The 72,089-nt window shown below is 39.8% G+C and overlaps 2 protein-coding genes across 2 annotated transcripts; one reads left to right on the forward strand and one right to left on the reverse strand.

Annotated features, from left to right (window-relative positions):
* Positions 1-16,736: 16,736 nt before the first annotated feature.
* Positions 16,737-42,780, reverse strand: CYLD (CYLD lysine 63 deubiquitinase). The gene is made up of 17 exons (XM_085071880.1): positions 42,633-42,780; positions 38,261-38,921; positions 36,751-37,053; positions 35,770-35,875; positions 34,661-34,729; positions 33,936-34,052; positions 32,027-32,403; positions 30,485-30,650; positions 29,509-29,650; positions 28,868-28,990; positions 27,505-27,596; positions 26,414-26,480; positions 24,818-24,950; positions 24,285-24,393; positions 23,207-23,325; positions 22,393-22,609; positions 16,737-20,758 (listed from the first exon to the last, which is right to left on the reverse strand). The coding sequence occupies exons 2-17, from the start codon at positions 38,765-38,767 to the stop codon at positions 20,574-20,576; spliced, it is 2,832 nt and encodes a 943-aa protein (XP_084928006.1). The 5' UTR covers positions 38,768-38,921; positions 42,633-42,780; the 3' UTR covers positions 16,737-20,573.
* A 5,636-nt stretch (positions 42,781-48,416) lies between these two features.
* Positions 48,417-56,180, forward strand: SNX20 (sorting nexin 20). Its single transcript, XM_085071881.1, has 4 exons — positions 48,417-48,651; positions 50,698-50,875; positions 52,516-52,667; positions 55,191-56,180. The coding sequence occupies exons 2-4, from the start codon at positions 50,710-50,712 to the stop codon at positions 55,857-55,859; spliced, it is 987 nt and encodes a 328-aa protein (XP_084928007.1). The 5' UTR covers positions 48,417-48,651; positions 50,698-50,709; the 3' UTR covers positions 55,860-56,180.
* The last annotated feature ends 15,909 nt before the right edge of the window (positions 56,181-72,089 follow it).

Below are 72,089 nucleotides of genomic sequence, written 5' to 3' on the forward strand. Positions count from 1 at the left end.
TGGGGAAAATCACATTTCTAAGTTATATCCTTGAAACACTCAAGTGGTGGCCTAAGAAGCAGTCCATGGATTACTCTTTTGGCTCTTTATTGATCTGAATAAGGGGCTAAAAGGAATTTTCATGGAATAAGAGCTAATGCCCTAAAACTGAAATTGGCTTCCTTCTCCAAGTCTTGCACTTTACATCTTTGAGAAGAAGCACTCCTTCCAGATTGCTTCACCAATGCAGTGGTGAAAGTCTTTTCCAGTTCTATTCACAAGAGTTTTATGTTTGAATTTAAGCTACTACTGTTCTTCGTTTCTTCAGACCCTCATGCTAACAGAAGATGGGAATCAGGGTGGGGGAGAGCAGGAGCTACTTTCCTGCACAGGAGAATCTTGTTTGTCTCCAACCCCTGTGATAATTACACAGCTCTATCCTGCCTTTGACTTGCTCCCCAGCTTGTGCTGGCACTGCTGCTCTTCCAGCTTTCAAACCAAGCCCAGTTAATCAGAACTGACACTCACTTTATGCCATGCAAATGAGCAAATATTTAACTCACAGACTACTATATTAACCAGGACTGTGTTAGTCCATCTTTCTGTGGCTAGTGCAGTTTTTTCCTTTGAAAGCTTTTTGAGGGAAGGGTCATCTTTAGTTCCTCAATTGTACAGCACCAAGTGCAAAACATTCTTACAATCTGAAATTTTTTTTTAAATCATTAATAGAACAAATGACTGTGATGCTTTGCTGGGAACATTCCTGTTTTTCTAGGTTTTTCTTCTTTTTCATGGGGAAAGAAACAAATAAGTGGCTTTATCATCCAGCTATCACCCCCTTGTGACACTGAGATGTCACTCACAGCAAATTATACAGATCTCTCTTACATGAGGAGTTCAATAACTCCTTGTGACATCTAAATTACCATTCCTGGGTGTCTGGGTTAACACCTCACGGGAATGAATAAGGCAATAAGGTAATTGTCCCAGGTGCTCTGCACATCCAAGTAGCTGCTTTGGTCATCCTGGACTCATATTTGCCTGGACATTTGAGAGCCAAATACTTCCTAAATTTGGAAACTGGGCATCTGGGGATGAGCTATCTCACTCACTAAGATGACAACTTCGGATTTTTCTAAATCTGCCTTTGTTAAAAGTTACTGTCACATATGAAGGTATTTCATGCTGGAAAGCACAGTGAACCTGACCCTCACCTGCCTCCCATGAGCAGACATTTCAGAAACTTCACTGACTATTGATTCATTGATTTTGCAGAATAGAAAATACACAGAACTATTCCAGAGATGGTAAAACCAAAAAGGAGAATTACTAAAAAAAAAAAAATAAATTAATATGTATTAGGTGGAAGGGAAGCAGTCAGGGAGAAATGGCATGTGGCTAAATTTTAGCCATGTATTTGGGAGATTTTTGGCATTGTCTTAGGGTCAGCTTAAGGGAAATAGAAGGTACAGAGCTCTGGAAGGAAGGTGCACCCTGTGACAGCAGGCATCAGGCAAAGATCCCCAGAGATGGTTTGGTGGCCACAGAAGTGAGCAGATGGGAAGAAGGGGTGCAAGAGGGACCTGCAAACTCTCCTGCGGGAGCCCAAGCTCTCTGCAGTTCTCCAGGAGCTCTGGTGCTGGAGCTGCTGCAAACAGATTCAGCCTCTTTCTCTTTGTAAAAATTATGCAGAACAGTGTTCTCTTCTGTAAACCATTCATGCTGCCACAGCTGGACAACAAGCAACAGTGAATTCTGGAGATACACAGGGCAATTTCTCTAAACCCACTATTAATATTCTGTAGCTCCACTATTAAATTGTAGCAGACTTCTCCATTAAGGATGAAGAAATATCTTGGTTTAAATTCAATAATCAATGATCAGCTTAGAAGGCTTCAGTTAGCAGATTATGAACTGTTTATCACATCAAATCTATGAGATGTGGGCAGATTTTGCAATTTTTTTTTTTCCCAGAAAAGAAACTGAAATAAATAGCAGCCTATAGTCCTATGACTGAATTGACAGTCAGGGCCTGATCCAATCTTTGCTTACTAGCATTTCTCTGCAATGATAATGCAGAGATATGGTGATATGAATGATGATATAATGACATAAATTTTGGGAAATTTCTTAAGATCTGATAAAGCACAATGTAGTGTCTCCCCTGAAAACACGAGCTCATAATTATATACATTTATACAAACTAAAACTCTGGGTGATGCTGGTGATGTTCCAGCAACAGAGACCCAGGACAGATGTCCCTTGTGCTGTGATTTGTGCAATCACTTGCTCCAGTCAGTGCAGAGAGAAAACAAGAACAGATCAGAGGGGACAGGGCTCTTGGAGTGTGCTTGGCCAGGTCAGAGCAAGAGTAAGCTGTGAGTTGTGTCAGTCAGTGCCACAACTGTGAATGTGCCTTCCCAAGTGCAGCAGAGACATCCTGTTTTGTCACATGAAATGGCAAGGCCACGAGCTCAGCAAGTGTTGGAAATTGCCACTCCTCCAGCACCATTCTAGCACAGGTTCTGACATGACAGGCACAGACATGAAAAGGTGACATCATGGGTTGCTCAGGAATTCACTGACCTTCCAAAGCAGAGAGGAAATGGTTAGAGTTACTGTTGATTAAGTAATTGTTAGCTTTTTTATTATAGACTCAAGTATTCCAAAGCTGATCCAGCAGGTGAAAGTCCAGGCAGGAGCACTCCAAGGTAAATCCCTGTGTGAATACCTGGCACCTTATTTTAGCCAGACACCAACTCTTTTCAAGTAGGGGGGACAAAACATCTTTTTCAGCTGATCCTTCCTTGGTTTAAAAGAATATTTATTCACAATAGTTCTTCCTTTAATTATTTTTTCTTTTAAAAAAGGCAATTTTCTCAGTATGAAGCTTTTCTGTATTCTTTGTCCTTTGAGAGACAAAATAATTGGCAAGACTTGGCAGAATTAATAATATTCTTGAACTTGTAATTGTCTAATGTCTTAGTGCTCTAGATGGAAGATCAATACATTATGATGTCCCCCAAGCCAAATTAATACAATGTTAAATGTGATGGTTTGAGATGCCTGTTTGAAATCCTGTGCAATGTGCATCTAGTGATTCAGAAGCTCGGAGCAGAGGTTAGCTGGGTGCTCTGTCTCCCAGATAAATCTGTCTTTCACTGGCTATTTGCTGTTTTAACTCTGTCAGGCAGGCAAAAACTTCTGCTGTTACTGATTTTCCTTCAGTAGCCCAGAGCTTTTCCAAAAATTGTGAATGAGACAAGAAAGCACCATGCATTGATTAACAGACCACATTTTATATACCTTTAACAATTACATTTAGCAATTTCTTCTGTAATATCAGCTTCTTTCATAAACAGTGCTCAGTACAGAATGGGGCATTGGGCCACACAGTTCAGGCATTATATTATTACCATAACAATTCCCTGCACCTAATGTTCTCTCCATGATAGCATCCATGTTATTCACTGTACAAACATTTTACACAATGGAGTTTACACCCTGGACCAAAACTTTGAATTGGATTGTAATGCATTATAAATAGAACACTGTCACATATTTTTAAAATTTAAAATATGAAGTGCAGCCAAGCAGGGGACTTTTAAATGTAATTAGCACTAATGCAGCTCTCTTTGAAATCATGAAATCTGTTTTCCTATGGCTCTGTGTCATCTCTGGTTTGGAAGAAAAATTCATAGACTTTTATAAAATGCAGCAAATGAAGCCCATGTTGTGCTTTATATCATTTTCCTACTGCCTTCAGGAAGTTCAGTTTTCTTACAGGCTTGTGGACCATCTGTTAGATATGAAATGCACTGAGGGCTAAAAAATCACTGTCTTTTCTTAGCCTCTGTGCTGCTTTCCTCATAGATACTGTTTTGCTTTATGCAATATGCTACAGTATCTTGCAGTGAGCAGAACAATTAATTTCCTCAGAAATCATGGTCACGCACCCAAAACGAAGACTTTTGACATCCCATAATAGGTGTTATGTATAGTGGGTGTCAAGAGTTGCCTAGATATGCTGATAATGAGCCATACTTCTGAGGAGTCATAATCAATCATTCTTCATTTAGAAAGTCAGACCCATCAGCCTGTCATCAAAATGTCATAACCCATTGATCTCACATTGCAATCAAGGAATCTCGACTCTTGCTAATGGCATTCAGTTATGCCAGTAACATCAGCAATCATTATATCATTTATGATAATTTTATCATTTTAGTGGTCTCATTTAAAACGCTGAGGTTAGTGACTAAATTCATTCATCCTTTTCTTAATTCCCATTAATAGTTACCATTAATTCTAACGTAGTTGTTTTAAAACTTCCTACAATTTTAGATCCAATATGATCTGTGTATGGAAATAAATAAAAAAAAACACCTATGAGTCAGAAAGACCTGAGCAGATTGGATTCCCTTCTGGGGGTCATTGTACCTTTGCTCTCATAGTTGGTGATGTCAATGCAATCTTTTAAAGAAGTTACTTCCTGTTATCTCACTGCTGCCCATCTGTTATTCCTGTATCTCCCGATGACATGTCACCAGTGGTAGTGACAATTTCTTATCCACTGCTGTCAGGAAAAGAATAGCTTAGGAGCTTGGAAACAAATTTCAAACTAAAAGTTGCTTTGAAGTTTGATCTGCTATTCAGTGAAGCACAGTGTAGAAGAAATAGTAAACATGTCAAGATAAAGGGAGGAAAAAAGGGAGTGAGAACAGTGGAGCAGGATAGAGATGAGCTGCATTTGCATTCATTTCCAATGTGCCTTTCAGGCACAGAGACTGAAGAGATGCATAGCCCTGTTGCCACGTGGGATTTTAGTCTGTGGTTTAGGAGTAGGGAACATACATTGTGTAGTTGAAGTAAATGTTGAAGACAGAGACTAATCTTTTTATTAGCAGAAAGTTTTCTGTGATACAGGGTTTTACAGCAAAATTCTTCCAATACATGGGAACAGTCAGGACTCCTCTCTCAATGCTAAAAGGATTTGTTCCCATTTTCACTTTAAATTTTACAAATCTAAAATTACAATATAATTCTGAGGGAAAAAATGGTAACAGCAGAACACTATACAGCAACATATGATTATTTTCAAACACATTACTTTTAATAAAATCAAACATCCCCATGGAAAGTTTCATGCTTGATGTTTCCTAGCAGGAAAGTATCCAAATGGAAATTTTTACCTGGTCTAATAATTGCAAAATGACTGGGATGGGGTTTACCAAGTCCTAGGAGCCCACTCTTGGCAGCCAGCTCCTTGCAGGGCTCTCCCTCACAGCAACAAGTTTCTGGAATAAGCCCTTTGTTTGGATCAGTGCTCATCCCTTCAGGCAGAGCTAATTGGCTAATTCAATCACACTGGCTATTTAATTAATAAGGAAGCCCAAAATTCCACATGAGATGAAAGGATGAAGAGCCCAGGAATGACCCTTGATAATAATAAAAGATAATTACAAGCAAGAATTGTATTATTCAGACTTTGTTATTGACATGATAAGCACTGCCATATGCCATGCAAGCTGTGAGCTGCACCCTACTGCTCTGAGGTGTCACTGCTCGCTGGGTTTCAATGCAAATGTGGCTGCAGGTGAAGAACTGGACACTTTGAAACCAGAGAGAAACAAAACTTCCCAGCAGTAATGACGGGAAAGCAGCCTGGCCACTTTGTTACCTGTGTTCAGGTAGAGCAGCACCACCTGTAAGATTCCTTTTTCTGTTTAGAAAGACTAGGGATGTAAAATATCAGATCCACCTTGAGGGCAGCAGGGTGATGCATGGGGAAAAAAACCCCAAACTGCTATATTATGTTTCTTGGGAAAACTAGGTTCCCTAGGAAAAAATGCAGGTGTTTTTGCAGGATCTTCTGGGAAAGGGATGGGAAACTACACTGAAAAGCAGATTCTCAATATATAGAACAGAAGTTTCTGCCAGAATGAAAAATTTCGCAGAACTTTGGTCCTATTTTACTTACACAAAGCAAAGAAGTGTTTGCTGATCCCAGCAAAGTAATATATAGGAGGTGCCAGAAAGACATTGGGCATGAAGAAAAGTAACAAGATTACACCCCCTGCAGCACCTCTTTCCTCCCAAATCTTTAATTTGTGTGCCAGTTCCTACAGACAGCCAAGTTCTTGGGAACTAGAATTAAAAAACTGAGATAAGATATGGGCCTAATTTCTGGCTCCACCTTTCAGTCCCTGTGGACCTGGGGCACACAGAATGTTGCAGTGGGTCCAGTTCTTTCTCCTGTGATTTATCTCTTCAGACTGTGCATTCCTAAGGTAGAAACCATGTCTTCATCTGGCTATAGCATAAAAAGTCCCCAGTCTGATTAGGGTTTCTTAGTCAAAATTAAAAGTTTTATATAATCTTCCCCAATTCCTAAAAGAGGTCCTGAGTTTTATTGCTTATTAAAAGTCTGAATCTGAGAAGTGAGACATATTTGATTTGTAATGAATGTAACCCTTCAGCAAGATCACAGCTGTAGCGTTACAGAATCATTCATGTAAAGAACAGCCACTGGAAGAAAACCTGCCTTCTTTTTTTTTTTTTCTCTTTAACCTCAATAGAGCAGTTCTTTTGTTAATTACAGTTACTGCACACTGTGATATTGAAGTGCTCTGTTCTCAGACATATTCTTATTTATTTTAGTCCTTTTTTTCCCAGGTAATGAAATGTCAGAACCCTACTTTTTCTGGTTTTGTAGTATGTTGATCAAAGTGACCTTTGCTTTGCGGCAGACACAAATCAATATAGCGCTCTGCGGTATTTGACAGATAAAGGTGCAACATATAATAAATGGCAATCACTGACGAGGAGAGCAAGAAAATACCTGCCAACTTCAGTTCATACCAGCAATTTTCAGACAATGCCACATGTTATGTTCAAAGTAAAATTCATTCGTCCATCTAATAACAGAGGTGGGGGATATTAAAGGACTCAGTTTTGTTAAAGAAATGTTTCAGCTCACAGTAATAATTCAGAGTCCAGTCCAGATCTACCGTGGTTGGTTGCAAGTAAAGTTATTACATTTTGAAGACAGGCTAGAAGAGCAATTTTCCTTGCCATAAAGGAAAGGGATCACACACACACACACACACACACACACACACACACACAGGGCTTTTACCCAAGAAATGAAATAGTAATTATATACACCCATACAAACACAGTCTCTTATTGTTTCTCACACACACAGACACACGGATTGTCTTAATATCCTAAAGCTGCTCTCCAGCGCAGTGTTTCACAGCTGTTTGATTTTCTTGTATTCTGCCTAACCTGCTGATAATTTATATACAAATGGAAACAATTTCTATTTAAATGCTTAATTGCAAGTACTGTCAGCAAATTTGAAGTCAAATGGCAGCTTCAGCCCACTATAAATGAACTTCGGGTGTGTTAGGGTAAATTTCTCTTTCACTATGGCTTGTCTTACTTTCAGTAACACAAATAGCTTAATGTAAGGGTCTATCTCAAATGGAAAGCAAAGCTGGATTTTACTCTCTGTGAGTTGTAAATGATGAGTTGTGCTCCAGCACAGAGCAGTGGTGGCTGAGCAGCTGCTCTGCACAGCAGGCACCCAGGCAGGGCAGCCCCCAAAGCAATTCCCACCAAGGGAGAGCAGATTTGGGGCTGAGGTTTATGGCCTGTAGCCTCTGTGAGAAGAGCAGAGACCAAGGCACCCTCTCCACAGGCTGGAATTCTGGGTGTTTCAAATCAAGGGTCTCATTCTAGCAGACAACCTCTGGTTATATTTCTTCTGTGATGGAAGTGTCTGTCCATGGAACTGCTGGTAGGACCTTTAAGTGAGGATGCTGTGCTTTGTTTGGACACCTAGAAAGCATCTTTATTTTCTTCTCCTCACAGGAAACTAATTTTGTATTGTGACTGAAAGGCCATTTTATTTGTCTGTTGTTCATAATATATGTAATTTTACAACTGTCCTTTAATGTTTATTTTCACAAGTGTTTTGCATGAACCTGTTGATACACTTAAAGGAAAAAAAAAAAAAGCCAATTCAGAACACACTTGTGGCTGTTCAGAGTCACTTGATGTGGTTCAGTGCAGACACACCTAATTTATGAAGCCAAAATATCAATCATGTCCATGCAGTGTGTGTCTGCTAGTGCCTCACACCTTATACATGCAAAACTGGAGACTGAGACTCTGTGTTAAATTTAGACTAATATTGTCAGGGTGGGACCATTTATTGGCACAGTTCAGGGCTAATGGCCAAATTCGGTGTTGAAGCCTGGAATGCACAGCCAGCTGATGTTCCAGAGCAGAGCAGCCTGCAGGAAGGGGATTGCAAACACAGGGGCAGCTCAGTGCCCAGCAGCTTGGACCAGCATGCAGCAGGGAAAGGCCAGTTCTAGGGAACAAGTAGAGCAGCCCAGGGAATTGTAGGAATCTTTTGATCCACTCCAGATTCTTTCTCATTTAGTGAAGTTTTCATCACTTATCCTGGCCTTTTCCAGGGGAAATATTATATTTCATTACTTATATTCTTCTGTGATAATACTATAACAATGAGAATTTATTTCCCTCTGGTTACTACTGTGCCATTATTTACTATTTTCTCACCTTCTCTTTATGAAAATTGAGTTGTTCCTTTTTTTTTTTCAAAATACTGAACAGGGAGCAGATGTTTTTTGTCGTCTGTCTGCAATAATGCCAGACTTTTCCTAAGCTGCTGAATGCATGATTAACTTTAAACTGATCCTGCTTCTGTGTATCATTTTTCCTGTATCCTGTTGTGTTAAACTGCACCCATCATTACCTGAGATGCATCATGTAGCCTAGTTCATGTTAACCCATTCTGAATTTCTCACACTCTCACACTTGTGCAAAGCAGTTTTTACTGTTATCATTATACATTTTGCCACACAATATATTTAGTGAAATTAGTCACTTATTTAGGACCTATTAATAGCTGACCTCTCCAGCCTGGGAAATGTAGTCATATAGTGCAGGAAAACTTTTCCTTGTAGAATATCCTTGTTATTTCAAATGATGGTTTCATACTAAGTTATCACAGTCTGGCATGTTGTCAGGTAATTGACAGCTATGAAAAGACCACATTCATTCCCCCCAAAGTTGCATGCAGTTGTTCTGCTGCTGTGAAGTGTGGGTTTAGCAAGGAGAGAGTCTCTAAACATCATAACCTTGCAAAGGGGGTTGTTACCCCAACTGGCAAATGCTCAACTGTGAGCAACAGATTTATTACCTGACATAATTAATGGCCTAGATAGTGACATTTCCCATATTATAGACAATCATGAATTATGAGCCCAGCTGCTAGCCTTCTCATTCACTGAAATCGGTTGATAAATATGTTTATTCGAGGTCAGCTTGGCCTCATCCATTAGAAATATTGTTTTTCTAAACATTACATTGATTTAATTTAACTCTAATCAATTTAAAATGGTTCTGACAATTAACAAAAGCTTCAAATATGACCTTAAAGTAATAGGATTCATTAGCTATGTTTAGGATTAAACTTATCCTAATAGGGCTATTTTTCTTCTGAGGGCATGTAGTAGGCCGACTGGTGGTCAGTCAAAATGAAATCAATTATTATAAATTATACAGTTTGGGTTGATTATGTCGTGCTTGCTAATTTGTATAAATAAGGACCTCAAACAATGGAAGCCATTTATTAATAACTATCTGTGTCCCAACCTGTATCCCACTTTATGCTACAGCTGCAGGATCATCTGTTACCCATGAAGTATTATATTCTCTACTGCTAGGCATATATGCTAATTAAACCCATAATTAATTGTAACAGTTATAGTTAAAGTCAAAATGCTGACAGCCTTTTTGGCCTATTATTCATGGTAATCAACTGATTCAAAAGGCACCATAATCAAGGATTCCTGCGCCAGCCAGGGGATCAGAACACAATGGCAGCACCAGTGACAGCTGGCACCCACAGGTCTCCGGGTACAATAGGAAATGTAAACCTCTAGGGCTGAAATGCCTCCATGTGAACAGTGCCCATTGTTCTTCCGAGGGAAAACAGGAGCCTAAGTTGTATTTAAGGGCTGGCTCTGCAGTGCAGTGGTGAGCAGAAGGGCACAGGAGCCCCACAGAGCCCACCTGGCCTTCCTGGGGCACTGGCAGCACTCAGGGCTTAGCACTGTCCGTGCCTCAGTGTCCTCTGCCTCTAACCCTCACCAAACCCTTCACCTGCTGCAGGGGCTTAGATTAGGGATGGCAATTCTGGAGAGTGTTTTGGAATGCTGAGAAGAGACTTTATTGGCTCTGCTCTCATTAAGCTTGTGTCTGCTGGGCAGTGGGCAGTGCCCAAGGGTGTGTGCTGCCCTGGGGGTGTTACCTGCAGAAAGAGAGGATCAGCCTGGGCAGGGAACATCTCCTTTCCCATGTACATCTGTCTGTGTATCAGCCTTTGAACTTGTAGGAAATGCCTTTTATTTTGTTCCCAGGCACAGAGGTGGATCACAGCAGCCCTGAGAGGACAGGGTGGAGGGAGGAAGGAGAAGGGGACAATCTGACTATTGGCAGCAGAGACCCACAAACACTCTTCTGACACTTGCTCTATGTGGGCACAAACCAGGGTGCCTCCAGAGTGACCTGAGCTCTTCAGGAGGCCACCAGGAGTGGACAAGGGAGTGAAGGCCAAATGAGAGGCCACTTTGAGCAATGACCCTTTGCAGCCCAGAGGAGGTGCAGTGCCAGAGGGGGCATCTGAACCTGTTGCACCCACAAGGTTCCTGTCTCTAGGGAGCTTGCCTCTCTTTCCTCCTCAGTGGAAAGCCAATCTAGTTATCCATCCCTGCATGGGGCCTCAGATCACAATCTGAGTCATTGCTTCCATGGTCAGGCTTGTTCATGGCACTGCTAGGCCAGCAAGTTTATACATACACATCTTGAGATGTGCTGCTGCTGAAACAAGGTTAGCCAGAGTCTCATTACTAAGATTTACACTGTCAGTTACAGAGATGCCCATCCAGTCCTATAACACATGAATTTATGGGCATCACAGAGAATTTTTTATTGTTAGAGCTCATATACAATGTGTGCCCTTAGTGACACATTTTTAAATAAAATATATTGTACTAGTGATTTCTAATGCTTAAAATAAAATAAAATAATAATCAACTTTTAGCTACAGTTTCCCCCTGGTTATTGAGCTGAACTTAATGACTGGCTGAAAAGTATTTGTCAACACAACAGCTGGAGAGCAACACTTTCTTGTGGCTTTATGTCACAGCATATGCCAGCCACTCAGAACATGTGATAATTCAACTGGAGCTGGTACTACAATAGCAGATGGGTTAAAGCATTGTTATTCTCACTCTAGCTCCCAGCCCTTGAGGGATCACTAAATAAAATCAAAGCAGATGGACCATTACAAGCTCATTTGTGTTCACTACAAGCACCTCAACCTCCAGTTGTGATATACTGCACCTTTGTATAAAATGACATGTATGGTAACATGGCCTAATGAAAATAGCATCAGACTTGGCAAGTGAGGAATGAGACTGGGAAATATGCACAGATCTATTTATCACTGAGTTCTTACCTTGCAGAAAGGGTTCATTCCCATCCCTCCCCCCCCCCCCCAATGTTTATCATAGTATTTTTCTCCATGTTTATAGTTTAATCTCCTCACACTTGTCACAAGAGCTAAGCAGAGGCTGTTGGTTGTGGCTGTAGGAGCCAAGCAGGGCTCCCAGCCTGTGCAAATCAGGAGGAGTGCTACTGACCAGGAGTGCAAAAGTCATTCCTTGAAGTCGCCCTTGAATATGCTGATCCAGGTGGCCCACAGGGGCCAAGGCTTTGAGCAGCTGCTGGCCTCAAACCTGCAGGGACCAGGGCACTGTGCACATTTCTCAGCCTGCCCTTGAACGAGGTGTTCCACGCCTCTACACTTCTGAGCTTACAGGGGACTTGGTGCATGGAATCAACTGCTCCACTAAATTCCAACATTTGTGTCTGTGAGGTCCCAGTCAGCATCTCTGAGCAAACTCCCCGAGCATGGGAGGCACTTGCTTCCTAAGGATGAAAGATATTAAAACTCTCAGTTTCTGGAGGAGCATCCTTTGGGCTCTGCTGACAAAGTCAGAGTTTCAACTGAAAAATTCTTCTTGCCATGCTCAGCAGCCCAACATAAAATTAAAGGCACATCCAGTGCCTGCTTAAAAAAATATCTTCTGAGCACCTTGTTCAGCAATGCACCAACAAAGTCACCTGAAGGCTTTGTCCTAAAGTTCCCACCCTGACCATTCTGCTTCAGGGAGCTCCAGCAAGATGAAATATGGCAGGAAAGCTCTTGCTTCCCTTTATGACAACTGTGCCTTCTCCTCAACCACACAGACACAAACACACAAACACACTTGTGTGCGCAGTTAATGACAATTCCCAAAGTAAACTCCTCTCAAATGTGAGCTTTTTATATCTGCATGTATTTTTTTTCCTGCCCAGCTTGAAACAGCTTCTGTGCCCCACTGCAGGAACAGCTGCATTCTGTGCTAAATTGCATATACTGTGAACTTATTCAAGGCTTTGAGAGTTCTGTTTTTTCCTGTATAAACAGGAAAAGGGGGAGTAGACAGTGTAAGACTGTCACACAAGACTATGAACCTTTGGCAGAAGCTCCATAGGTGACCTGACCACCATAGGTCCCTTTACACAGCTGCTGCTGGACTTTAAAGAGCCAGAGAGGTACAGCAGTGGAAAGCCAAAGAAATCACTTTGTTGGGGTTGATAAATACAGTTGAACATCAGTGACTGCACTGTGCAAGTTGAAAAACCTGTCCAGCTTTTTTGGTGAAACAGCCTCTTCCTGACTGTCTGAATCATATAAAATGATGAATGGATCAGATAATATTTCTCACCTTAGCCAGAAACTGCAGGGCAGCTGGACAGTGTCAAGGACTGTGCTCCCAGGGAGTACACTGCCTGCAGCTCATGACCGCATCCTGGTTGGTTTGTTCTCCCTGAGCACTTTCTGTTCAGTGCAGGACTCATCCTCAACTGTGAATTGGCAAAACTCTGTCAGAGGCATGTGCAGGTCAGGTCAGGCATCAGCACTGCCTCTTATCTGCTGGCCAGCTTTCCTATCAGCCAAACTAATTTGCTAAGATAATTCTGTTTCCTGCCATCTATTACAATAAATCAACCACTGTAGCTTCATTGAATTCTCTGCCAACTGCTGCCCTTGAAATTCTCAGACTGAAGGGGGGGCTGGGAGGGAAACCTGTACTCTTCTAAATATAAGAAAGTTTTAGACAAAAAACTTGATATTCTGGGCAATGCTGTATCTCCTCAGCCCCACACTAATGGTGTGCCAGAGTCAGCTCAGACTGAAGCAAACCCCAATGCATCAATCATTCCTTTGAAAACAATTTTTTTGAATAATGTAATCTCAGGTGGGTACACCTGTGGGTAAACACAAACACAGCAAGTGACACAGAGAGATAGAGAACAAGAGAACACGAGCACACATTCAGGAAAGAGCAAGAGTGAAATGACAAGGGATTGTGTGAAGGGATTGTTGAAGAAAGAAATAAACGTGTTCCAATGAAATGGTGACTCTCTGACAGTTAATTTTGAAGAGGAAAAAGATATTGAGGATAGGTGGGAATTGAAGAAACATGAAGCATTTCAAAGCATGCCTATTACAGGAGCAAGAATTCAGGGGCAAGAATTCAAGAAACTGTATTCTACTTTTCCTTATAGCAATATCAAATACTGAGAGTAGCAGTGATACTACAGTTCACAGTCATATTTAAAATTAGAAGATGCACTACTTTATACCCTACTTGTATAGCTTTGTTTAGATTACATATTTAATAATGCTAATATGCTGGGTTTGGTTTTTTTTAAAGGGTCCTCTATTCCTCATGCAATTTCAGCATTTTCTTTTGAATTATCCACAAGATCAACACTGGTTTTGTAATAACTCTGCTGGGATAAAACTCAGCCTGTACCATTTAGGTCACTGAAGGAAGCCAACTCCACAGCAGCGTGTCTGGGTTCATTCAGTCAGTCATTTGGCAGAAGGATGTGTAAACATAGTTGCATAGCCCCTCCCTGTCTTTAAATATTCAGAGGAAAAGTCACAGAAGAACTGATAATGTAACAATAATAATGGGGCTGAAGAACAGTATTATAGTGTGAACTCATGTATCCCTTGGTTTCATTAACATGTTTAACAGCTGCTTGTTTCTCGGTTATAGAAAGATCATTACCTGACTTGTAAGAAGAGAGGGGGAGTCTGTTCACCTTTGGGCAACTAGCTCTGCATTTATTAATAGTTGTTGCCCATCTAGTTATACATTTAATTGCTGCATTATAATTTATTTATTCACTGATTTATTGTAATAGATGAGTAGAAACAAAATTACCTTTGCAAATTACTTGGATAGGTGGGAAGTTTGCATGGTTAAAAATACCCCAACATGCAGTGTGGAATGTGAGATGTTACCCAGTGAATAACATCTTCACACATCAGCACTAGCAGAGTCAAACTGGTCTCATTGTAAAGCAAAGGTAAATCCAGCCAATTTATATACTGCTTAAAAAAAATTACTGTGTAACTTCTATACAAGTATCCTTACAATCCCTGATGTCTCTTTGCTGCATGGAACAGGGAATCAGCTGAAAAATGAACAACAAAGAGGATGGAAAGCAAAGACCTGTAAAAAATGATAAAGGTAGGAAGTTTGCAGAGCAGGTAGTGAAGCCAGGGCTGTCTGTGTCAGTGTGGTTGGGCAGCTCAGCCCCACAGCCCAGCCAGGCTGCAGCTCATGCCTTGCTGTAGCACCAAACGGGACAGGGGAACCTCTCACACAGCACCAGCAGCCAAATGGGGCCACAGAGAGTCAGGCAGAGCCAGAGATAGAAAATACACACATGGAATTATTTCCTCTTTCAGTTATTAATACATATAGGGAATAGTTAGACCCAGAAAAACTCCATTTTTTTTCTTCAACTAATTAAAACTAATGATTTGACAAAAATGATTAATGAATAACAACATCCACTGTCAAATTTCTGTGTACACAGATTGAACAGCTGCAAAACTTATCCGTTTGGGCCACAAAATGCAGGTTGGTTTTTGGTGGTTTTATTTTTGTCCTTAAAACCTGGAGGCTGCAGCAGCCCCCGGGGGCAGTGGGACTCCTGCAGGGCTTGATTCCCGAGCTGGCAGGAGCAGATTGCTGCTGGAGAGCCTGGAGGGGAGCCAGGGGCTGCGGGAGGCGGAGGTGCAGCCACACCGCCGGGCTGGACCTCTTCTCGTTCAGCTCCCGGGCTCTCTCCTGTGATACTTCGTTTTGCATGAAAGTTTTAGGGGTGAAAAATTATTACTCCCTCCATTCGCGTTGTTTATATAGTTTTCATCACCTTCCACTAAGTGCTGCCCTAAGATTGCCTTCGGATGTTGCATCTCCCAGCAGTATCTGCGTTAGTCACTCAGACGCAGGTAGGGTTTGGGTGCAGTTTGCTGGGCCCAGAGGTGGAGCAGTGAGCCCTGGCCAGTGTGCCTGTGCTGCCAGCCCAGCCCGCGGGCAGCTCCGGCCAGGGACTGCCATGGCTCCAGCGGGGGCGAGGGACAGCCCTGCCCTGCTCGGGGGGCGCTGGGCATGGATAGAGCTGCGGCAGCTGCAGATGCACCTCGAGAGGGGAGCCAACGGGTAGGGGTAGGAGCAGCAGGAGCAGCAGGACACAGCCGGGCTGACACAGGGGGGACACAGCGGGGACACAGGCAGGCTGACACCCGCGGGGACACAGCCGGGCTGACACAGGGGGGACACAGCGGGGACACAGGCAGGCTGACACCCGCGGGGACACAGCCGGGCTGACACAGGGGGGACACAGCGGGGACACAGTGGGGACACAGGCAGGCTGACACCCGCGGGGACACAGCCGGGCTGACACAGGGGGGACACAGCGGGGACACAGTGGGGACACAGCCGGGCTGACACCCGCCGGGACACAGTGGGGACACGGGAGCGACACTGCCATCCCCGCACTGCCCCCGTGCGGCCGCAGCCGGGAAGCGCAGCCACACGGCCCTGCCAGGCACGGCTTTGACAAAGTATCATCTGACTGCAAAGGAAAAACTTGGCTTAAAAACCAAACCCACCCTCTACAGGAGCTATTTCCTAAAAATAGCTTTTGCATCTATTTTTACAAGTGTTTTAAGTAATTTTAAAATCTTTATCTTACTGAAAATTCTTAATCGACAGCATTCCTTTTACATGCCCAGGCACGACTTCAGTCACTATTCTTACAACTATCTATATTTATTTATTATTACTAAAATACTCCGGAAAATAATTGAAAAAAAAGAAGGTAAACCTAGAAATACAGGATAGGAGTTAGGTGCATTTTTCTAGGCAGAAAACGCATATAAAGTGGGAGCTATGGCTTCAACAGTGAAGCTACAGCTGCTCACTAGGGTTAGTAACGTGGCACACTAGGCATTTAAAATCATTTTTCCCCCCCAGGCAAACTCGAGGTAGCTATAGCTCCTTTTCAGTGATTTTTCCCTTACAGCACAGGTGCTAATTGGTAAGACACAAGAAATATTCTTTGACTTGATTTTATACAGTACAATTCCTAAGTTTCCTAGAAATGTTGCAGGCAGGACTAAAAGAAATATATAAACATAAATCCTCCTCTAAGTACACAAAACAAGCTAGTTCACCCTGTATTCATGCTTTTTTGTGAAACTCCCAAATCTCCCAGCCCCAAAGAAATGAATAGAGCCATAAGAATAATATTTTTAATTAATATTAATACAGAAAGAGCACATGGTACATTCCTTTCCAGCAGCAGCTCATTCAGCTCTACCATTGGAAAAAACAACAAAAAAAAAAAAATTAAGGCTAGTTGAGGGCAACCTGATCCAATGGTTTGTTTCCCTAATGCCTTCTTGGAGACAGCCTTGTAAGTTTAAGAGACTATTTGTGCACAAAACATGGGATGTTTATTTAGCAAAACATCAAGAACAGATAAAAACATGCTTTGTTACAGTGGTAAAAATACACAGAGCTTTCAAGCTGCTTTTTACACCAGCTGTTTGGAAACCACAGCACTCTGGTGTGCAGCACGGTGGTGCCTTGGTATTGTATGGAACAGGCAATTGTTAGGGATCATGGTGACCACGCTCAGCTACTCAGTGGAGTATAAAGTGCACGAGAAAAATAAGTGCATTGAAATGAACCATTTATGATCAAGAGCAATTCTTGTTAGAGAGTACTTGCTTAGAATAGGAATCTCACAGGCTGTTCAGTACAACACAGTAGTACAATTTTCAAGAGCACAGAATTAGTACCACAGATACTAGAAAGACCTTTACTGGACATAGATATTTTGTATTTTTTCCTCCAATTATCTCCCCCGCCTGAAGAAAAACCTTCAATGTAACTTATGGTGGGTTTGGTTGGGGCTTTTTTGAAGGATTTTGTTTGTTTGAGTAATGTGTAAGGCATCACCTTTAACTAACACCTTTTCTCTTTACCCTCTATGTTTAAAATAAGCAAGGATTTAGTGGCACAGTGATTTGTTCCATTTTGAACCCCTAGCTCTAAAAATGTTTAGCAGACCAGGCAAACTGTATGGGGTGAAGGTTTTGTCCCCAGTTACAAAAGTTCATGTCCTATGAAACTTTACATTTTTACAGGTTGTCAGGAACCATCTTGTCTATATATTTTCCTACTCACAAGTTAAGGCCATTGTTAGCAGTACTTAGGAGCCAAACCACAAAACAATAATCTAAGTGCTATTAATCTGGGGGGACATTAGCCATATAAAAAAAGAGAAAGAAAAGAAGTGATTGGGATGATTCCAAATGCATCAAATGACATAAATGTTGGGTGCTTAGTCACTGGAATCTTTGGGCATTACAGTTAACAGCAGTAGATGCTTAAAATGCAGGCTTCAAAATAGCTTATTCAAATTCCCTACAAATACACACTGAAGGCTAAAAAAAAACTAAAAACCCCACCTTTCTTACCCTTGCATATAAGTTATTTTACAAGCTTCCTTTCACAGTGAAATCACTTTTCTGTTTGTATACTAGTTGCTGAGAAAGGAAATAAAATTGATGTTAGTTTCTATAACATTTCATTTACATTGCCAGGTCACCTCCAATGCAGCGAAGTACAGCACACAGCAATACATTTTAGATTAAGAGAAGACTCCTTGATTGCCAAAACTAATTTTTTTTGCATGCTATAGAAGACATGTCTGTCCTCTTAACTGGTAAACAACAAACTAACCATGTAATCATACACTGCTTGCAAAACTATTTACCATTTTGCAATAATTTATAGTACAAAATGCAGGCTGTAAAGCACTGCCTGCCTTTCCAAACACAGTATTTGTCACTAAGAAGTGTGCACAGTAAAGAATATTCCCTACATGTCCCACAGGAAGAGTTCACACTTCTTTTCCCTTCCCATTGAAAGGCAAGAAGATTGGGAGGGAAGAAGCCAAGCAGTTTATTTACACCCATCCATACTGATTCACTTCTGCTAATGGAGTATGTATCCTGCAAAACGGGATACTTTGCAGCTGTAAAAAAGAGTGGATACTTTGCTACAAGATTATTCACCTAGGAAACTTTAACACGGCTGCCAATTCCAATTCTCTCCTCTGGCCACAGCAAGTCCAAGGCTGCTCTCCAAGTTCGGGCAGGAAGAGGTAACTGTATGTAATGGGGCTGGGGGTGTGGGAAAGATGACAGCAGGGGAAGACATATGAAATTAATGCATTGGGAAAAGTCAAAAATAAATCTAGGGCTAGGGAAGAGAAAGAATCCAGACATTCAGACTGGTCTCATCGGTACAGGTTTGTGCTTGGGCCTTTGTTTGCTCCTTGTACAAGGGGACACTGCTGGCACCTCCTTCATGGTAGGTGCTCTTGGTGGAACTGAAACAAGGGAGTCTGTGCCAAGGAGCATAAACTAGATAAATAAGGCAAGGGAACATGAAAGCCAGGAGACTTTTTGAGGCAAAATAACACTTCTAATAACCTTGTTGCTCTTGAGTGAAAGATTAGAGTACACTTCATGCAAAGGCTAATGGAACAGATCAACCCTCTCAGCACCCCCTGCTCTACACAGATTAGTCCTTCAAGCAGTTTTCAAACCTCTCTCTACTACAGTTCCATGGCAGAGTGTGTCCCAAAGAAAGGTTCTAGGTTTTCCAAGAAAAACAAAATAACCACATTTTCTACAATAAGGGATCAGTCTCCACTGCCTTTCAAATAGTGGCTTTTTCAAAGTGGATTTTCCTGTTGTATTTTGTTATCTCTTCCCTTCTATAGACTTGATCCCAAAAAGGAAGTTTCCCTATAAAACATCTTAAGAGTTGAAAATGTACAGTTCATATATATGCAATTTGTACAACCAGATGTTACTGTATATATATATAGTTGCATGTTCGCTAGTCAATGTAGACAGAAGTAGCTAAAAGGCAACTAAAACAACAGTATTTCATTGCAAACAGGAATCAACAGACTTCATAGTATTTTACATTAACACAGGTTTTGCAGCTTTTCAAGTTAGTTTTCATCAGGTACTTGGTACACAGTAAAACTCTGATCTACCTTTATTTATAGTTTCATCTTTCCAGGCAGATATTTTTAATATTCTCTTTTTAATATTACTAATCCTGAAATGAAGAGACAGATGTATAACATATTCCCAGGCAGTAGCTAATTGTACTGTAGCAAAGTCAGTTCTGTTTACCAAGGACTAGAATTCACTTCAGTAACATTCCCTGAGGCAATCCATTATTTTATTGTTTTGTCCTGGAATCATTTGTGTACAGTTGCTGTTCTGTTTGACTGCTTTGTTTCTTTAAAAATAGACACTTAGAAAAAGACATCTGTTAACTTTCATTGCTAATTTTGTATTTTAGCAATCATGCATCCCCTTAATACCCTCTTCTTTTTGTCTCTTTCCCCTCCAAAAATTGCAAGTTAACAACACAGCAAGTCTGTGTGCTTGATTTTCACAAGACAGGGAGTCAGATTTTAAATGAATGTCAATTTTTGGAACTAAAAAGAATGTAGTAGATAACAGACCATAATATGCAATGAGCAGTCTAAAAGTTACCTTACTAAAGCTGGTTATTCTCTCTTTGAGAGAGAATCTATGGTGCTAAAATGATCAAGGGTGAGGAGACAGTGTAGGTATAGAGAAACGCATGAGAATCATCATCTCTGTCCACAGAAATGCACTGAGCTAGAACACTGTATCTTTACATTCTCAATGGACTAAGGAGATTTCTCCTGATATAATTTCACCTTTAATATTTCAAACAAGCCTGTGTATCACCAATGCACTTAAAGCTTTTAAGTTTCAGTAACTTAACTTTGTTTATAAAACAAACACACACAAGCACACTTCCTAGAGTGCAAAATGCTTAAATACTTCAGTTACAGAACTCCATATGTAGTTTTTGGAACAGTAAATCCTCTTGATGTCACAGTCAACTTCTTCCATTGCCAGCAACGGTTGCATTGAACCACCCAAAACTGCAGCAAAGCAAAGAGTGGGTAACTCTGTACTGTCTCTTCAGTCCTGCAGAGATCCTGGTTCATTTATATAAACTCATCGTTGGACTTTGATACATGCACATGTAAGCATCACAAAGCAGTCTTCGTGCACAACCTTGGATTTTTCTGGAATCCAGTGAGTGCAATTCTTCTAGAGACATCTTCAGATATTCAGCAACTTCTGGACATGGGGTAACTTGTGGAATGTTAAAGCCATTCTGACCTCCTTTTAAACCATAAGGAAAGAAAGAGAAACAGATTAGAAGAGCATATCCATATATTTGCTCTTTATAATGTACTTTTATTATGACAGCATCACTAGTTCTTGGTAAGGCCTTCTAAAAACACCTAAATATGCCACACTGGACTGCTGCAGGCTAAACATCTATGAAAAGTGTATTGTTCAAGAAATACAGTTAGTGATAGAATATCTTGCCATGTTTACCAACAAACCACACCCACACAAACATCACACAAAACCAAGGAGAACTTTGGGTTTTCATTAACACTAAAAATTCTGTATGAGTTTAGGAGAGTGACCTGAATAGATAAACCACCTCAGATGCTACTTTATTTGCTAATAACACAACTGGTAACAGTGGATGAATTTACAAACCCTGTCTGTACCCCATTTGCAAGATTAAGGCAGGCTTTGCTCCTGGCCATTTTCTACATAAAAATGAGCAAATTCAAACTACACAAGTATGGACATCCATGGCACTGTTCCCAGCAGACATTTTTGCTTATGAAGAAAAGCTGAAGAAAAATATTTGCAATACAAAAAACCACCCTAAGATCAGCAGGAGATATTTCCAGCATCTCATGTGATCTAAATTCCTGGAATAAAGTGGTTCTTTACAAACTTCAGTCATACATATTTCAAGCACTCTGAAACAAAGCTTGATTGTCTTCTGGTTGTTGTAAGAAAGTGACTGTAATTCTGTAGCAGTTTCATTTCCAACAGGAGGCAAAATTCTTCTCTGCCTGCCAAATCCCACTGTAACAGAGGGGTTCAAGAACACTTCATACAAAAATTGTTACTATGAGTCTGACACTTCATCTATTACTGTTTTTTTGAGCCACCAAAATTGAGTCCATATTTAAACAGGATCTGTTTAAATAGCAAGATCTAAGAAAAAACTTTTTTTATTGATGTTTGCATTATTACAGGGTAACAATTTTCCACTGATAACTTTGAAGGGATTCAAAGGAATGGCACAGATGTTACAATTTGTGACTATTTTCTTAATTCTAAAGATATCTATCGTAAGTCATTTAAGAAAAAGCATTAAAAATATTTGCATGCTAACTGATAATCATCTACATGCTGGTAAATACAAACTGAAAGTACACTCCTGCAGTTGATTATTTAAAATTAATTCTCTCTGCCAAATTTGCAAGGCATACATAGAAAAATGTATATGGAGTCCTGCTAGAAAACTTCTGCAGTTACTTTGGTACCATCTACTTACTAAGGTATCTAATTTAGGTGAAATTCAGATTATGCAAATCATGTGCCATGAAATCAATGCGCTGAGATAAGGCTGAGTCAACATTAGTATCCCAGCCTTGAGTACCTCAAGTTAAACAACATTAATATCCCCAAAACTTTAAGAAATAGTCACTGAAATCTAAAACACACATAAAAAATTTAAGGGAAAATGAGCAAACTAAATGGACGGTTACCATCCCGATCTGCCATGAATAGTCACTGAAATCCAAAATACACGTGAAAAACATAAGAGAAACTGAGCAGACTAAAGGGAAGGTTACCATCCCGATCTGCCATGAATAGTCACTGGAATCTAAAATACACATTAAAAATGTAAGGGAATATGAGCAGACTAAAGGGAAGGTTACCATCCCGATCTGCCATGCTGTCGAAGAAGAGCCAGGCGGAGTCGTCCCTGCCGTACTTGACAAAAGCCACATAGTGACTCGTTTCGATGCACAGCACTGCAAACAGCTCCATCTTCTGCGAGGGGATGCAGCCGTGCCGCCAGTCCCAGTCTGGCAGATCCTTAGGAAGTGACAATGGGTTGAATTTATGACTCTGTCTCTTGGGATGAAGATGAACCTGCAATTGAAGTGATATTTTGGAAAAGAAAAAACACCCTGTAAGATTATTTGTTTCAGTGGCAGACAAAGCTAAAAAAAACATTGCTGCTAAACAGAAGATTAATGGCATTAGAGAAAGAACTGCAATAACAGTAGCTGACTAAACATTTCTTCTATTTTTCCCCACCAGTGTAGTTCAATATTGCCCAGAGAATTCAAATCTAAGGTTAGAATGGAGGTCAGGTTTAATGCAACTATTTTCTATTATGCTCAGATTTGAAAACAAGCCATGACTGACATGTTCATGCAATTACCAAACAGCAAAATTGAGCCTTTGTGTCATGAGTTTATCAACTCTAACAAGGTAGCATGTATATAAAATTAGGATTTAAAGCACACAATTACTACTTCTCCACTGTGTCCAGTCCCAGATTTGGCAGTTGCCATGTTGATAAACACATTGCAGGAGTTCCTGATCTGTCACCAAAGGAGACACTTTACTTGGTGGGTGACAGCTACACTGGTGCTGGTGCTATGCTCTTCTGCCTTTCTTTCAATTATTACAGCATAAAGCACTTCGGTTAAACCCATGAGAATAACAAAAACAAGCACTTACTTGTGTATTGCACGTTTTGCAGAACTGCTTGATTTTGCCAGCAGAAATTTCAGTGTCTTCATAGCATTCCCTGCACTCATACATAGCGAGCCCTCCACAAATACGGCACTGCCTGGGAGCTGCATTTTCAAGAAAGGTATTAGTCTCCAGTCTGGGGAGGGTTTTTATTTTTTTTTTTTAAGACAAGGAATATGAAAATGAAGGAGAACTATTACTTTAAATGGAGAAAGACTCTACATAAAAAAATGTTAATATGAGATTGCCAATCAGAGCAGAAATGAACCACTATTTAACTTCTTCCCTTTGATGCAATGTGGATTAAGAGAAAAACATTTACACTGGTAAGTTGCAAAACAAGATTATAAAAATCAAGTGCATGAACAATAAAAAACAGGCTTTTAAATCAAGTTAGCTTTCTTTCATCATATTAGTACAGCTAGCTTAGCCCCTATGGCTGTCAACACCAAAAAAAAAGAAAAAAGAAAAAAGCATAAGCTGATGGCCAAGAACGCAAAAGAAAAGGCCATGAAAAATTAGAAGATTATTATTCTAACGAATTTTAGTAGTTTTATTAATTCTTATCTCAAATTTAAAACCAGGTGTCCTTCCTTAGGTAACGCAATGAAAAATTCAGTGGATGACCAGTGTCAGAAATTTAGGTCAAAAAAGTGATTTAATTATGGCTGAAAAATGCACAGTCACAACACACCACAGGTGCTTGTCCTAATCTCAGGCTCTTTTCCAGTTTGATGACCTAATGAAAGGCCATATTAATGAACTGCTTTGCTGCTAGTAACTTGATTTTAAAAACTCTGTCCTGAGTTATGTTTAGTTGTACATGTACTCAAGACTTAAACATAATCAAGGATGTTGTATTCTATACATTCTTCTTAATTAAAGCTTTTTAATTGGCATGAGGGAAAAAAGCCTTCTAGACACTAAACTTTCATTTCTCCTCAGCCTGAGCATCTCACACTACCTTGGAAAATATCTAATAGGAAAAAAAACAACAAACCCACCAGAAGTACCATTAAATATATGAAATACATATATATAAAATGCAATGTTATATACTTACTGTCTTCAAGTAAGTCTGTTATATTTAATTCCAAGGATGGAAAAATTTTATTGAACATTTTGAAGTCTTTTCCAAACCGAGGCATCTGGATAATCAGGCAAGAGGGTGCCTAGGTAAAACATCAGAATATAACGTAATGAACTTGAGATAACTAATTATCTAACTTTACAGACATTCTTCTAATGCTACAAGTATATTCATGTTATTTAAATTCACAGTCCATTGACAGAGGTCTCTCAAAGTGTTAATCCTTAAAACAACTTACTGGCAATAGCTAAGAAGTTTTCTTTTAATAATTCTTTACCTAAATCACTATGATCTGTTCAATTCAACTGGCATTGAACACGTCATTAAGTGAACCCTAAAATGGTTTTGCTATGTTTTTGTATCCAGGGCATCCTGGATCGCTGACATAATATTCTCATTTCCAACATGTCTGCATGTTTTAACACCAAATCCTACTTCTGTCCCATTGCTCAGTGGACAGATATTTAGGTATCATCACTTCTAACAAGGCAACAGCTGTCACCAACCTCTGCAAACTTCAAGTTGCTGTTGATGAATGACCACTCTAGTAACTGCTGAATTGTTGGGACTCCAACTTTCTCATTTTTGTCCATAAAAATTTGATAGAAGTAACAGTCTTGTACTTTCTGACCTGCTGATCTAAAAACAGATTAAAAAAAAAAAAACACCAACAGATTCTGAAGCTCTACTGTAACAATGACTGTATCTTACTAGGAAAATAACATCTACATGAAAATAGTCTACAAAGCATCCTCTCTGCATTGAAATATATTGTGCTTTAAAAAAAAAAAAAACAAACAAACAACAATACAATACACAGCCCCCTTCCCCCAACAACGAAGGGACAGTCAGTCAAGTGTGGACTGATTCTGGAAAAAATTAAAGAAACAAAATTTAAAGACAAAAAAATCAGTCTGAGTTTCAGAGTATGTTTTAAAAACATATGCCTATGCATGACTGAATTACCAACTAAGAAATACTTCCTAAGCATCTGCATCAAAAACTCCAAGACAATAAAGCAGCTTTCATTGGAGAGACAATTAGGAGTTTCAGTAATAAAATATCAAATGAAACAACAATAATTATCGTCAGTACGATGGGTTTAATGAAAGATTTCCTCTAAATCAGGGAGATATTTACACTGCTTCCTGCAGTGGAAGTCTCACACAGGTGGCTAATGTTGCTAGACTTGTTCTGTAGTTAGCAAAGAACTCTCCAAAAGGCTAACCCAGATTTAAAGCTGTCCAGCTCTAATTGTTAGGCTCATTCCATGCCTAGGCAAACTCTGAGGCAGGTTACCACATCAACTGCCATTGCAAGCCATAGGAAGCAGTCTGGAGAAACTTCATCCTCACCAGGAGAAAAAAAAAAAGGGAAAAATACCCTTTCCACTAAACACATACATCCCTACCACAAACCAATTATCCCCTTCAAAAAACAAGAACCACAAAACCACAACATCATTTTGTATGGATAGGGAGAGGGACACAGGATTAAGCTACCAATTTAAGTAAGCTTTGAGGTCAGATGTTCAAAACATAGTCAAGTATCAAGTACCACTGTTTTCAGATAATAATTCTGTTAAATAAACATGAATCTGGTATATTTGGGAGATCTTCAGATGAGCAATTCAGCCTCCTCTGGAATACGAAAGAAAGGATACAGAAGACTGGTCAGGTTGAAGAAATGGATTTTGATACTATGGAGAAAAAGCATATAGGTACTAACTGGCCTCTAAAAGCAAAAGAAAATGGTCAGGTAATAGCTGTTTCATCTCAGCATCAAAAATTCCTGGGATGAAATTCCCAGGAACCAAATTCCTAGGAACCAAATTTGCTACATAAACTGTAAGATATTCCCATCCCAGCTAGCATTTAAGTTAATGTTGCTTTTTCGAGTGTTGAGGGCACTCTAAGAGCATGCTGCTCAGTGCTATCACTACTAAGAAGAAAGCAGACTTCGGAATTTCCCTAGAGGAGTTCAGCTCTGCACACAATACACACAAACTCTGCTGCTAAAAGCTGAATGGTGGAACATAAGTTTTGTTCTCTGTATGGCAGAGGCATGACAAAACCTTTGAAGGCCAAAGAAAAATGATTCACCTTATTTTCAACAGTGGTTCAACTCTTAGAATATGGTGAAATAAAATATTCAAAAATTCTTCTGGATCTGGAGGGAGGAAGAGAAGAAAGGTTTTGTTAGCATGCAAAACCAGATACATTATTCAAGACTCATTTAAAGTGAAAGTTTTCAAAATTTTCATTAAAAAAAGCTCATTTTTACAGCTTTATTAACACAGTAAGATTATGACAAACTGTGGACATTTTCATGAAAAACCTCTATTCATTCTTTTAGTGTTAAATGGCCCTAATAAAAGATAGAGGCTCAAAAAAGCTTTCCAGTAAAGGTCAAAAGGTTGCTCTGTATTTCAGAGGAATCATTTGGCACCACACAACTTTTCCAGGAAAAATAAAAGCTTTCAAAAGGAAGCAGTGAATCTGCAGAAAGCCAGTGAGGAACAGTGACAGTTACACATAAAAACTACACAATAGTCCAGAATTCACTTAAACTAGAGACCGAGTCCTCTAACCAAGAATGCAGCCAACAGCAGCTTCCCAGAGGGCTGTTCTCCCCCACCACAGTTTGCTGGTGCATTTCTCTTCCTGCCACTAACTGCAGTAAATACTGCTTCCAGCATTCAGTATTTATGGAGAAGGTAATATTCTCCTGAATAAAAGCAAAACAGCTACATAATACAATTCTAATTAATCATTGCATGCAGCAGAAGATCAAAAAGTTGGGAACTGATTTTTATAACACAAATTTAACATTTTATTTCTTAAAATACTACATAACCATTGTAACAATGAAATGTTGTAGTGCAAAAGTTTATTCCTCAGGAATTTTAAAACAAGACAAAGACCCCAGCCTTATCACAGCCTTCTCCACTTAATGCAAGAAAAGAATTACAGGGACAGAGGAAGGCAATTGTTCAGCTAGGGCTCCTCACATACCCGAGGAAGCAGAAGAGACTTTTTAGCAGCCAATGGTCACTCAGATCTCTGGTAGAGACATTACTGCTACAGAAAAATATTTGGGTATTTTGTTCTGGTATAGTTATATAGCAAGGTTCCTCAGTTCCTTCACGTCAGATTCTTTTAAGTCTCAAAGAAAGGCAAACCTCTCCCATTACCTTTTTCCTCTGAAGTGAATCCTGATGCAGCCTCAACTTTTTCAAGTATTTTCCTCAGTTTCATTATTTTTGTAGCACATACATATCCATATCTAAGATAAATGGGTTTAATAAGCTATTAGCTAGTTTCTGATCAAGTCAGGGAAGTACAAAAAACACCAAAACCAACCAACCAATGAACCAACCACTTAAAATACGGGAATACAAGTTCTCAAATCCTTCTTTAACTGCATACAATATTTCTTCAAAGCTACGTACTGATTTCTCATATTTAATCTCACTCCCAGTTTTCTTAATTAGTATCAATTTAATGCAGTGCTCAATGTTCTTTTATAACCTTTAAGAGCATTTTTAATCATCAACTTACCAGGATACCTGTTTTTGGATTTGTCAGACAATTACTTTTATTTGTTTTCACTCTAATTTGCACCACGTAATACATCATTTCAGAATGTCATACAATAGCAGCATTGTGGGAGTTGTTAACAAAAAATAAAAAAAAACTCATTTTAGAAAAAGACGCAGAGCTGTACCTAAGAAGGGGAGGCTTTGAGCATTCAGTCTTTTCCTCCAAAGTTTTAAGCATGGTAAAAGGGAATAGAGATTTCTGCTACTCAGTGTGTATCCTGCTATCCTAGCTATACCACAGACTCTGGAACACACCAGGCAAAGTACACGCTTCCTGACAAGAGCAAGGCTTCAGGGGCCAACATTTTATTCCAGCAATCAAAATAAAAACTGTCATAAATTGTTCAGTGATGTCCGCAGAATTTTGGAACTGCAACTGTTTCATGTTTGAAAAAAATTAAGCTTAAGAACAGTAACTTTTCATGCAGATTTTTGTTGCATCTCCTTTGCTCATTGTGCCTAAGAAATTACAAAGGTCACTTTAAGTTCTTTTGATAAAAGCATTTTGGCCATGTGCAGACCATACATAAAAAGTAATGAAACTCTGAAAGCCCTGCTAGCTCTATCAAATTGTGAAACTCCATGTAAAATAACCTAAGTAATTTTCTTGTAAAGTACAACAGCATTAAAAACATGTGAATATGAATGCTGTAAAAAAGCATAACTTTTATTTATCAATACTTTTGTATTCATACTTGTACAAATTTTACAATAGCTTTGTGCTGATCCATTTGCAAGTAAGAAACTAGTGAAAATATTTTATCACCAAATAATTAATAACTATTTCCAGTTATCACTGATTAAATTTGCCATGAAGAAAAAGAAAAAATACTAAAAAAAATACACTGAGTAGCAGCAGATAGCCAAACTTCTCAGATTTCCAGTAGGAAATGCAAACACAGCAGGCTCTCTCTAATTCATATTAGACTAGGGACTAGTTCTTGTCTTTACTTACATTCTCAGAGGATTCACAATCTCTGTCCTCAGCAGCTCCTGAGTCTCACTATAATATTCTACATCATTCATTTCTTTAGGTCTGAGTAGCACAGTGTCCAAAACAGAGCTAAAAGAAAACAGGCTACAAAGAAAAAAAGGGAAAGGAAGGTTGTTTTGACCATTCAGATGCCTGAGTAACATAAGACAAACCAAGCAAAGCCACAGAAGAATTAAAGAACTAAACAAACTCAAAAGGAGGCAGTTATGGACAGGGGACACAGCTGCACTAAATAGCAAAGTCCACTCCAACCCAGCATCCTTTCTGCAGCAAACTACAGAACCAGTTGCCCAGGCAGGATTCTGCAAAGGAGCTGTAAGAGGCAATTCCCTCCCTCCACCCCCTGGCCTGTGTTCTCTCCATCCTTCAACCATTTCCAGGCCAGGGACTCCCTCAGTCTAAACAAGCAGATAGAGAAGGGCCAATACACTTTGGACATGATTAGCACTCCATTGTTGGCACTGGGAGAGCACAGGGACGTGTCAGACTGCAGCACATGACACTGGGAGCTGCACAGGAATACACAGGGACAATCATTCAAGCAAAGATCACATGTTCTGCATTTCTAGCATGGGATGCCACTGTACAAATTATGAACTTACCAGAATAAGGTGGAGTCTAAGTAACAGGAGTTGTAATGACCCTGGATACCTTTCTTCTTTCCAATCATTGTCTCTAAACCTTCTTTTTCCATTTTTGGAGGAGTGTTTTCTTCTACCACTTCACTTAAGTAACCTCCAAAGGCTGAAATTTTTTTTTTCAAAAGACACTTTAAAGCCTCAAATTTTATCCCCCCTGAGATTTTCCTATTAATGTTTTATAGCTAAGCTGCTGCCTTAGTGTAAGCATTCCTTCCCTGAACTAGAATAGCATATTATTATAGCTGAGACTCACTGCCTTCCAGAGAGTGAACAAGGCCTTATATTTCCACACTAGAGTGCTTCAGAAAGCCCGCAGCACTGAATTAATTTTATCCAGTAGGAATGAAGTTCTTTTTTCATTACAAATGCCCTGTTCACACTATCTTTCTTAACCTATCATACAAGTATCAGACACGTTTCTTTGCAGTTGTCCGAGGCAATACAACATGACTCAAGAAATCTAAAATACTTGAAGTTAGGGGAAAGAAAAAGTTTTTCACCACTAACTTCCATCATAAAAATACATACTTTGCTTTGTTAATATTTAGAGAATAAAATAATTTCATGTCACAGATGACAAAAGAGTAACTGCCTTTATTTCTGATAATGCAATCATATATTGCTGGAGTTGCAAACACCGTTTTCAGCAAGATTGTTTTACAACTTCTAAAGTAAAAAGTGTACAGCATAAAAAAATCCCTTAGTTTCATGTCATTTCTTTAAATATATGAACATTTTCTCATTTTAAAGCATAAAAGAGTAATTCAAGAATCACTGTATTCTGTACAGGCTGATCTTCTCTTCATTAATCTCAATTAAATAATACCTGTACAGATCTTCAAGTGTTCAATACAAAGAGCTTATTGCAGGAATGAATGAAACCAAAGCCCTGGCCAGTTCCCAGTTGATAAACAAGAGAAAAGCAGAAGGTCAGTACCTAGAGAGTTGCAGCGTTCAATCTGGTTGGAAACGGGCTGTAGTGAGGCAAACCTGGAATCTGGCCTGCAGCTTTTGAGTTTAACAAAAAGAGCTTTCTTTGGAGCACAAGTGAAGTATCGAGTTCCTTTAAATGTTCCGTCCGTACAGCCTGCACATTCATCTTCCTGAAAATTCAAGTGAGAACTCACTGTTTTTCTTATTTCTACAATTCGGCAGTAAGACATTTGATGAAGTATCTACCCACAAGTCACCCTTCTGGTACTCTGACACACACTGTTTCTGCAATTTAGTACACAAAGCCTCGACTGAGGTGTTGTTTAACTGGATTTAGTGGGAAAATTAGGAGTTGCAGGTTTCTTTCTTTATGCTTAAACCTTCATTTCATACAAAATAAAACAAAAACTCCATCAGAACTAGCGTGGGGGACATGGGAGGAGAGACTGTGACTTAACCTAGTCCAGATTCTTTCTGTAGTTAGAGCACTTTTCACAACTTAATTAAAAGCACTAAGCATGGGGTAGTGTGAACACTTCCAGTGTGACTTGGCTGCACAAGAAAAATGCCTGCTTCAAAACACACAAAATGTACATCAAAGATAACACGAACTAGGAGTGAACAACAACAAGCTGTTATCATTGAGAACAGGATTTAAGGTATATTTCCTGCTTCCTAACAACTGCTAGGCTTTAAGGTACAAATACATGAGTGGTACCCCGGTTAACAGGACACCCTAAGGAGCAGTTTCAGAATGCCTGTGGTGAACGATGGTTTCAACTTCACCCAAAACACCCACAAGGATCAGGATTCTTTTGTAACAACTGGAATTCCACTCACATTCTCACATACTTTGCTTGTGTTTTACATATTTTCACACTCTTACGTAAAATTTTTTTGAACATTATCCCAAAATAAAAAACCCCATGTCCCTAATTGTGTACCCATTAATTTAACCAATACTCCATCACAACCTTTGCAGTAGCTGCCACAGAGGAAATGTCAGCACACAACAGCAATTCATGTTTGAGGCAACTGTGATTTTTTTCACAAAGGGCCCACAGAAACACATAAAGCACATGGCTGTCAAATCAACAATGCCACTACTGTCAATTATCAAAACCAGTGTTATGGCTCTGACAGTCATCACTCTGACTGCTGGTTTGCAGATATGCAAAAAAACAAACAAAAAATTATATTCAAAGACTACTACAGCTAAAGAATTTTATATAAATTTCCATTTCAAAGGACCTTTGAATTTCCTTTTTTTTAAATAGAATCTCCATAATGTAAGCAAAGGACACTCCTTTAAAGCAAGGAACTGATCAGTCCCACAAATTCCATTGCCCATTGTGTTACAAAGACACCTCAGAGCCTATTAACAGGATAAGGTATAGGGCAGCCACAAAAGTCAGAGCTCTTCAAAGAATTTAGCTCTAAGGAGATCACATGGCAAATCACCTGTATGGGCAATCCCCCAGACTGGCTGCTTTTGCAGCATATACAGCCATCACATCTGAGAAACAAAACTAGAATTTACACTTACCAGTTCCAGTCCTGCTAATACTTCATTTACTCCAGGGGGCTGGCCAATCCAGCGGATTACTCCATAGAAAGGAGGATTTTCTTTAACTTCAGCCAAGGAACCTGCTTCAAGGCCATGTGAGTTCCCAATTGGGCTTGTTGTTGATGGACTCTCCTGGGTAGCTGTAGTATTCACATCGCCCATGACTGACTGAACAGATAAAGAGAGAGGACTGTGTCCCATAGTACCATTAGTACTTGTTGTTTTTGTCAAGCTAAAAGGAAGGGAGTGAAATCTGTTTTCTGTAGACACAGAGTTTGTTAAAGGTGGCTGCAGTGGTGGTGAAGAATGCCCAAATCCAGCAGATGAATCAGTAAGCGATTTTGAAGGGTCTTCAGCTGTTAAAATCAAAACCAAGGTGTTAGTAAGTGCTGGGGTCTTTTCCCCTGTATTAAAAAAGAAAAGACTTAGCTATCAAACCAGCCCCATCTGATTTAACAGGTGGGAAGCACTAACAGCTGGGGACATTTAGGAAGAGTTTTGTCACTTGGCAACACTGGAGACACAGAACTGACTGAGCAGACACTGCTGCAGCTCCACCACTTTTACCACTAGCAACAGAAATGAACAGCGCAGAGAAAGGAGATGTTATAAACTACAGGGAGGTTTCGACTGATATCTTTGTTTTCATCCTCACATGAGGCTTTCTCTGAACATGAGTTAACAGCCCCAAGGATTATGACTGTAAGGGGCAAAACTAGGAAGAGCTCATTGGTCACTGTGACTGAGGAAATTATTTGGTTCACAGCTCATATAGACATAAATAATTGCTCGCAGATAGGATTTGCAAACGGAAAAGTGCTTATTCCCTTGACTATATCACAACATACTTTGGTTCTAATACAAGAAATCTATCATTTTCTATATAGAATAAAGGACTTAAATATGTCACAAGCAATGCAGTGCCTGATAAAAGAGATCACAACTACATGTAAGAGCACAATAACTCTGTGTTCTCCCATCTTTCTACATAGTCATAGAATACCCTGAGTTAAAAGGATCTCTAATACCCATTTGGTATTCACAAAACAAAAGCCTCTTCATCTTCACCTATCCTCCCCATGCTGTTTCATTAACTGAAGTTAATGTCTTAAAAATGTTAAAAAAAAAGACATCAGTTACACAACCAACAACAATTTTAACCCATTTTCTTTTGTGGTTCAAGGAATTCAGGGGCTACTTCTGCTATAGGTTTCCATTGCAAATTAGCATTATTAGTTTAGTATTTACCCCTTTAGCCACTAAGCTAGTTAGCCACAGTTTTATAAAGTTTACCAGGAAATTAAAAAAAAAATAGGTCTGGAAGCAAATGAAGATATATTGATCCTTTCAATATGTGCACTCATACTTTTAAAAACCAATAGGGAGATTTTACAGAAATAACTTTTTAAAAATACTGAAAAAAACATGTATACTTAGACAGTTTCCAACTTGTCACTTCCAGACTGATTAGCTGGCATGGCAGAATATTACAGTTCCCTTGGATCTGTAACATTAGCTACAAAGACAGGCAAAATACGATTACTCTATATACTCAGCTGCAAGGAATATCTTCATGTCTTCCATCCAAACCTCAGCTTTTATTCTGCCCGCAAGACATATGCATTCCCACAGAGCTGCACATGAGCTGCCAAGAACATAATCTCCTACGTGCAGAATAAAACCACAGGTCACACCAACACACAGTACATTTTTCACAGGGGTTTCAAGATGCTTTTTATGACATAGTATGCATTCCACTAAGACAACACATTCCAACTGTTTACATTTAATCTCATCCTTGTTTCATTTGAAGAATATAATTCACTCTAGTTTTGTTTTATGGGTTTTTTTAAAAATAAATATATAAAAAACTGTCCTCTCTCTTTACCTTCATCAATATACCATGGGGGTTTTGTTTTTGTTTGAGGCTGAGAGTCAACTGATGAGCCATTTAATGCGTAGAAGACTTCAGATCTGCTTCTATTTCCAGGTTCAGAGGTAGATCCTGAAAAGTAACATATTTTATTGAAGAGATCTCGATTTGCAAAAGGTCATCTACACTCTTATTTCATTGTAAAATTTGTTACTACACTTTCAAGATGACACAACTGCCTTCCACAAAGAACAAACTCTCCCACCAAGGGTAACAGAGTTCTAAGCTTAAAACAAGGTAGAATACCAAACCAATATAACACTCTAAACAGAAATTTCAAGTCACCAAGCTGAAAAGAAGGCAGAAAATACCTCTCAAGAGTAAATTTTTCATTGCTATAAATTATGCATATAAGAAAGTATTTTTGACACGGTTACAGCAAGTGGGTTTTGGTTTTAAAATGTCACAGTAGGCAAATAAATTGCTGATCCAATAATTTATAACTTTACCTGTCTACCATCTTTACAATTATTAAATTAATTCATACTAATACTCTAATTTGGAGACATTTAACTTTTAACTGCAGTTGGGCTTGATGACCTTAAAGGTCTCTGCCAACCTTGATTCTGTGAACTTGACACAAAACTGAAATAATGAATCAGCTGACAGAAAAGACAATACTTTTTTGCAAGCAACAAAATTTTGTAATCTCACATAAGAAAATCCTTTCCCATACGTACCTATAGCCTTTGGCTTACTTCTTGAGGTATAGGCAAGCTTGGGAGGTCTCCTGTCCTGTGACACAGTCTCTAAGACATGGTACATGAAGAGAGTATTAGACTCCTTTTCTGTATTTTCACTGTTACATAAAGTTCACCTCGAAATGTAACTGAACAAAGGTCTGCCATCACAAGCTTTAAAACTGAGTGGAACAAAACCTTGCTTGGCACACAACCACCGTCTTATGTGGATACAATTTGCTTTTATCACATCAGCAATTGCTTACTCTGAAGTCTATCCACAACTTCCTGAACACATCAAATTGACTTCACATCCTTCAACGTATGTATGTATTTCCATTATGGGAAACAGATACAAGAAATACTCAGGTTTTTTTTCTACCAACACACCTACAATAAATGCCCTTTTCAAAAAATAGAGAAGTCCCCATGAATCCTCTAAAGAGCACAAGATTTGTGCAAAAACATGCATCTCAATTCAACCAGCAAGTAAGAGGTAGACATAAGAAAAGTTAGTCAAATTGAAGAGTGAGAGCAACAGTTACAGACTACACACTCATTAGAACCTGTCTAGAAATAGAACCCAAACAAAAGTCTCATATAAACTTTTCTTTCTTCAGAAAAGGACTTAGGGAACTGTAATTGTTAACTTGTAACACTATTCAGTGAGTTTTTCCAGTCTTGACAGGCACTTCCAAGTATTTATTCACAGAATGCATACATAATACTGTCAACGCCTTTCAAGCATAGAATGAAGAGTTTTCCGATCCAAGATATTTAAACTCCTGTAGTAAATTGAACAACAGTCCAGAGAAAAGACTCCCACTACAAACACTCACATATTCATGAATAAGATACAACTGCATAGTATTGTAAATACCATACAATTTGACAGGAATTGTGTTCAATATAAAAGCTTTTCTACTAGTGAAATTGTAACCCAAAGGAGGGCAAAACTGAAGAGAAGTATAACACAGAAAGTTAAACTAATTCAAGTGAACTTAGGATATTAATTCTGCAGTATTGCTTTAATCACACAACTGTGCCTAGGTGGAGGATGTCCCAGATGTTATCAAAGTCTGCCTTCTGGTTAAGAAAGCAGGGCATACCTGGAATAACATCATTGATATGCAAAAGAAGTGTACTTTCAACACTTGCAAAACTGCACAGCTGTATTCCATTATATCTTCCATCCCAGTTTCCAATCGGATTATCCTAAAAATAGAAAAACACATTACATGTATCCCAAAAGAAGATTTACATCATACAGAATATACACATGTCTTTAGGAATACAAAAAGTAGGAAAATGAAAGATTTGACAACACCTATGTTTTCCTGTAACAAATTTTGTATTTAGAATAGGCAAATATTACAGTCTTTAAAGACAAAAGCTTAAAACCTGCTCTCCTGAGAAATAGCTCCTACTTTCATTTCTCTTCTAAAAAAAATTATTGATAAACAAGATAGAACAACTCCAGTGCAATGCTATGGAACAGCTACTGAAACCAAGAAAATGGAAGCATTTAATCTACAAAATCAGAACAATCTTGAGCTACCAAAAATTTAAAAGCTGTTCATTTTTAAAAATTCATGTTGCTAGAAATAATTTTTAATGACAAGCTTCACATTTTCTTGAAAGATCAACTTTTGTACTTGAAACTCATATTTTTAAGGCAGAACAAATTCAAACAAAACAGTCACATGAAAAAAAAATCTTTTTAAAATGGCTAACGAAAGAAAAAGACATCCAGCCTACTTTTTTAACAGGCAGAACAAAGCCAGTCTCACGAGACAAACACTCAACTCTATGACTTCAAGACTGACACCTAACATGGCAAGTAGCTCAGTGGAGGCTCCTCAGAATAAGCAGAGTATTTTGCCTGAACTGTTTAGCATCAAATAGGACACCATTTACCTGATGCCAAGAAACAATTACCACCAAGGGGCATCTTTGAACTCAGTGTTTATTTCCCATTTTAGGTCAGCCTCCGCTGAAGTAGCTTGTGGATAATGTTTCTTCTTCTAAGTGCATGTCATTCACTAGCTAACACACATGCAGAAGTTATTAAAGTCAGATATTTTTCTTACCATGTCCACTCCAACAACGTATCCTAAACTCTCGTTTCCTGGTAAGACATCACAGAATATAACTGTCCCATACTCTATACTCTCTCCTATCTTCAGAGAAACCCTGGAGTTGATCTCCAGAGGAGGAAGTTCTACCTGCATTGCGTCAACTTGAGCTGCATAGTCACTTTCCAGTTCATTGTCATCATCTTCCACCAGCTCCAGTTTGTCCAAAGCAACAAAAACCCCACAGTCCTCATCACATCTGAAAAGCTGCTTGCCTTGGTACTGTCCATCAGTAAAGCCCTGACCGCGACCTTCTTCCTAAGTGTCGGAGGAGGAAGAAGAGGAAGGAAAAAAAAGACAATATAAAAAACCAAACCAGGTATTTTGAAAAAGTAGACTACTAAAAGAATAGCAAGATAATCCAGCATTTTGGACAAACTGCACTAAGAATTTGTCTGACTAACTATCATTGTATTGAGAGAATATTGTCAGAATCTGTGGCAAATATACAAACTGTCTATCTTAGGGGAATAAAGAGCAAGATGTCATTAGAATAGAGAGTAGCTGCAGGCAGAAGCCTTTTTACTCAGAGAAGCCTGTTTTCTTCAAGTGCAAATTTTGCTTCAATCATCAAATTTTTGCCATGTCAAGACTACTTCATACTAGACATAATGCTAAGCATTCAAAAATTCCACTTATATGCCAAATAAAGAGATGATTTTCAGAAACACTTGGGCCTCATATCCCCCAAGGTTCTCAGTGGGAATTACAAAGAGTTCAGGAAAAGTTCAAAGAGTACTTTGAAAAATATACTTCTACTACAAGATAAGAACTTTCCTGAACCTAATCCTTCAATAGCTTATGGTTGGCATTAATTTTGCAGAAATATCTCACAAGGAGCACACAACAGCTACATTCTCTATTTTAACTACTTACCATTGGACTTTTAGGGATCTACAAAAATAGCAGCCCTAAAATCCAACCCTGCATTTATGGATTGTATTCTGACACAGGATAACAAAGTACTCAACAGAAATCTGAGAGTCAGATATTCACCATGATGGGGATGCAAGTATTTTTGCCCAGAGAAGCTGTGGATGTCCCATCCACGGCAGTGTTCAAGGCCAGGATGGATGGAGCTCTGGGGAACCTGGTCTAGTGGAAGGTGTCCCTGCCCATAGCAAGGAATTTGGGACTAGATGATATTAAGGTCTCTTGCAACCTAAACCATTCCATGATTCTGTGAATTAAATTTTTCTGGGCTAGAGGACTCAGAGTAGGTTCAAGTCTTTCTGCCAGCCCATGCACTACATCAAGCTTCACTTAACATGGAGATTACAAGGCTGATGTGATATGGCATGTTCACATAAAAGTATGTATGAGAAGACTGAAGGTAATGGTTTTTAGGGGTAACTGTGTTTCTAGAAAAAAAAAAAAAATTATTAGGACTTCCTCTTTAAACTGAAGATTTATTCAGCTCACCTCAAGAAGCGTATCTGATACTACCCCTTAGAAAGTAACTTACCAGCAACTCTACTCCAAAGTATATCCCTGTTAGGGACCTTTCTTGCATTAAGGGTCCTCTGAAGCGAACAACTCCAGGATATTTCTCATCCCCTGCTCTCAGCTGTACTCTAACAGGTGAGCCAATATCTATCTGGACGCCTTTAGCTAACCTGCTTTTGCTTTTAAACAAACTGTATCTTTCCTCACAGTTAGTAATAGCCAGAAGCAACTCAGCTAGTTTTTCATTTATTTCTATAACATCCTTCTCATCCACAAACAAGATTGCATGAGGTTGTTCCAGAATCTTTAATCCAATCTGCAGTTTCTTGCCTTTACATGGAATATTTCTGGAGTGTGCCACAGAAGAACGGTCTTGAAAAAACTGCCCAATGCTACCTTTGGGCACTTTCAAGAGCTTTTGAGTCTGCTTGTCTATGACACTGCATTCCTGGAGAAGCAAGTAAAAGATCCGCTCTTCCCAATAGGATGAACTTGTTTTTTCTTGACTCCATAAGCCTGAATTCATTGTGATGAAAACTTTAAAAGCTGCACAGAAGTCTTCAAGAAAAATATGCTCTTGGTTTATGTGCAGTGATCTTTCCAAATTCTACTGGAGGGTCCAATCTTTGTGAAACAATGCAATATTCATTTTGCAAAGAAACAGATTCAGAGCAGGAAGTCTAGAATAAAAATTAAAAAAAAAAAAAAGGAGAAAAGACAAAATTGAATTGGGTAAGTACAACTTGTCTTAAGTACAACATAAAACAATTTCAATCTGTGACCAGACTCATTCTTCACATAGATCAGAGTTCAGCAAAATCCAAGGCAGTGACCACAGTCACAGAACAGCCACTATACTGCTGATGATGGACAGAGCCATTTACCCATTTCTGCTCCTTACTGCTGTGTATTTCATTCCCTTCTCTAGTTCCTTGAAAAACAGGTTGTGGAAAACATGTAATGAAATGCAGAAAACAAAGGAAACACACATAAGTGAAAGCAAAAAGAAAACTTAAGTGCAAATGAACATAAATAAACAACTTGCTCTAGTTTACAAACAATATTTTAATGAAACTTTCCACTATAAGCTCTTTTCCCCATGCTTAGTGACTACTTATTTCTGACAAAGTGTACTGCATCTGTCATCCTGCATAACATTTTGATTTAGTGAAGCAGAAAATTGTGTTGACAAAATAGAGCAGCAGAAAATGGGAACTTTAGTAACTTATAACAGCCATTTATTTAACTAATAGAAATGGACAGTTCCAGTAATATTGAATATATGAAAACCAAATTGTGCCAACATTGCAACATGCAATTCTGAGAAGAAAACTGGAGACTCTTCTGCATTATTCTAGAAAGATAATTCACTACTACAAGGTAAGAAATACCTCACTTTATTAAAACAGCATGGAAGCAAACATCTTAGTTAAACATCATCCAAAGAACTACAATTCACAACCAATGAAGTGAAAAAGAACCATTTGAGCATGTGTCTATAGTTTTGATCATACTGGATACATGTAGAAAGATCTGCAGTAGCTTAGCAGGATTTATTTTTCTAAAGATGACAGCAAAGGGCAGTATACAAGTTCAGAACATATTGTCATGTAAATTTTCCTGTTTGCAATCTGTGATGCCACAGTTTGCATTCAGTTAAAGGACAACCTTTGACTATTTATGGATTTAACTTCAGTAACCTAAAGGCAAATAATCTTTGTCCTTGTGCCTAGGTACCCTATGTCCCCATAACTTTTCTCTGATGGCATTCAAATACCACAAAATCTATTGCTGTTTCTCTCACCCTGTTTGAATCCAGTTTCAGAAGCTAAAAAATATTTTTCTTCACTTTCATTTGCTACACATATATGGGCTTTAACATTTGTTGATGATTAACAAAAAAGTGGTGTGAGTACAGGATGGAAATAATTTATGTGGAAACTGATGAAGAACACAACAGGATTCCCCCCCCTTCTGCCCCACATGGAAACATGATTGAATGACCATTAGTTTTTTTAAGTCTACTCAGATGGTAAAATAAAGAGTTTCATCCAAGTTCTCACTAGATCTCTGTCCTTACTTTTTTCACACAATGGGAAAAAAACCCTGTCTCGTTCTTCATAGTTCCATTTTATGTTCTCAGCTTTCAAAGGCTGACATACTTCACTTTCCCTTTTTTGAGTCATTCCACAAAGTTTCTCAATCCCCAACAGACTGCTAGAAAGCATCTCTGACATTACACAGATCCTGATCTTTCCTACTTCATTTACAGAAATAATTCATTTTAATTTTAGTAAATATGCATGGAAATAATATATTAGAAGAGGAAGTCTTCAACAGCTTTAAAAAAATTGAGAAGTTTTATTAAAAGTAAGATTTATCATATCTATTTTTAATACATATATCTTATTTGCAGGTCCATTGCTGCAACAATACAATCTTGACATGTTTACTAATAAAGAATTCAGTGTGAAAACATGGCAACAGCTGCATTTAGATTATGTAACAATAACTTTATGTGGTGAGTGGTCAGTCTTTCAAAGCCCTAGTCATTCACAGAGATGTTACTAAACCCACTGGATACAGTACCAAAAGGTTTTCCTTTAATAAAGAGTTCATTATCACTATATAAAAATGCCTTCCTTTAAAAATTTATCTACAACCACTGTCCCCTGACAAGGAAAATATACAGCCTTAAAATCCAAATACCCTTCTTTTAGAATAATACAAGTGATAAATTAGTACTTTAAGAGCACAGAAAAGCTTGTTAAAAGGCCATTAGGTTTTGGCAATATATCAAAAATACAATAACGCAAACCACTGATATTAAGATTTTTTAAACAGCCATTTTCCATGGAATTCTGTGAGTAAAGTAAAATCTTTGCTGAACAAACAGCGTAGTTATAGCAGACTATGACCAGAATAGACCAGAATAAAAAAACTATTAGACCACTGTATGATTAACTTGGGAGCCAAACAACTTATCCTTATCAAAAAGTCATTTCTGCACTGCACAACACACCAGCAGCCACAAAACTTTGGGCAAACCCAAGAGAATTTTACCACCAACATGGACATTTTAAGTGTCACAGCCTGTTCAGTTGCATCCTTCTATTTCAGCTACTACCTGAATTTTTTTAAGCTCAAAGGACTTTGAGGAGGAACAGGCAAAACACAGTTATGAATGCAACACTACACACTTTGGAAGAAAAAAACATTTTAAAAATTGTCAGCAATAGGCCATAATAAGATACCTAACTTCAAAGCCTCCCTAACTTTCTTCTTTATTCCTCTGTTGTGAGTCACTGTTGTCACTACGGAGACATCTCATCAGAACAACAGTTTGCTCTGAAATTCAAGAACTCTGTTTCTACCCTCCAGGAGCCTTAGATGAACTATATAGAGACGTTTAAACCAGCTATCAAGTATCAGAATGAACACACGTCTGTGGCGCTGATTCAGAGTATAAAATGAAAAGGCTAAAATAAACTGTACAGTTTCTTAAAGAAACTTCCACTTAAATACCAAAAATAATTTAACCAGCTGAGATGCAAAGTTCTGTTCTTCGACAGCCCAAAAGCAATTTCATAGGAAGGTTAAAACTAGGAGCAAGGAAATTTAGTTGCAGCTCCATGTCACAAAATTACATATCAGCAATACAAGCTACGAGTGGAAAAAATAGAAACTGTTTCTCCGAACAGCGGCTGAAGCAGTCTAATACAAAGAAGTTCATACTAGTAACGATTCCTAAACCAAAATGCACCGGCAGCTCTGTCCGGCCTTCTAAACCTGATACACCTATTCCGGTAAGAGGAAGCACAGGAATCATTCCCAAGGGCCAAACGCTGTGGCATTTGTTCCGAGATTTGCCAACTCGGCTCTGCAGACAGTCCTGCCCAAAACTGAAATGCGTGTGCTCAGCTTCCGAAATGGTACCGAATATCGTGTTTTACTTGGTTCTCTCACGGAGTGGTTCACGGCACGGCACGTCCGTGCGAGCCACACGGCTCCGTGCAAGGCTCAGCGTTACAGAATAACCATCCCCCCAGCAAATCTGAGCATCTTCTCTCCTTCCCGGGCGGCTCTGCGCAGGACAGGCAAGGAAAGTCCCGAAACACTTCTGGAGTCGCCAACGCGCTCCCCAGGGACTGAGGCTGGAGTGTCGGAAAGGCCCAGCAGGGCCCGCCACCAGCGGAGCCAGCGCCACCCCGGCCCGGCCCCGCCGCCGGGCCCGGCTCCCCCAGCACCGCAGCAGAGGCCACGGCGGCCCGCGGGGAAACGCCACGGAACCGGCCGGAGCGCGGCCTGAGCAGGGGGCCGAGCCGGCCGCGCCCCTGCCTGACGGCGCCGAGCGATGTGCCACAGCAGCGCCCGGCCCGCTCGCTCCTCACCTCCTCCTGCCCGGCCGGGCTGGGCGTCCCGCCCGCCCGCGGCTCCGGCCCGCTGCCCTCACGCGCCCGGCGCGCCGGCCCGGCCCGCGCCGCGCTCCCCCATCGCCGCCACGGCCGCGCAGCCAGCGCCGCACACCCGCGCCTGCTGCCCCGGCAGGCCCGCCCCCTCGGCCCTCCGCCGCGCCCGCAGCCAATCACAGCGCGCCTGCCACACCGCTGCTCAGCGCTATTGGCGAAAGGTGCCGCCAGTCACAAGGGGATTCGGGGGTTTCCAGCGCATCGAGGTTGTATGAGCTGCAGGGGAGAGGGAGGATGGCGGAACGCTCCCTCTGAAGGGCGCTGATTGGTCAAGCAGAGCCAGGGGGCGGGACTTGTGGCTCTCCGGAGGCGCTGACTGGATGGCGCGCCCGTGCCCCCAGCGGCGGGGCGGGCGCTGGGCCCTGGGGTCAGTGCCGGGTGCCGCCCCCGATCGTGCTGCCGGCCTTGCGCGGGCTGCGCTGCGCGAGGGCTCTGGAGACTGCGGGCTGCGCAGTCTGAGGGCTCTGCTCTGCGGGGCTCTGCACTGCGGGGCTCTGCACTGCGGGGCTCCGCTCCAGCCCGCCCCACCCAGGGACAAGCCCGAGTCCAGCGCCGTGTCCTGAGCCGGGCTCTGGTCGCTGTCCGCGGCGCGCGCAGCACGTGTGGCCGGGAGAGGCTGTTCGGGCGGTGGCAGGGACAGCCCGGTGCAGTCCCAAACCTCCCCGGGGCACAGCTGCTGACCGAGTTACTAACTGGCCCTCCCTGAGCGCGGGGGAGGAGGGCAGGAGCGATGTTAGCCGTGCTGTGCACACGGGGCCGTTTCCCTGCCCGGAGCTGGCCTTGGGGCGCGCTGAGCTCGGCTGGCTCCAGCAGTGCTCCTGAGGCGGCGGCCGCAGAGATCCCAGAGCCTTCACCAGTGTGAGCCTGGCTTCGGTCTGCCTTCAATACCCACTTCGGAAATATTTTTACCCCCAAGAAGCTGAAGTAATGCTCCTGAATATTTCATTTAATAAAAGCCAAGTGTAGCTCCTCTTCAACCGACCTGCTTTGGATTGTGCCTGTCATCGGAAGGCTGCCCTGCTTTGTACACTTAGCATCACTGGTCATAGATAGTGAGCTCTGCTTAAACTGTGAGTGAGAGAATGAACTCTGCAATAGAGGGGAGCTGCTCAACAGGACAGTGACGTTTAAAGACTGTATTCACACAGTCAGCATTTCCAAAAAACAACGTTTATTTTAGGGGAGATTTCTTTTTATTCATGTAATATTCTAAACTGGTGCTTTAAATCTCCTTTTAAAAATATTTCCGAAATGTTACGCTTTTAAAAATGGACTTCCTACCAAGAAGCATCTTTTCATGATACAGCATTTGATTCTGTACCTCAGGAGGTTACAATAATATTGGCATACAAATTAAACACTTGATTTCTTAGCATCTGTGGCATTCTTTTAATGTATGTTTTTACATAATTTAGTAACACATGCAGTTGGACATTAGCTAAAGTACAGGCTGTTCCAGTTAATCCTGCTCCCTCTAGCCCTCCAGAATCCAGAGACAGTCAGTGAGCAGATCCAGTGCAGCCCCAAATCAGGGCTGGAGTGCCCATTTCCAAGCTCTGGAGTGCCCATTTCCAATGTCAGTCACTACCAAGGCTTTTGCTAGGAAGGTGGGAAGGCAGGACACGGGGTTTTATTTGTGTGGGTATGTGCAAGATGGAAAGGACACGGACACCAGCAGGAGTTTTTTGGAAAATCCTGAGGAAACAATGAGATTCCATCTACTATGGAATGAATGCTCACACTAATCATTCCACCTAGTCTCTTAAAAGCAAAATTGCATTTCAAAGTCTCATTTAATTTTTAAGCAATAAATAGCATTGAAAATATACTGAGATTTATGGCTTACATTTCCTCATTTTGCAGAAGAGTACACAGTAACCCCAAGTCATGCTCTGCTGATCCTCAAGGTGGCTATCTCTACACAGCTGCTGCAGCCTCCGCTTCTGGAGCTGCCTTTTATGCTACTGCAAACTGCTTTAACATGTCTGCTATAACTCCTGTTAGCCCAAATTTCATTATGTTTACATTTGGGGTATAAATAAATCACTTGTGCAACATGACTTGAGGTATTAGCCAAAGTACACCATAACTATATGTGAGTAGAAGAGGGGACAGACACATTAGGAGCATAAAATACCAAACCACTTGATAGGAATGACTGCATGTAGTGTTCCTAATAACTCACAACCAAATATTTAAAAATATTCTGTATTCCATGTAATTATGCACTTAACCCTCCATGAATGCAGCAGGAAAAATTACCAACATGGGCTATTTAAAAGCCTGTCATTGTGCAGACAGAACAGTGCTTGTGACATTTAACCCAAGTTAATATCCCATTGACCCACTGGGCTTGCACACAGCTCCTTGTCACTGACAGACCACAGATGAAAGGCAGGCCAAGACTGGTGTTTACTCTAAAGGTCCTTCATACTCCTTTAGAAGTATAAAGGAGTTGAAAAGTGATAACAGGACTTTGGCAGTGTAAAATGGGCCTGTTATGTCTCTTTTATGTTGAAAACTCTGTCAGTAACACCAGCACAAGACATTTGCCATTAAACAGCGAATGATTTCTTTAAACCACACTCTTGTTAAGAGGGACATGTTTTGTAATAATGAAGTATGGTAAACAAATTCCACTTTCAAATGACACAACACTGTATGATTAAATATTATAGCATAACATGGAACAGAATTTTGTGCTGTGCCAGGATAGGAGTATGATATTCATTTATCACAGCATTACCCCAATATTCACAGCAGAATGTTCATCAAAACAGCTGATTTTTTTCTGCTATTTCAAACATGGAAATGGTTGGTATTTATCCAGCTGCATTAAAAAAATAGAAAGGAGAGGTTCTTGTAGAAACATCAAAGGCAATATAACTGCACTTTCTGAAAAATAGTTATGTGATAAAAAGGGACTTGGATAAATATGTCAGATATTTCTGTCTCCTCTTGTTTGTTTTGGGGGGTTTTGTCATTATCTACTGTTCTAATGAATGATTTAGTAAAATAAATAATGTTTAGCTAAATAGTTTGGGGCTTGAAATGGAAAGCAGCACAGACTATGAGGTTGCCTGAAGCTGCACTTCTTAGGACAGAAGCTGAAGAGCATTTTGTAATAGATATATGACAGCCACATTCTTTAACAAGACTAAGACCTTGCTCCGCCTGTGATAAAATAGCAATAAAATCTGCCAGAAAACTGCAGTTCATATATGCCATTGGTTTAGCTCCCAAGTTTTCCAGCTGATCCCACCTTCATAGTCTCTGGTTAAATATTGTACCTGTCAAGGTTTGTGTAATCTATCTGATTGGGAAAATGGGCAGTGCCCAGATCAGGATATAAATCAAGGCAGAATGTTTGACACTGTGGCAGCAGTCCCTTTTGGTTCTTCAGCTATCAAAAACACACAGTATTTGAATAATGGCAGGCATCCTTGACATGGCATCATAATGCTGGCTCATCCTGTTGCTGGTTACCAAGTTTTGGCCATAAACTTTCAAGTTATTCTTCTTAAAATGACTAATTTCATTTTAAATCAGTACAGAGGACATAACTCATATGACAACCACCTTTTGTGCACTGCACTGTTATGATTTTAACCTTGCCTCACTCCTGCATTGTTGCAGAGCACACTTTTCCCATATCCCTTGGTAGGTGCATTTTAATACCATACTCTTTACATCTGACAAAATCAGTGTTTTGAAAGAATGCAAACTCTGAGTGAGACACTGCATCAGGATCTCTTTTCCATCCCTGACAATGACAGAAAATTCTTTTCCATTAAAATTTACCACAGTTTTATGAGTATTAAGGTAAATTGATGGTGTAAGTACACTTGCCCATCTCTCAGAATGCTTTGCTGCCATTGTGAAAATTTTCTTTTAGACTGCTAAACCTTTACATAATATTTGATTGTTGGAAGTGAAGCTGAGAATATAAAAAAGATATATTAGTCATGCATTCTGCTAGAAAACAACATTGTGTGCTGCAGTGGGTTTTGCATGTGCTAATCAACTAGACATTTAGAAAATAAAATGCTGCTAGACTAACAACTCTGCGTCCCAGGGAAGGGTGAGGCGCTGTTTGGACCAAAGCTGAGCTCCTGAGAGCAGGATGGGGAGCAGCAGCCTGCCAAACCTGCTGTGGATGTCACAGCTTCTGGGCATGAGGAACACCCTCAGGAACCAGCTGTGACCATAATAGCTGACTCTACTGAGGCAGGCAGAATTCTTGTGGAACACCCTTGATTTGTAAATGTAATAACACATTTCATTCCTTTTAATCATCCAGGTTAGTTGTACTAGAACTAACTTACTCGGAAATAATTGAAAGTAGAGGTCGCACTTCATATACTGAAAAATGTGCATTTTCCTTTCCTCTTAGCTCTATCAAGCAGGACAATAGTACTAAGCATCACAAAATAATACATTGCTTTTTGGCACACGTAAATTAACAGATTCAGAATTCAAAGTTTAGATACATCTGTAAACTGTCAGCATGAGTGAAATACACTGAAATCCCTCTTGGGTTTTGCTCACAATTGTAACCAAACCCATAAATCTAACTTTAAAGGACTGAGAGTGGAGCCAGAAACCCATGCCTTGTTTGCACTTAAAAGCATTGGCTGGTATAGTTACACCTTAGAGCTGAATTGGCAAGCACAGATTTCTGTTCTGGTGTAACTTAAATCACTGTTCTCATGGAATTTGCTAAAGTGGCCGAAGGACTCTGCCAATATAACGGCATCTACTCCAGGGCTTTTGCCAGGGTGGCTGTAGCTGCATGCAAGAGATTTTTCATCATTCTGACAGCTATTTTGGCAAAACTCCTACATTTAGACCAAGTCCAAGTTAAAGTTGGCATTGTTTTATGCTGCAAATAAAGCAGAAGAGAAGCATTACCAGTTTATGGCCCTGGTTTTACATTATTTTAAATTGTTTGTTCTAAAGGAATGTGTGGGGCAGGATCCATGTGGTCCTTTGGATGTTTGCCTCCCACATTTGTACCGCATTAAAATTGCTTGGTTTTTCAGTGACTGAACTTTGGCAAAGGGGAAACTTACATTACTAAAAAAAGATAGTGTCCATATTATTTACCCCAGAAATAGCTATCCTGATGGTTTAAAGGAAATTTCCAAACCAAAGTGAGCTCCAAAAGGGCATATCTGGGCCAAAGGACATGTGGATTAATACATCATTCTTCTTCATTTTGTCCTCAGTTCAACAATGAATGTAAGCACATATAGGATTAATTTTAGGCACACTCGTAAGCCCATCTCAAATTTAGTAATCATGCCAGATGTGATAACGCTCCTATTTGAATTTTAATTGAGTAGGCATTTGAAATTAATCATATGTTCCGCACTGTGCAGAATCGAGATTTCAGTCAGAAGTGCAAGTTTACACAGAGCAAGGCTGTTTGTTGTGATACCATCTGCATTTTCTTACCTGATCTGGATGTTAAGCCACTCTTTTCAGGACATCCCAAAAGGCATTATTTTTCCACATAAGTACATTTTACATATTTGGCTCTTTTTTCCCCCCTAATCTCCCTTTTGCTAAAAGTGGATTTTTTTTGCTTCAGCAAGCGATGCAGAGAAGTTTGCACTGATGGTGTTGGTGGCTCTGAGGTCTGTGCTGTGCCCAGGGGAGCTGGCCGGGGGTCCCGGAGGCACCGGAGCAGCTCTGCCCGGCCGGCCGGGGCGGCACCGGGCTGGGGGAGGCAGAGACCGGAGCTGCGCCAGCAGCCAATGGGACGGGGAAGTCTGATTTAATCGAGGCTTCTTCCTTCCTTTTTGTGACACACACAATGTGCCTGCTGGAGGAAGGCACAGACATCTTTTTCCTGCGTTTTGGAAAGGCGAGGCTGGCTGTGCGCGGCTTGGCGCGGAGCTCACCTGAGCCACAAGCGAAAGGACTGAGCGATCTGCAGGTGAGTGCTGAGAGCGCTTGGGGGTCTGGAGTACTGAAACCTCAGTGGAGGAGCTGGAGCAGCGCTGAGCCTGAAACGGAACCGGATGGGTGTCTGCTCAAGATAAACTTGTGCCATTTGGTGCTGGGGTTTTCTCTTGTTTTGCCTTTTTTTTTTCTTTTTTCTATTTTTTTTTCTTTACTGTGGAAAAAAAGTAGTGGCTTAGTTAAAAGAGCTTGTGATGATTTTTAGCTGTGAAAATAAAACTGCTTATATAAAGTGCAGTTAGTATTCAAGGTATATATATTCAAGGCAGGAAGACTTGTGTATAACATTCACTTCTGTGTTCTGTTTACCAGTGTGTTATACATCTCTGATAAACCGTGTTTTAAAATAGTATTAATATACATATATGTATATACATATGCACTCATATATGTATATTTATTAATATGAAACTATGCACATATAAAGATTTTTTTCACTGTAAATACAATTTTTCTTATAAAGTTATCCCAACTTATAACCAAGACAAAGTCACTTAAATTTGTTTGGCCATTTTCAGATTCCTCATTTATTGTACAGTGTATGCTCTTGAGGTAAACTGTTGTGATTTTCAAAAGACTGAGCAGTTAAACAATAAGTGGCTACTCTTCATGTTCAAAAAGCAGATCATAAGGAGGACTGAAGAACAGGAAGAACTTTCACTCCAAGTCTGAAGTCCAAAAATAAGGGTTTCCATGATGCTTTCATTAAGCAGGATGACAATATTTGTGTACTTGCTTATGCAAGCCAGGCAAAGGAAGGGGTTCTGTTAGAGGCAAGTGGTTTGCACTTTCATTGTGTCCAGTGAGGAAAGTAATTTCTTTTCTTTTTTATAGCCTTGCAGCTTGCCAGAAATCAGTAAGTCTGCTGAAGGAGTTTCCTCACCTCTGTATCCAGCATTGCATAACTGTGTGGTAGACAAGTGGAGGCAAAATGATATGTGGCAACAGCCCTGTCCTAAACCCTCCCATAGCCTAGTAACCACTGCTTGGCCATTATTTTAGCAGGACGTTTTGTAAAACTATATTGTTTATAACTTGATTTTCTCTCATTGGCTGAACTGTGAGCAACACTTATGCTAAGTGAACACAGCACCTTGGAAAAGATGTTAGGATACTCTTAGAACTTTTTCAACCGCTCATATAACACAATGGTGTAACAGGTAGGGTTTGTTTATTTTAAAAGAAACAACAGAACAAAACAAAAACCATCCTTAAATGTGGAGGCATTTAGGCAGCAGAATGGCCAGCCTGATCTATGGAGTAGGAGTATATTGTGTTAAGCATTTTGTCAATACACGGTAAAATAGTGATCCTAGCAGAACAGGGATACATATCTAATATAGCACAGTATGTAGGGTGAAAGAACAAGGAAAATAAATTCTGTACAAAAATTAGAAAATTCAGATCTTCCACCAAGCCATTGTCAAATTCAATTGTTTTGTTTTCACAGTACCGAGATAAGTCTCTGGAGGGAACCTAAGACTGTGAAATATGATAAAAACTCTATACTATTTTAGGTATTACCTTATTATGCTGTACAGGTTGTGATTAAGAGCAAACAAGAAGTTTTTGAGTCTTGAGAACAGTAAATCTCAGCAGTGTAAGAGAACCAGGCTGCTGGTTATACTAATTATCTCCGAGATTTTAGTTGATCTGAACTCATACTTGCAAGCTTGAGGGCAAAATACAAGGAGGAAGAAATCTGCCCAACTGAAGTTCATGACAAAATTCTCATAGGTAAGAAATTAGTTCCCCATCTAATCTTATTCAGCGTAACTCCTTATGGTTTTCTTGTTTTGCTGGCAGCTTAGAATCAAGCATCCTAACACTTTCAGTGGTAACAGTAATAGGGATGGTTCTGCACTGTGAAGATATTTCTATTTATTACTTTAGTTTTTATGAAGCTACAATTGCACTGATACAAGTTTACAGAGAACAACAACTAAGTAATAAAAATTACGAAACTGGATCCCCTAAAGGCATGGTGCTAACAAATGTCATGGGTTTTGTAATCTTTCAGTGATAGCAAGCAATGGACCAAGATTCAGACTGCACAGCAGAAAGGGAACTGTTGGAAGCTGTAAGCAGAATTACTACATCTTCTACCACAAGTCCATCTGATGAAGAAGAAAATCAACCCAAAGCTGAAATTTCATGTCAAGTGAGAAAAGAAAACCCAGAAAAAGATGACGTGCAAGGTTAATGCTATCCTTATTTTTCATCTAGCTGGTTTTGCCATTAATCTTTTGTATAAAAAACTTTGCTTATGTATTGCAGCAGTAGTTCAAAGGTTGTACTGCCATTCTCCACTGAAAATAAGCCTTGATTACATTTGTAGTAATAATGTAGCAATACTGAAACCAATGCTCATCCTGGTGTGTATGTACACACACAGAGTTTTCCTTTCAATTGCCTTGTGCCTAAAATGTATTGGCAGATTTAATTTACACAGCAGGAATGAAAGCAGTGATCATCAGTGGGCCTGTCTTGGGAGTGCCCTTTCTGTGCATCACAAAATCCAAACTTGTTGGCAGTATAAGCAAGGACACCAAATTGAAGCTAATCTCAAGCAGGCAGCTCTCACATGCTTTTAAAGAGGCAGCACTGAACATTTACTATGCCTAAGATTGCTCTCATCTGTTATTAAATAAAATGTTGTGTATAATCCAAAATATGTATAATCTCATCAAGATTTTAAGCCTGGAAGGATGTCATAAAAACCACCTCTCCTAGGAAATAGATGCTTTACAGGGATTGAGCCAAAGCCCCAAGGCCTTGGTAATTGAAACTGCATGGTCAAATGATTAAGACCATGTAAAAGGAGGGGCCACTGAAACAGTACTGCAGTGCTTTTACAAGTCTATTTCTGCATCAAGCTGTTCTCCTGCCCTTCATTTGTGCTCCTTCACCTCCATTGTCAGAATGTTAGTTACCCTGCAGACTGACTTCAGCTGACTGCCTTGACAAAGACATCCTTGATTAGAAACTGGGACTGGTGTGCCCACTGAAACACAAACATTCCATTTCTCTTACCCACTTTACTAGCCTATGTGCCACCTGATGAAATCTATTGTCAGCACGTTTCAAAGACAGAAATCGCCTTTTGGAAATGCTACACCAAATTCTCCTGTAAGCAAACTCTTCAACCAGCTGTCCCATGTTTTTATATGTGCACATATATATGTGTGTGTGTGTATGTGACTGTGGGAAGAGAGAGAGGAGAAAGGAGGGAGGGATATAAAATATTTGTAGCTGAATTGTGCCATCAGTTCAGCTACAAAAAAAAGAGAGGGTATGAGAATTCCTCCTTTGGTTGAGCTGGTTATCCAACTTTGAGGTTAGGATATTCATGTTTTCTCAGCTTTCTCCTATTACTGCACAAACCCCGTATTTGAATAGGGTCAGTTTTTTAATATATGTCTGAATTTGCAGCTGCATTGTATTATCTCCTCCATTTAGCAACAAAGAAGCCTGGAGAAACGTCTGACTCAAAAGACTCAGTCAGTGCTTCTTAGGGCTACTTCTGGGATGGTGAAGCAAATCTCCTGCTCAGATTTTGCCTTAGGTTACAACCTTGACATACAATATTTCTTGGCAGTATTTTTTCCACAATTTTGTATTATGCAGATGATATGTGCTCTTTCAAAATTTCAGACCCTAATAGCTTTCCTCAAAGCATCTGCTCCTGTCTTTATTACCAGTGAAATCACTTATCAATTTTTAGGTCTTGCTGTTACAGCAACAGAAAATCTAGGCTGTTCTTTCACAAATAATGCATAGGAGTTTTCTTTCCAAATGCAAAGAATATAATCTGAAATACTAAATATATTGGTTTTAGATTCCAGTGTGACCCTAAGTCCCAACTCTTCAATGACCACAAAGGAGCTTCAGGAATACTGGAGGAATGAAAAACGCCAGTGCAAACAAGTCAAACTCCTTTTTGAAATCCCATCAACCAGAATTGTGGAGCACCACTTATCTAAATACGTGGTAAGCTAAGAAATGAATATGTAAGGAGGTGATTAATTTTTATTCACTCTACAGGGGTCTGCAGAGCACACAGCAGGCCTCCCTACATGAAAGCCTTACTGAGGGCCAAGTTTTACAAGCCGTGATCACACTGAGTAGAACCTGTTCTCACTGATTGCATGGGCCTGGCTGGTGGAATCTGCCTCTCAAAAAACCCTCTGACAGTCACTGCACAAAATCTCCTGCAGTGGAAAAGTGATATCAAATAAATTAGTATCCTGAGTATCCTTAAAAGCCAGAGCTTTGTCAACATTAAGGAAACTCACACAAATACAAAAATATCTGTATATTTATACTTCCACTGAGCTAGCCAGCTGTAGCAGCTGCAGTGCATTTGTATGACTTCCACATCAGAGGTTTCTCTGAGCACAAGTGCAAAATTCTTTGATGTTGACAAAGTCTAAGACATCCTCCAGCTAGATCGCTTGGGATTGTTCCTCTTCCCTACTTGGAGCTCCCTGAGGTGGCATATTTCTGTCATATTTTTAAGATGAAAACATTAGTATGAGGAGTGGGAACAACCAAGTAGGTTGGATTTTTGTATCTTTATTCCCAGTACTGACACTTAGCTTTTATTTCTGATTCTGCTCCTGGCCCTCAGAAGGACTGATCAAGAGTGAGTCCCTTTTAGTACTCCCGTGAAATTCAGATAGGGATGATTTCCTTGTTTGCTACAGTCTGTGAGATCTGTAGATGAAAAATGCCAAGAATCAGCATTGCTGATACTGGGGGATCCAGTTTGGTAGAATTTGAAGCAGGTAAATATTTTGGAGACTGTCCTAAGGTCTCATTGCATGCTGTACACTCCTACTTGCTGCTTTTCTTGCATTCACACCTGAGAATCCAGCTTGATGAAGAGCTAAAAATTGGTTTTGCAACTGTGTGAGAGCAAGAGTATCCTTCAGCATATGTGCAATTAAACTTAGTCATAAGTTGCATGTCTAGGCAAAAAGATTTACATTATAATAAAATTGAGCCAATTTGAATGACAGTCTAATTAAATGCTATTTCTTACCTTTTTCGTGCTCCACAAACAAAAAGAGCAAGTATTTGTAAATTATTCACTTAGCTGCCCTTGATAAAATGATAGCTTAAAAAAATTGCTCTTATGATAGTTTTAGAATGCATCAGGCATATATACACTTTTCAGCAGGGAGCAGGACAAAGTATAGGAAAATGTCACAGTGCTTACAAATGAAAAGAGATCAGAGAAGTCAGCTCAAATTTAGGAAGCTTTCAAGAAGTGCCTGTAAAGATCATTTATGAAGATTAAAAGAGAGAATTTCTCTTTAAGGAAAAACAAGGAAGGGAATCAGACAGGCATAGTGCAAGTACTGATTTGCACCCTTCAACAGCAGCAAAGAAAGTAACTGGTATGAATAAAACCCCTCCAGCTCCTGTGTAAATCAATGGGAACAAAGTGAAGCTGAATGTGAACATGGTCATCATCCAGAAGGTCGGCAGTCCGTGTCATTAGCTGGTGTTTGGTGACACAGTTAATGACCTCCTTGGAGCTTCCATGCTTTACACACACTAGGGATTTGGCCCTTCCTTAGCATCGCTGTGCTTGGATCAGAACCACAAGAGATTATTTGTAATACACAGAGCAAATCATTTTGGTTTGCAGTTATTTACCTAATATCACATTTATTATAGTCTTTTTGAGGCTAGTGAAGAGCTGAGGAGGACATGCTCTTGAGTACTGTTAATGTAGGGCAGCACAGCTGTTAGCTGCTAGTGAAGGGTTTTGAATAGCAAACAGATTGTTGTAGAAATGTCACTTTTTCATAGTATTTAAATGTGGAGTAAGTTTGAACACAGGACAATGATTTAGAGGGGGAAAAGGATTTGGAGTTGCTCCATCTTACTTTTGCACACACCAAATATCTTGCCAAATACTCCCTCTTCTTTCACAGCATTACTAACACCCCCAAATCCCTAGGAATGTCTTATACAAAGAACGTTTCTGAATATTGTGACCAATGTAAAATAGATTACACTCAATATTAAGTCTGGGAAATCCATTCAGTTCACTGAAGATGATTAATTGCAGCAGCCATGGCTGTTATAAACAAAGTACAGCTACAGAAATGGTTTGTAAGTGTTTTTATGTGCTTCAGTCTGCTGCCAGTTTGCTTTCCCAGCACCTTGCAGGATGGGATCTGTTAGTGCACTGTTTATGTACAACTCATTTATGTGCTAAGCCTAAATCTGGTGACAAAAGTACAGAGCAGCAGGAAGTGGGAATTTTTAATTTGAAGGCTGCAGATCTTTCTGAGCATGCACCATAATCCCAGAGAGGAGCTGGTTTACAGCACTGCCATAGAAGTACACAAGATTACACACAGAAAAGTGGTGCAGGAGTGTTTCAGCTGGAGGACTGTACAACCACAGTCTTTCCAAAGTAGTACCAGACAAAATCTGAGTGCACTGGGGCTGGAATGGTCCTTCTCATGCTTATTTTTTCTCTTTAATTGTGTTTAGATGTATAAAATCATCATTTTGCAAACAGGGAGTTTTGACAGCAACAAGTCTGTAATCGAACGGCGTTACTCAGATTTTGAGAAACTGCACAGAAATCTGCTGGAGGAATTCAGTGAAGAAATGGAAGATGTGACCTTTCCCAAAAAAACCCTAACAGGGAACTTCACAGAAGAAATAATCAATGAAAGAAAATTAGCCTTCAAGGACTACCTGAGACTTCTATATTCTATGAAATACATCAGAAGATCAAAAAAGTTTATTGACTTTTTAACAAGGCCAGAGCTTCAGGAAGCATACAGTTGCCTGCGGGGTGGCCAGTACACCAAAGCTTTGGAAATTCTTTTAGATGTCATTGGGCTACAGGAAAGGCTGACGAGAGGCAACCCTGTCTCAATTGTCCCCACTCTCTGTGCCATTGTGGTGTGCCACAAGGACCTGGAAAACCCAGCAAGTGCCTTTGAATATGGGGAAAAAGCTTTGTCACTCCTCAGTGCGCGTACCAGCCACAGGTATTATATTCCACTGCTAGAAACAATGATCACCCTGGCATATGAACTTGGCAAGGATTTTCTGTCTCTGCAGGAAAAGCTGGAAGAATGGAAGACAAAGAAAGATCCCATACGGGTTTTCACCCTGAAAGAACTTGCTGTTCGGGAGTACATACAGTGAACACAAGGATCATTTAATGAAAGAGCAAACTCTTGAAGGAGGGAGAACTGGAAATTACCTGTTTGGTTTACATAACATTGTATTAATAGAAAAAAATTAAATTAAATATTTTCTCTGTTCAAAAGGGACGTTAACATCTATGTTGGAATATATTATATCTACTCTACAGATATAAGGATTACCTGAGGAGCGCCTTTAGGTTTTTTTGAAGGAAATTTGCAAGAAAATAATAATTTATGATTCGCTTATTTTGAACATAGCTTATTTTGTGTGAAAATGCAAAGAAAATACAATTAATAAAGCACTTAAGAATGTGCAGAATCAGAGGCATTACTTGCACATGTGGAAACTACTTCCTTTTAAGAAGAAAAATATCTTGTCAGTAGACACAATCTAAAGGGTGCGTCTTCAGACACTGGATGCAGTTTTTTACTCCTCCAGCTGGGGCTTGGTCAAATGGCACTTTGCCATTTCTGATAATCGTGAGATTGGTCCTCTTCCCACTGAATTCAGCTGCTGTGGGCAGGAAGGTTTACAAGTAACTTTGGTAGGAGAAAAAGATACAAGAGATGATCGTTCTATCAGAGATGAGGGAATATACTTCATTTGCCACTTGTAACTAACACAACTTTATAACTTTCTGCATTGAAGGCATATTCTTGTTTGTTTTCCTGCCTCTGTGTTTTCCCTCAACTCCAAGGTCTCTCCCATACACTTATTTTAACAATCTGGTAAATTAATTCTCATAAATATTGTAATTAGCATGTCATTATCTGGCATGGATCATTATTCTCTGCTGAACATAGTCCACTGAGTACTTTCAGGTCTGTACTCCCATTACAGATACTACCTGCACCACAATGACACTGTCTATAAATTAGGAATAGCTATATTAATTTACCTCCCAGAGACATGAAAGACTAATTGGAAGGGCACTGAAGCTGAAAAATTTTGTTGTGCATTGTTACAAGAAGGATGTCGTGAAAAAAAAGCAAAATAATAGGACTGTCTAGGGTAGAAAGTTAATATTTTAAGTAGCTATTAACAGCTAGGCATTAAACACAAAATACATGGATTATTTGTTATTTGACAATTACTATTTATTCTAGTTATACCAGAAGTAATAGAATTAAGAGTAATTAATTAAGAGATTTAAGGACTAATCTTCCCACAACATGTAACATTGCAGGACAGTTAAAACGGATCAAAGGTAACACCTTCTTAGAGGATGTAATTTAATCTCTGTGCCTCTATTTCCTCACACAGTGCTTCCCCATAAAGTTTCCTCATTCAGGTTTTCAGTACCCATAGAACAGGGCAGCTGTGAAACTTGACCAAATAAGTTAACTCCAGCATTTAACTTGGACATGTGCATTGGGACAGAGGCAATTTTGATTTATACAAGCCTATTTCATTTCTCAAGGATATCTTGAGGCAGAAGAGAATTTAGAGGTATTGAGTTCCCAAACCAGTGTGCCTTTTGTGGCTTGCAGTTTCTTTACCAGTGCAGTCTTATTTTAGAATCAGGTGTTACTTTCCTTTTAAACTAGAGAAGTTCCAAAATTATACTACACTACTACTGTAGTAAGACCATGCTGGCTGATCAGCCCCACAGGCAGTCAGCCAGTTCCAATTTCTTAGCTGTAAGCTCTCAGAGAGTGGTTGAAACTGCCAAAAGAATTCTGCTTCCTTTTACACACAATTCAAGAGTCAACTTCTGCATACTCTTTTTTACTTCACGTTTACAGCAGAGTGAGTATTCAGAAGTTACAGGCTATTAAACTAAAAGGCAATGACATTCCTGCTCCCATACTGACCCACCTGTCTTCTACTGGTAAGGACAGGACCAGGATCCCTCTGCCTGTATGATAAGATAAATTACTATCTTCCACAGTCAAAAATGTGTAGTGAGGTAGGACAGATTTCCTGCAGGCAGTCAGACAAGGTTAGTGTTTTCCCACATTACCTTTGCAGCAGTGTTGCTGTACTGTCCTAGCTTTTTCACAGGATGTATAACAATGGAATGGGTGCTCTAAACCTGCTACCTCATCTCAGTTCTCCTCTGAATAACATTTTGAGGATGGCTCAAAAGAGAAATAACTACCATTTTCACCCATATCTACCTGTCTTGCTTATCTCTTGGTAAACTTCCTGCTGAGAAGCCACTGGTGAGACAAGGGCTGAAATCCTGCTGCAGTCTCCAAGGGGTTCACGTGCTGTCCCCAGAGTGCACATCCCACCCCTCCAGGTGCCAGGCCAGCAGAAGGGACCAGGACTGCATCAGTGAAACTATTCTGGAAGAAGGAAACCCTGGCACTGCCACATGTGCAAGAGCATGACACAAATTAACTGAGCAGGTGGTTCCTGCTTCCCAACAGCCATTTTACTTGCATTCTTCACTGCTGTACAGTATTTGAATGATTAAATCCTGTTTTATAAATAAATCCATTTCATCCTTTCCCCGTCTCCCAAAACCATGTGTCCTTTTTACAAAATATTTATTCAGTTTAACGAAATGAACGGAAAGGAGCAGTTTCTAGCATTTGTCCTGTGTGCATTGTGAACCTTCACCAGCCATTTTCTGTACCTGGAAGGCTCCAGCTGAAGGTCTAGAGACCCAAGCTCTGCTCTTGACAGTGTCACAAGCCCACTGAGTGACCTTGATCAAGCCTAATCAAATCACAGATTTCTTTTGAGAATCAATATTACTTTGTCCTCTTCTATAAAGCTATATTTTACTTCTATTATAGCAGTGCATTCCAGCATATAATTTTCCCCACTTTACAGCTGGGGGAATTGTGGTACAAATAAGAGAAGCAGTTTTTCCCAAAGGCTAATCCAGTGGTCTGTAGACCACATTGACTGCCTGGAGAAATCCTGAAGCACCGCTGGCATCCCAGCTTTGCAAAAAGAGCTCTGTCTCAGTTGTGTGTTCTGAAGTACACCTTGCATGAACAACCACAGCCCAGCTTCAATTGGACCTGGTGTCACACACCTGAGAAAACTGCCTGAGATGTCTGTGGGAGAGAAAGCATTTCAGCTAGTCTGACTAATTAATGTATTTGAAGAACTAATAAGTGGTTGAGTAGCACAAATATTTTAACCACTACTTTACAAAAATAAAAAAGCAAATGTCTTGCCTAAGAGATTTTTAGAATATATTAAAAACCTCCAGACTTCAGTATAATTTTCCAGAAGAAGGAACAAAAAAATATTTTCAAATACATTTTTTCCAGTTTTAAGAATTTCTTAGAACCTTGGAATTTCTTTCCAGTACGGAGTACTGGAAATTTCTTTCCATTACAGAGTACCATATATATTAATCTGTTATTATCCACTTTTTTCAAAAACAGCACACAATACATAGAGCTTTGCAGTATAATCTTACTTTTCCAATTGCTATTGGCGCCTCTGAAGTGTACATACAACAGGTAACAATCCAAGTATAAATTCACATTTAACTTTTTCTGAGAAAAAAGGTAAAAAAGAAAAAAAACTGTCCAACCAACATCTGCCTAGCATGTCTAACAAACCACAGGCTGCATACAAGTGAAAAGAAAATTTAAATAAAATCTGGGCAGATCATCTTCAAGAGTCCATGGAGAGTTGCATTACGATCTATTGAGCTTTGCCCCATTTCCATATCAATTATTATATCATTTGGGGCATTAAGTAGATAATACTGTTTACACAACTTTCTAAAATAACTAAAGAAGCCCATGAGGATGCCTGGTTACTTATGAAACATATGCAGACAAGATGCTCTCTGTGCAATGCAGCATCTTGTTTACAGGGAATCCTGTGATCTTTATCACATACTTGTTATTAACTCCTGTTATCTGCTGCATCACTGGAGGATAATATTTGCTTTCCTGAATCTTAATAAGGCTAAATACATTTATTGAATTCAACAGATTTGTACAATCAGCATGGGAGTCGAGTTCAGGACACAAGATGAAATCTGGGTTTCGTGGCTCAGACAGCAGCTGAGCAAATCTAATCAAGAATGTTTATTTTTTTATTAGATCAAAGGCAGGAGCAAGATGTGTTGAAAAACTAAACACAGTTGTAATGCTGTAAAATACTGAATGTCAATTCCCATCTGGATGAGGTGAGAACCCCAAAGAACCAACCTGTTTACATTAAGATCACATTACAGCATGTGTTCGTCACACTTTGTGGCTATATATATGTTCTATAGATACACAAGGCACAAATTTTCATGTCAGACCAGTAAGAGCTGAGAGTAGCTACACTGAAATCAATTAAGATATAATGTATTTGAAAGCAGCATAAGTTCTAGTGTCTGTATAAACATGTGCCTGATCTCTGCAGTCAGTGGATGTGGGGATGGACAGATGGCTGATGAGTGGAAAGAGCAAATATTTTGATGCTTAATAAACATTTGCCAATTGTTTAAGAAATTTGGATCAAAGCTACTTTTACAAGCACCACATGGTTATAAATATATATATAGAGAGAGAGAGAAAGACTTTCATAGTTTTAAACACACAAATTTTTTTTTATTAGAAATAGGAACTCATACGTAAGTCTGTGATTATTCAGAAAAATGCTGCAGAAAAATAGACGGGAGGAACTTTCATATACGAATCTCTCTAAACTAGTGTAATTTAAATATTTTTCCTTCCAGACAGTCGAGACTCTAACTGTGATAACCGATAGCATCCTAAAATCCTAAAGCATTTTAACGAAAATACGGGATTGAAATCCCACTGTTTTTCCTGCTCAGTGATTCCAAAGGGGCTGCAGTGCCACTAGATGGAGCCGCAGCATTTTCAGGAGCTCAGCAACCCCGCCAGCTCCAGGGAATGGAACAGAAAACTTTTTTTAATGACTTGAATTTTATTTTTTTTTTTAAATCTACTCTAAAGTCTAACATTTAAATTTTAATATGATTAAACTAAATACATATCTCTCAACTCCATTGTGGGTTCAGACTGTAGCGCCTTGCTTTCCAGCTGTCCTTCAGGACAATTTACCAGAGCCCTTTATCAGGCAGCTCTAGGAGCCAGCTGCAAAGCTGAAAGAGAAAATGTTCTTGCAGGCTTTTAGACCTGGTGAGTTCAAAGCCAGAGTCACTGCAGCGTCTCAGTTCCTGCAGTACCTTTTCCTTCTGATCAAAAGGAACCAAGTAAAACTCACAACTCTTAAAAGAACTATCAAATAATGGGGGGAGAGAAGTAAAAATAAATGGGCCCATAATGCCTTCTGAATGGTGCTGGGAAAAGTTCAATGACTCCATTTTAAAAAGCTGCACTCCCAAGTATGAAAATGAGAACTGATTCTGTTTTGAGTCCAGCTACTATAAAATATACCTGTTAATTTATTTATGCACAGGCATAAATATACTGCAAACAATATCCACTAGCATGTTTTGACTTTGAGCCTTGTCCTCAGGATAACACAGAAGGGGAAGAGGTGACAACTAAACCTGGACCGTAGTCCCCAGTCACCTCCTCTATCTGTGCTTTAAGCAGCAAAACATAGAAATGTTTTTGGAAGCAGTCCCTGAGAAACCCAGCAGACCCAGCAAAGGCCTGCAGTTCCTTGAGCTGTGCTAGAGATTTTTATCAAGTTGCTGGGATGGCCTGGATTTGGAGATCAGCTTCTCCCCCCACTGAGTGCCAGCTGCAGACCAGAGCTTGAAAGCAGCCTCCCCCTGCATTGAGACAGGTTTTCTCCAAAAGGTTTCTGCAGAATCTACTAGCTTTTAGAAACAGCATGAGGGAACTGGGCAGTCTGGAGGCAGTAAAATCAGGAAGACTTTGCCAAAGTCTTTGAAAGAATAGTCTCAGGAGGTGAGATCTTTGAAGGAGTGTCTCTCTCCTTCCTATTCAGTTTCTTCCAGAAATCACAGAAGGAAAATTTTTTTAAAAAAGGAAAAAAAAAAAAAGAGAGACAGGAAGAAAGGAAAGAAAAGAACACACAATCTCCAAAGACAAGACATGGATTTAGTTGTTTCTGTCACTGCACATCACCTCCAGAAAGAACACTTTAAATGTATCCTGAGTTAGCAGGGAGGGCACTTCCATGGACTCAATAATAATATACAGTGCTTTTATAGTGCTTCATATGTTCAGAACATTTTATAAATACTGGGCCAGATTAATCCAGGCTTTAAATCTGCATAAACCTTGGCAGAGGGCTCTGGTGCCCGTGAGATTATAAAGTCTGCCATGAAACTAAATTGTGACGATCAAAAAAGGAGACTTAAAAAGGCATAGCCAGGAAAAAAGTTTGTTATTTGTGAGACAAGAAGACTGGAAAAAAAAGTCTAGGACAAGACAAACAAATGATTGGTTAGTTGCACAGGATGTAAGTTTTAATTCATTTCATTTCCTTTGGAGAACTAAGGGTCATGAAGATCTTTGCAGTAAAAAAAATCTCTCTGCCTCAGAGAGGCTGACAGGGAAAACTGGTTTTGGTTTATGCATTTATATTTTTCTTATCCTAAGAAGATAGCAGTGAGAAAACTTGGTTATGAGTAAACAAACAATAGTATAAATTATATAGTCTTCACAAGCAGCAGTAAACCCAACTAACTTATTCCTTGATTATTATGCTCCATGTTCATCTGACTGGTCCACATAGCAACTGTAAGAGGCTTGATTTGTACTGCATCAGAATGTATTTTACATGTACTTAGATTTGAAATGTATTTAAAATTATGATTTGTCCTGCTGTGCAGTAGCTTAATGATAACTGACCTAATTTGCCATATAAATCTCCTGTATAGGAAAGGAATTTTCCTGTTGGAAGGCAGAGCACTCTGAAACAACCTTTGTTTGCTGCTGTCACCCCAAACCCCTTCAATATCTAAGGTAAGAGGCAGAGCATGAAGGCAGAAGGATATTCTTCACCTAATCTCAGCATGTTTTCCCTATTTCAGCCACTGATGCTCACAGCAGAGAGGATGAGGAAGCAGTAAACACAGCAAAAAGGAACAAGTGGGAAGGTGAGACAAAGTACTGCTAATCACTGTCAGAGGAACCAGGGGCAGAGCTGGGCAGGCTGTGTGTGTCACTCCAGAGGTTCAGGCATTCCCCTGGATGGATTTAGAGCTGCTGTTTTGCATCTGCTTCACAACATCATGATGTGGCTCCAGAGACCTCTCTGCCCCCTTGTCCTATCCCATTCTCTCTGCCTCAGACACTGCAATTATGTTTGGAGCAAAACAGATTTACTAGCTATGGAAGGGGTCCCTAAATCTAGAACATCAACCACCTCTCTCCTCATCCTTGCCACATTTGACAATTGATTCACTGTAGCATAAAGACAGTACTGGCTGCAGCAGGACAAGCTCCAGAGGTCCTTAACTTCCCAGCTGACCTGTGCTGTTGGTGTGTCCTCAGGCCCAGGTGGGATTTATTCACTGAACACTGTAGTCTGAATGCACTCCCTCTTCACAATTTTTCTTCCTGTTTTGGCAAAGTTCTTTATTTCACAACAGCACACACCATCTCAGAGACCTAAAAAGCTCAGCCTCTGATAAATTTTTCAGACATACACGCTTCCTGCCCATCCTGCAGTACAGCTCAGCTGCACCCTGTAGTAAATGCTCAGCTCCAGTCTGAGGCCATCAAGGGTTGGAAGGCACATCTCTGCAGAAAATGCAACTTGCTTAATCTATTAGCTATGGTTACAAGAGCTTATGTCTCCTTGTACAGCTGCATTCTAAAATCTGACTTTCCTCTACATATTTTTTCATTCTTTGTAGCAAATGCCAGACTTCAAATACTGTCTTTCCTAACAGTGCAGCTTTAAAATTTCTCTTCCTTTTGTTCACTGCCACTTAAGGCTTTCCTGCCTGTTGAAGATGACCCTGAAGCATCTACCCTGGTCACAGAGTTACCACAATTTGAGGTTGCCACTGATGCCCCTTCTCTCACTGCCCTGAAAGCAGCAGGGACAAGCCATGGGGGTGGAATTCCCCCAGTCTGACCTTCAGTACAGGCAGGACCAGTATCAGTAAGAGCACTGAGCTAACTACTTTCAGTTCCCCTCGTGTCAGTCTAGACCACCAGCACCTATCTCAGGCACCATCTCTCTTCTAATTTGATGGATCTTCACACCCTACAGTTCTCTTCCATGAAGACTCAACGGTGATTATCAAATTACTGCCCTGAAGAAACATTCTATTTATTTAAAAGAAAAGGATCAAAGGAAGTCGTGCAACAAGGAAAGAGGTGATATACTAGTCTGATTTTCATTAAGATCTCTAGGTCTTGGAAAACAACAAAATGTAACTCTTATCCTCCTTCCTCAACACGTCACCCTGTCCCTCCTGACAGCTTCTGGCAACAATCTTCTATTTTCAATCCTGAGAAACCAATTGAAGTTGCCTTTATCTCCAAGCCCCTTTCTCTGCAAAAACATTTGTATCATTTTGGGTCCATGAGTCATGGATCCAACGCTATTTGTTTATTTCTCCTACTGTCTTCCTTATGCATGACTGAGGCCATGTATCCCAAGGAATTGTGGGGCTTTCCCATTTCTTATCAGAAGCAGCAAATGCTAGAACAATGTGTACATAAAGGGAGATCTGATAACCCATCCATGTATTGCTTCACCTGCCACCTCCAGGTCATCCACAGCACTCTTGAAAATCCTTCTGGCCATTCAGCTCTTTTTTGTAAGAAAGCAGTACACTGAATTATCTCATCCTCTTACTCTGGCATAAGAGAAAATTTGCCCATATGCCTGTTTTAACTGTGAACTGAGTGCATAAATTTCTACCTTTTCTTTACCAGCTGGTGGGGGCTTTTTGGTTGTAGTTTTGGGGGTTTTTAAAGGAATCTTTTTGGAATTTGTATGTAGTTCAGACCTAATTTTAGCTTGATCAGAAAGTGCTCTGGTGATGCTTGCATAAAAGGTGCTACAGAAATGTATTACATTGCATTGTATCCAAATCAAATTCAAGATCATTAAAAATTAGCTATGGTAGTAAAAAATGCTGCAGGGATGAGGCTGACATAGAGTCCATGCTGGAAAAAATGCCTAAATAATTGTGAATTCTGTATTTTCAAAGGTTGAGGCGTGGACCTTCAAGGGTAATTTGAATCTGATGCTTTGAGATATGAGCTGATTACCCTGTAGAAACTGAGAAGGGATTTTTAATCAGTGGAAGACTGAGTTGCAACCATACAGAAAAACACCAGTGCATCTGGAGTACCTAATGCTCATTAGCTGTGGGTAGGAGGGTAGATTGACTTGTCTTTGTCCATGCCCTGTTGGTAATGATGTAAGGAACAAGACAAGGACATCATGGTAGGTGAATCAAGACTCAGAACCACTGAAAAAAGTCTTATTTTCTCCACAGAAAGAAGAAGCAGCAGCACTCTGAGGTCAGCACCAGGCAGTCAGGTATACATGGATAATTGCAAGCACTGCAGTTCCAATATGCAGTCTTCACAAACATGCATTGATTCACCACAGAATGCCTCCTAAAGAAAAGGAATTCTTAAGATTTCTTAACATTCTCCCATGAGAGCAAGTTTCTTTTTCAATCCATTGTGCTACTGTTACAACCTTATTTTTATTTTCAAGAATTTTCATTGGATCACAGAATTCCTCTCTGACACAGCTCACCTTTTAGAGATATTTTTCAATTGATGTAATCCATCCATTCTACCTAAGAACTCCTTTGCTTGTTAAAAAAAACAACAAACCAAAACAAAAAAAACAAAGACCTAAGGATGCATGTAAAATGTAGCATCATTAACAATTCTTTAATATATACAAGCAAATCTGGCAACTTTAAATCATGTTACTACTTTGAAACATGCCACAGACTGTCTTTTCCACTTTCTACTTAGTGAATCTTCATAGGGTTTTTAATACTCTTTCTACTTTTGCCATGATCAAAGGAATTGCTCTCCATTTGCTTGTTCCTCTGATAAGTGATAAAAGATGTCAGTGAGACTAATGAGAACTGCCTCCAGCTTCCTTCATAAAGCCCTGTAGAAAAGAAATCACAATGCATCGTCAAACCTGCTAGTCTTTTAGGAAATAAAGTGTGGAAAAATACTAGGCACAAAGACAACAGGGGGATGGGAGCGGGGGAGGAGGGGGGAGAAAGCTTTTACAAAAGAAACAGGGATATTGGTGTGTAAGCAGAAATGTTACTCCCATCAACAGTCTATATTGGGGTAAATCCTGAAACAACTGCATGTGCAAATGTAGGGTTTCAATTCTTTGCACAACAGTGCTTTTTCACACACACACTCACTGCACATGTGGAAAAGTCACAGAACGGCTCTTCCCCCCAGGCCATGATACTGCAGGGTTAAAACCAGAATCCAAATCCAGATTAGGCCTTTACCCTTCAGTGCCTAATGACAGTCCATTTTGCTTTTTTCAGGATTTGCCAGGGTCTTTTCATTTTCAAAGTGAATTTTACCTGCTAGTGCAAATTCTGTCAGTGAGGGCTGAAGGAAGATTGAGAACATCCTCAGGTCCTCAAACCATGAGCACATTTCCATTTACTGACACTGAAAACAACTCAAACTAAATGGATCAAACCAAGTGTGCATGCATCAAGGCCAGTCCCGAACGAGTGGCAAGATTTAAATTTGTTCTGTGAAGGTCTGCTCAGCCTTCTGAGCAAATTCTTTCTCCCATTCCTATTTCCTGCAGATTTGCTGACCAAGATCTCCCCTGCAGGGGCTGCTGTGTGTTTTCTCTAGCCCAGCTGATGGTCAAGTGTACACAGACAGGGATCTTGCTAAGGAAGGACAGGTAGTCTCCTTTCTTGGAATGAAGGATGAGTGCAAATCAAACAGCAGGCTCTGCCCACATACCTCCTCCTCCACGACAGATGTCTAGACAACAAGCTCTGGTTTTCAAGAGTGACACAGACATGCCCAAAACTGGTGGCACTGCCATTTTTCCAGTGAATAACCTGTTCTGTAACATGTTGTTGGTTGATTGCATGTTAAACCCTGATGAGCTGGACCTGTGGTTGTGTTAGCAAGTTATATGAAGGCTGAGAACAGAACAGTGTGATAGAGAGCCACAAACTTTAAATCAGCAAGCAGAAAACTGATTGGGTTTTGTCTTGTTTTGCATCGATATGCCTGTTATTTTCCTAAAGTGAGACTGGTTATCTCAGGCTGGTAATTTTTAAAGCATGCTGATTTATGACTATGTATAGGCATTTCACTATGTCTGCAGACAGGGCTTTTTAACTGTACACATTTATTAAAACAACTATGGAAGGCAATAATCAACAAAAATATGGATTATAATTCAATACTTAAAAATAGATCCAAGAGGAAAATAAAACGTTATCAGACTACATCTTCCTTTTCAGACTGTTTTAATCAACAAAGGAAAGCTTGACTTCCAATGGTCTCATCTTATGGTAAATAAGCATCCTGCTTTTTCAGAGACTCAGTGACAGACATGACAAAATGGATATATTTAAATTTTAAAAAAAAATTAATGTCACTATCTTTTTTAGTGAGATAACGGAAGAGTACACAGTGAAAACACCTCTCAGTGTTCTATATGTTGACTTTAATCACTGAATGAAATAGAGTAAACAGAAACCTAGCAGAACTGTGTTCTCTTCACTGGTAATTAGTAGTGACTCACTGACCTGATGAAAACACCTTGCCAGCAACATGTTTTTGACCTTTTTTTTTTATTTTTAGCTTTGAATGATTTAATACATCCGAATAAATTGGACTCAATGTGGGTTTAAAACTTTAAAATTAAGTTTTACTCAAGAAAGACTTTTTTAAACTTAAATTAAAAGCCAATTTATTTTTAAGTCATTGATTTTTATCCATCCTGCTGTTTCTCTTCATTAAGGGAAGAATGACTCTGATGCCTCAACAGAACAGAAACTCTGATCTTTCTCCTGGGGCTCTGTTTCCTCTTTATACTAATACTAAATATGAAGGGTCTACGGAATCTTAAATGAGGAAAAGAAATGCATTTCTAAGCTGGATAGGGGAGGGATTAAGTCAGGGAAGTAGCCTAGGGGAGGCTGAAGCTACATAAACAGTTAGACACCCTGAGGCAGCTTCTACCACCATTAGCTTCACTGGGCTGAGCAGCAATTAACACCAGCCCCGAGTCTGGGCCATTCCTCCAAAGCCACAATCACATGTTCTCTTAGGGCTTCGTTCTTCTCAAATAGTACAATTACAGTGTTAACCACCAAAACACAGCAGAAGTTGCTTTTGATTCTGTTTGGATTACTCTTATCTTGTGAGAGAGCCAGTGAGTGCACTAATTAGCATGGGAATAAGCTGATATTTGAATTCAATTTCCTTTGTGATCATATTTATTGGAAGAATAATCGGAGGGGGAAGATATGCAGTTCTGTGCTTATTATTTAAGCACATAGATGCTACCCTTGCAGCTTTCCCTCATGCAAACACCTGCAGAGAAACAGTGCCTCTTGTATCCAAAACAAAAGCTCTTTTATGGCTTTTGTAACATGAACTGTCCATTTCATGCATTTTTCTAAAAAAACAGGACATTTTTTTGCCTATTTTTACAAATCTCAAAGCTGAGTATTGAAAAGGGCATTTAGCAGCAACTTGCTGGTAGAGGTAGAAACTCACAAAAGAATTCCAGCAGCACAAGGTGATTACAACATCCAGTCCTGCTCCAAACCAGAGCCATTGCTCAGAGATTGCACGGGTGTCTGCCTGTGCAGGAGCTCCTGATGACTTTAAGGTTTGTAGCCTCAAAAGACTGAATTCTAGGAGCTCTAGGCTGTTGAGGAGCAGGCTTGCTCTTCAATCTGTATGACTCTGGGAGCCATACTGATCCTGTTTGAGGAACCCTCAGAAAGAGCTCAATACCAAGTGAAAAACTATTTGCCGAAACTTTCCAGAGCATTTCAAGATACTGTTTGATGAAAATGTGTGGATAATTTGCACACCTACACAGCAAAACTCACTGGCAAACCTGCATCAGGGAGGAAAGAAAATCTGCAAATTAGCAAAGGAAATGGCAATACGAGTGCTCTTCAGAGAAGGAAGAAAGGAGGTTATTCAGCCATCCACTATGCACATTAACCCTGTCCACCACTCAGCCCCTGATTTCCAGCTCCTCCACATCTCCAATTCTGCAGGCTGCAGCAGTCTGAAATGCACAGTTCATTTAAACCATTTGTACAAAAAGAAAGAACCAAATGCTCAATATCTCTTTGAGATAGCTGCTTTGTTTGGCACAGCTGAACTGCAGCCTGACTTTTGGTAATTCAGTTCCCAACCCTCTGGAGACCCCCAGCACCAAAACCCTGCCATGCAAATACCTGTGTAACCTACCCAGACACCAGCAGTCTCCTCTCTATTTCTCTTCCTCAGGGGAAGAAAAGCGTACAAAAAACTGCAGAATTTTTTAAAAAGGAACTTACGCAAAAACAAAAATACAGAAGAAGAAATGAAAGAAAGAAAGGAAGAGGATAAAGGCAAGGGAAAAAATGAAGGAAAGCAGTCAAATAAATCAAGCAAGGTTGAGAATTACAGGGGAAGAAGGAAGGGATTTAAAAGAATAATGAAATACTGACATAGAGATAAAATTTAATAAATAAAGTGCATGGGGGAAAGAAAATGTGGCAGCAGTCATTGAAATAAAAAAAACCCAAAGTGAAAAAATAAAAGAAAATAAAGAAGACTAACATAAGATGCACATGTCTCAGTTGCTGTCACATTATAGGCAGAAATCCAGAATGGCTTTCTTAAAGCTGCATAGTGAATCAAAAACTGGATCTCAATCTCTATTCATTTTCAGCAAGAAAATTATTACTCATTTCATGTTACTCTTCTTCCCAAAAAAATCTGACTGGAAACTTCCCAGTATCCTACAAGCTGCAAGAATTTTCTACTTGAAAATTAAATTTTACTGCAACTCCACATCAAAATATTTTAGACAGGTCTAAGAACACCACCAACTTTCCTTTGGCAAAGGAAAACAAAAAAATCTCAAAGGTTGGTTTAGAAAATGCTTAAAACTTATTGGGAAAGCTGGCAGTTTTCCAAAGATGTTTTTGCTATCCTCACACACAAAGGCAGCTGAATGATCCCATTTCAAGTCCAGTAGAAATTAGATCCTAAATCTCTGCACCATCTGCTCAGCATATTTTGCTTATTATTCATTCAGGTAACATCTCCTTCTGTCAGTGGTTTCTGTGAGAACTATTCCAAAAGCTATTCCTGAAATGGTATTAAACCTAGAGAAACATGTTGAAGAATTGCTGCAGTGACGTGTATTAGAGCTTTTCCAGGGAAATCAATTGATTTAAATTTCGTTGTATCACTCCTGGGGAACATCTTAGCCAAAGCAACTTTTTATACTTGATCATTTATTATAGTATTTCTCTCACTTAGTAGGTTTTTCAATATGTGTAAAAGACTGGGGATTTACCTGTGTTATTTTCAGGATGTAGAGTCTGGGAGTTCAAGGAAAAGTATTAGTGGTGAGGGCTTGTAACAGGAATGTCACAGAAATGCTTATTCTTGTGATCAGTTCCATTCCAGGGCTGTTAGCCAGGCCTCTTGTAATAAATTTAGGCTTTCCTAAACAGGAAACCTCAGAAAAGTTCATTTGAACGAACTGTAGCTGTGAATTAACGTTCCCAAGTGCCTTTACACAGACATGCACTTAAGGGTTTAACAGACCACAGTGCAGCACAGTTTGGGGATGTGTCTGATATAGCTGGGAGATACCACAACCTCAGCAGTAATTATTTTTTAACAACATTATTCAAATTGGAAGACACATACTGCTTTTAGCATCTTCAACGCTTCAGTTTCACTTAAGTTGTACTTGTTTTTATCCTTGGGAGACCCAAGGTAATGAAGTGGAGAAATGGTTTTTCCTCGTACTGCATGGAAATGAGGAATAACACTCCATTACCATAAAAACCAACAATGCAAAGCCTGGAAGATGGAATCCTTGTCCCTTAAGGCTCTCCCCAGAATGAAGAGCAGTGAGCATTTCTTCTGTTTTAGAGCTACCTGGACAGACAGAAACCCCCGTGGACAGAGGCTCTGTGGGACTCAGGATCTGTCACAGATCCTATGTCCAGAGCTCCACTGAGCCTAACTGTGGTCTTCCTTGCTATTCAGTGCCTACATTGTGCCAATTTTCAGCATAATTTTACAAATCTGAGGCTAGAACTGCCTGCTGCAGTGCTGTGCCCCTCAGAGGAGCTGAGCACAGAGGTGAATGTCCCCTGCAGTACCATTTCCTGCTGCTTCTCCACCTGGCACCACACATGTGTCACAGGATCTGCTCTCTCAGTGCCACCCTCCATCACCAGGCCCAGATCATAATCCCTGCTCTTGCTTTGCTACTTTGCTTCTGGTTACATAACAAAGGATTTTATTTTTCTGGTTCCAGCCCTACTTTGTCATCCAAGTCACCTGGAAGGACAGGTGCCTTTGGTTGGAATTTTGCCACCAGTAGAGTCACAGCAGTGGTGTTGCAGTGAAAAATACTGGCTAATGGCAGTTATCACACTGATGTATGCCATTTCTGGAAACTCTGCTACTTAATGAAAATTTCTTTTGACCACTACTGCAAGCTAAGTCCATAAGCTCTTAATTATTTCATGTTTTCCATACAGATTTACTATAATAATCTTTATGTAATAGTCACAAAATTTACAGAAACCTAAATAGATTTAATCTTTGTGTAAACAGACATTTTCACTCACTTCACTGAACTGATACATAAAAATAAGCAGGTGCAGGAGGCAGCCTATGCTATATTCAGATTTCAGATACTTAAATTTCAGTTTGAAATACCCTCAAAATGATGTTCACTACAGAATGAAAATATTTGAGACACTGCTATAGAAACCAACATTATGGAGCACAAAGGCCAGAGCTATTCAGGTCAGCATTTAGTACAAGATTCTGTGGCATGGAGTCTGAAAGTGCCACCTGCCCCAGAATGAGATGGACACAGCATTAGCCAAAATGGGGAGCTGTCAGCATAAACCTGGGAGATTGGACCCTCATCTTTCCTGTACCCAGGCATTTAGATCCAGTATGGTTTTCTTATCCATATCATTTATAATCTCATAGGGGAAAACAAGACTTTCCTAAAGTATTTTAAAAGCGGTTCTCAGCTGAAGTAAGGTTTAGCTGTGTTTAGTGCTGTTCAGCTCAACAGCAAATTCGTACTGATGGTCAGGATAATTCTTAGCAAGCTTGTCAAAGGGAAGGGTTTTGGTTTTTTTTT

This window comes from Lichenostomus cassidix, chromosome 11, assembly GCF_008360975.1.
Source record: "Lichenostomus cassidix isolate B80296 chromosome 11, HeHo_3.0, whole genome shotgun sequence".
Lineage (NCBI taxonomy): Eukaryota > Metazoa > Chordata > Aves > Passeriformes > Meliphagidae > Lichenostomus > Lichenostomus cassidix.

What these genes read in the sequence shown, in the direction of transcription:
- CYLD (XM_085071880.1), bottom strand. Translation starts at nt 38,767, where the DNA reads ATGAATTCAGGCTTATGGAGTCAAGAAAAAACAAGTTCATCCTATTGG. An exon ending in ATTCACTTCAGAGGAAAAAG is followed by an intron (nt 26,481 to 27,504) that starts GTAATGGGAGAG and finishes TCCTCCCTCCAG; the next exon opens with ATCCAGAAGAATTTTTGAAT. An exon ending in AACAGACTTACTTGAAGACA is followed by an intron (nt 23,326 to 24,284) that starts GTAAGTATATAA and finishes TTGAAAATGCAG; the next exon opens with CTCCCAGGCAGTGCCGTATT.
- SNX20 (XM_085071881.1), top strand. Translation starts at nt 50,710, where the DNA reads ATGGACCAAGATTCAGACTGCACAGCAGAAAGGGAACTGTTGGAAGCT. An exon ending in AGAAAAAGATGACGTGCAAG is followed by an intron (nt 50,876 to 52,515) that starts GTTAATGCTATC and finishes TATTGGTTTTAG; the next exon opens with ATTCCAGTGTGACCCTAAGT. An exon ending in ACCACTTATCTAAATACGTG is followed by an intron (nt 52,668 to 55,190) that starts GTAAGCTAAGAA and finishes AATTGTGTTTAG; the next exon opens with ATGTATAAAATCATCATTTT.